The 64,420-nt window shown below is 39.9% G+C and overlaps 1 protein-coding gene and 1 long non-coding RNA gene across 2 annotated transcripts; one reads left to right on the top strand and one right to left on the bottom strand.

Annotated features, from left to right (window-relative positions):
• Positions 1 to 19,070: 19,070 nt before the first annotated feature.
• Positions 19,071 to 61,839, bottom strand: PARM1 (prostate androgen-regulated mucin-like protein 1). Its single transcript, XM_089532282.1, has 4 exons — positions 61,662 to 61,839; positions 25,855 to 26,574; positions 22,674 to 22,752; positions 19,071 to 21,155 (listed from the first exon to the last, which is right to left on the bottom strand). The coding sequence occupies exons 1-4, from the start codon at positions 61,699 to 61,701 to the stop codon at positions 21,071 to 21,073; spliced, it is 924 nt and encodes a 307-aa protein (XP_089388408.1). The 5' UTR covers positions 61,702 to 61,839; the 3' UTR covers positions 19,071 to 21,070.
• On the top strand, positions 22,680 to 34,009 carry LOC149309364 (uncharacterized). Its single transcript, XR_016281897.1, has 3 exons — positions 22,680 to 22,771; positions 23,398 to 23,443; positions 33,902 to 34,009. It is a non-coding gene; the product is annotated as an uncharacterized LOC149309364 (long non-coding RNA).
• Positions 61,840 to 64,420: the final 2,581 nt, after the last annotated feature.

Here is a 64,420-nt window from a genome sequence, read left to right as displayed (position 1 = left end):
CGGTTACTAGAATCCAGTGAGAACACACCATGTACTTTTTAAAGTAATCAAATTGATAGTTATCAGAATTTGGTTACATTAAGAGTGGGCAAAATGCAAACCACAAGCTATATAGGGCAATTTGTGGCCACCTGGCTCAGAGTTTTGTTTTTAAAAAGCCTCTAAATGCCCTCTGGAGAGTTTGGGCATTCTTTGCCATTTTTGCGGACTGGGGGGATATAAGCCCAGACCATTTTGGGCTTTGTTTTTGTGTGCCTTCAAGTAATTTCCAACTTATGGCGACCCTAAGGTGAACCTATCATGGGGCTTTCTTAGTAAGATTTGTTCAGAGGAGGTTTGGCATTGCCTTCCCCTCAGGCTGAGAGTGTTTGACTTGCCCAAAGTCACCCAGTGGGTTTCTGTGCCTGAGCTGGTAATCAAAACGCTAGTCTCCAGAGTTGTATTCCAACACTCAAACCACTACCTTATGCCATGCTGGTTCTCATTTTTGGCTTAGGCTTTAAAAAAAAACAACAACCTAGAAGTGAACAGAAAATGAATTTCTGGCGGGTTATAAACCGCCACTTGGGACGTCCGCAGGACGTCCCATTTTAAAAAAGGGGCGTCTCTTCTAGACGCCCCTGGCTCTAGTACGGACTCTGTCCGTACAATATGGCGCCGGCCGTTCCACACGGCTGGCGCCATCTTTACGTATCGGACGCTGTGCGTCCGAACGTGTCGCAGCGTCTGACGTCACGAATGTGCCCCTGGCGCCTCGCGACGTCACAGAGGAGCCGCAAGAAGAAGCTCCATTTTGGAGCTTCTTCTTTGGTCCGCGTGGGAGCCGCGCGGTGTGGGTGCTACGGCTCCCGCGCGGACCAGGCGGCGGCGGCAGACCGCCTCAAAGCAGCGGTTTATAACCTGCCGTAGTCACTTCCTGCTGTAAACACAGGGAACCCAAAAACAAAGTGCCCCCACACTTGCTAGAGCATTTTTGGACATTTGGAGGCGCGGATGGTACATCCCTGTAAGGTCTTCTGGAGGCTAATGCATCCCCCTTAGCTTCCGACAGTTGGCCATCCTTGTATTACGTTCAGTATTCTGGACAAACTGTGTAGCATTTTGTAAGCTAGACTGTCCCGTGTGTTTCCTTGTTATACATACTTCTTGGGTTGCATCCAGTGGGAAACTCGGCATTGTCCATGAGTTCATTATCTGCCTTGGTAGGATCTCCCCTGACATTTCTGTCTTCTTCACTGGGGAACAGGCTTGAAGCTTTCCCTAGAAAAGTTAATGCCAGAAATAGTCTGATGTTCCATACAAAACTCCTTCCCTGAAAAACTGTTGAACTTTGCATTGCTTTCAGGTTTTTCTTACTTTCCCTAATCTATAAAACAAAGAGGATTGTCTTGCTTGTTACACACACAAGTGCATCTCACAGGCCAGGAACTGGACTGAAACTTTGCAATTTATGTGTCTAGCCTCGACTAACTCAACATTGGGTACTAAACTCCAAGGCTTTTCTATCAGCATCAGTAGACATTTCAGATAAAACACATAGTTCTGTAAAGGTTTAGTGTCTTCATTCTTTAAAAAATTCAGCGATGAGCTATTCTGGGAAATAAAATTGAGAAATCCAGATCAGTTTGGAAGATTCATTTTTGTCTGAGCCAGGACTGGGCTTGGGAAGCCCAATTCAGTTTTTAAAGCCTGCTATACCCCCATTTATTTATTTTAGTATTTTATTTAGATTATTTATACCCTGCTCTTCAGCCACAAAATCTCTCAGAGTGGTTTACAGATTGTTAGTTCAGTTCCCTGCGCTCAAGTTTACAATCTAAAAAGACAAGACACAAAAGGAGACGGGAATGGTATTGCGGAAGGGGATCAGATCCAGGTTTAGATACTGCCAGTTTTTCTCTTCCTTCATTCCAAGGAGGTAATAATAGTTAAGATGGAAGAAGGGCCCTTCAACTTCCTCTGGACTCCATTACTTTCAGACGTCAAAAATCTTGGCATCCTTCTTGTTTCTTGCCCAATTATACCTCATCCATCTTCCAAGTATTTGAGAAGAATAATCCTGCACTGGGGATATTCTTGTTTCTGTTTACAAGTTCTAAGAACTTGACACATTGCACAGCTGAAGCACATACTCTGGGTGATTTTTTTAAAGGATCAAATTGGACTAATTATGAACTCTACTATATAAGCCGCTTTGGCATCTGCTTTCTTGGTGTGATTTGTTTGTTCTGCATTAAAAGCAGTTTTTATTGCACTCTGTGTTAAATAGAAATCCATGGCTATAATAGCAAGATGTAACCTACTATTTACCACTCCATGGAAGTAACAGTTATAATTATGCGGATTAAAAGCATGTTTCAAAACTAAAAATTAAAAACATCAGGAGCATTTAAATATTTTTGGTAGACTCACTTGAATATGTTAAAATTGTGGATGGAGAACGTATGGCCATCCAAATATTATTGGACATAGGATGGGATCTTATTAGGGCTTTATGGTAGTTTAACTGGGGGCTACACTAGCATACTGCTTTCCCCAATATTGCGTAAGGAGATGTCCAGTACCTCCTTACACAGCAGTGTAAGGACTGCTGGACAGTATCTGGGCCTGGTTTTGCCCTCCTGACCCAATGGCCAATGACTGGTTACTGAGGTGGTTGAGATGATTTTCTCATGCCACCAGCCCCTAGCTAGCATAGTTTTCCCTTTCTGGTATCTGGACATCTATGTAAGCCTATGAAATTTTGCAGTCTCACATCAGTTCCTACAAGCATAAACAATGAGAAGGGATGATGGGAGCAGCAGCCCAACAATCTTTAGATGGGCACATATTACACAATGTGACTTAAATAACGTTTGTCAATCTGAATCGTGATAAAAGACAGTTTTATGAATTTAAACTGTTTTGAGCATAAATGGAGAGTGGAATTTTCTGTAGCAGGGAGAAAAACCAAGAGCCTTTGCACAAAAAAGTAGAGTGATTAGAAATGACTATTTTGGGAGAACAGGGGAATATAAATCTAATAAATACATAAATAAAAATAAACGGCAGTTGTGTTAGTTTTGAGGGTGCATTGGACCAGGCAGCTGACAAGAGAAAAACCTGTAAACCAAAATCAAGGTACTTGGCCATCAGATCCTAGAATTTAAGACTGTTTGCCTTTAGGACCAAACTAGACATGATGTTAATGATGAGGATTTTACTGTAAGATGCTTAGATTATTTTATTAAGTTAAATGAGATATGAGTTGTTGTGTGCCTTCAACTCTTCAACTCTTTTCTGATTTATGATGACCCTAAAGCAAACCTGTCATTTATTTTATTTTATTGCAAGATTTGTTCAGACAGAGATTGTGTTTACCTCCCTCTGAGGCATAGAAAGTGAGACTTGCTTCCATGGCATAGTGGGGATCTGAACCCTGGTCTCCAGAGTCATAGTCCAATGCTTAAACCACTACACCACATTGACTCAATAAATAACGTGCCAGCTTTTATTATTAAAAGAATAGTTACATGGAGACATAAGCAGCCAAAGGATCACGGGTTCCTTCATGACATGGGTATTTTTTCAGAGGATGGGTTGAATGGTTTTAAGTTACAGGACATTAGATTTCGGTTGTACATTAGAAGGACCTCTTGACAGAGTGATTTGGTAGTGCAGCCAATTGCCTAGAATAGTGGGGCAGGACCCTTGGGGAGGCTTGGAAATTGCTCAAGGAGTCTGATTTTTCTCCTCCTCCTCCTCCTCTTCTTCCCAAACCTTTGCAAATCATTTTTTTTTGCAACAGGAACCCAAAATGTTTTTTAAAAAATCAATTAAAAATACACAGAAATTATTGCAACCTTGCCTTTGAGTGTGTAAAAATTGAAATAATTGTTCTTGCATGTGAGAATGAAAGAAGTGAATGTATATCCCTAATCTTAGCTGTCCAGTTTATAGATTGGTTTTGTAGTGAAGAAAGTGGGATAACCCCAGGGACATTCCCCTGAATTTAGTGGAATAAGACAAATAGGCACAAAAAACAAATATGCATAAGTCCTCTGCTCCCTCTCTTCAAAGGGAAATCTTTTAGTGCCACTGCAAAAGGTCATTGAGTTTCCTTGTGTGGTAAACTATGAACAAACCAGCCCAGCTATAAAAATGCCCCAACCAGATCTTGAAAGTGTTAACAGCACAAAACATCCCTCTTTTCTCTACCTACACAATCAGCAACACTTGTACATTAGAGTTTAATGCCTGACATTAAAGTACAGCATAGCTCTTTCATTATTGTTCATCCGTACGCTTTGATTAATAATGGAAAAAAAATACAAAAAGACATGAAAGCCTTACCGTCTACAGTGGAGAGCACCAACCAGAAAGCGAGACACTTGAAAAAGAAGTAACCGGTTTGCTTGAGAGGCATTTTTTAACGCTCTGAGCATCTGAGAAGCCTTGCCTTTAAAAAGAGCCGATGAATGAGTCACAGCCAATTCTGGCTTGAAACTGCATTTGAAAAAATATATATTATGGTTGCAGAGTGGACCACAAGAAACTGAGTGCAATGTCTGATGCTGCCTTCCTTGTTTGAATCAGACTGTTAAAAAAACAATCCCATCGAATTTGTGAGGGCGGGGGAAATAATATGTTCAGGAGATCATCTTTACATTTATTAAATTACTGCCTTTTCTGTCTTCATATCAAGATAACTGAACATCTGTGGAAGAACAAATTGCTACCGAGAGCTTGATGGCAATGGTCGAAATTTCTCTCTCCAGGAAGAATAGGTCTCTTCATAATTACTTGGATCAGTGAGCAAGTCTGGACTTAGGTATGTGAATATGTCAACCTTCTCTTCTTGGCATATACTGCCTTATCATAGCTGTCATGACCACAATTGTACAGTGAGGTTTGGGCAAATTTCAAAGTGTAAATTCATACATAGGAGCCCCACAGACACACCCACAAAGGGAAATCCATAAGCACACCCCTGTGTATTTGCAATAATTATAATAATAAATATGAGTATATAGACTCAAAATGATGTATGCACATTAAATAGACAGCTGAAGACTTGAAACATGAAGCCTTTGAGCAGTTAGCCAGCTAGCTAACTCTAGCTAACTCTAGTTCTCCAGAGGTTGGGCATCTCTTTATTCAGCTCAGCAGTTTAATGTAGGATCTATGTCCACAGAAAAAGTGTTTGAAGACGTTCTTTCAGACTTGCCCTTGAAAGAAAGGATATACCTTTAAAATGTAACATTCACTTAATATGTGACAATTCTGACAATCAGATGGGGTAGAGCAGTGTTCCTTAAACTTTTTACCTTGGTGATCCCCTTTACATCTGCCGTATATACTCACATATAAGTCGAAGGCAGATTTTTTCGGGCCAAAATTATGGATTTTGATCTGACCCGTGGATAAGTCGAGGGTAAAACTTAGAGGCATGTAACAAAGAATATAAAGGATGAAGCTAAAGAAAACGATGCCAATGAACTTACAAAATTCTGGCAGCATAACTGTTTGGGCTTTTCCAATCCAGGCATTCAAAAAGGTCAGAAGTGGAGACAGGGTGGAGAGTAAAAGGGGTTCTTTTAGGTGCTCCTGGATTGGACTAAACTCTTGCCTTTTGCAACTATTCAAAGAAAGAGAGTGGTTCCTTTTTTGACTTGTGCATAAGTTGACCCAGTTTGGGGGGGGTGTCAATTTTTTGACTAAAATTTCTAGACTAATACATAAGTATATACAGTACATGTGGACATCATGCTCCACTGTTCCTCTGCTCAACGTAGTATTTTGTTTATTTAGTGTGCATATTTTCTTTTACACATTCATGTATATTCATATTTTAACATTTTATAAGGAAATCATTCTCTTCCTCTCTCAGGAAGAAGCTCCGAGTACCACCCTCAACTTCCTCTTCCTCTCCAGGAGAGAAAAATGTTGGAAAGAGGAGAAGGGAGGAAATCGGGGCCTCCAAGTCTGATGCCCCACCCTTAAGCAACTCCCATGCCCCCCGGGGGTCCTGCCCCACAGTTTGAGAACAACTGGGGTAAAGGGAAAACTTTGAATCAGGAGAAAAGGCAAGGGTCACCTGGTGGGTTTTATGGCTGTGCTGGGAATCGAACCTTGGTTTCTAGAGTCATAGTCCAACACTCAGACCACTATGCCACACTGTCTTTAGATTATGAGATCCAAAATCTGATTTGACATTTTGACTTGAAGTGGGTCACTGGAACTTGGTTTTTTAAAATTACAATTTATTTTATCCAACTGTCAAATTTTGAGGCATCTTCCACAATTTCTTCAAGAGTTGTGGCAGGCCCCCTTCTGCTTCTAGGAATCCAGCCTCACTTAGAATTTACATTTTAAACGTTGCCACTTGTATGACAACAAAAAAAGCCCCCCCAAAAAACCATTCAGTCAAATTTGAGTCATCCACCATGGTTTCCTGATGGGATATGCTGCTCCCTTTGCTTCTGACACATCCCTTGGGTGGAATTCCAGTTTGAAATTCAGCACTACAACTTGGATAACAACTGTAAAATACTCTCACATTTTGAGGCACTGAACACAATGTCCTGATGAGTTATAGCTAGCACAGACAAGCAAACAATGTTTTTTATTATTGTGGATTTATTTTTAATCTCAGAGATTTGTGAGAGTTTCTTAGATACCAGAATAACTTGGCCAGTCTTGCATATTAAGTATTTTGATCTTGTGGTGGTGTCTCTTTGTACAATTTTGGGCTGGTCATGTACAGGTATGTTTCTACTATCAGATGAATATAGAGAGAGGTAACGTCATCTGCAACCAGTCTGCATGCCATGAGAATCGGAAAAGAATCACAGGCTTGTTGTGGGCTACAACTGCTTCCAGCTTTTCCATCCCATTCAGGATATTTGGACAATTACTGATGTTTTGAAAGACTCTAGTCCTAACTCTTCATCTAGCCCCAATGGGAACTTGATCCTGATCCCATTCAGGGCATCCAAGAGGGAGAGGTTAATGTGCAGGGGGCAGATCTTGCCCACCCCTTTGATACAAATCGATAAAAATGGTAATGTGAACTTCATCAGGGTTAAATTGCCACGGAGAGATTGATTGGGGTAAACATAGTGGGAACTTTGATTCAGTATCTCATCATCAAATCTTCCCGTATCCCCGCTAGTGTGAATGGGGCCTAAGACTGACCTTATTTAGCATGAGCTTTTTGGAAAGATTTGACATTTCTTCAAATACTGTACTATTTATATTGAAGTAGACTAATGTGTTTATCTCTTGGGGGACCCAAGCTGGAGCATGTCCAGAAGAGAGTGACCAAAATGGTGAAAGGTCTGGTAACCATGTCCTATGAGGAGTGACTTAGGGAGTTGGGTATGTTTAGCTTGAAAAAGAGAAGGTTAAGAGGTGATATGATAGCCCTGTTTAAATATTTGAAAGTATGTCACATTGAGGATGGGGCAAGCTTGTTTTCTGTAGCTCCAGAGAATAGGACCTGGAACAATGGGTTTAAACTACAGGAAAAGAGATTTGGCCTAAACATTAGGAAGAAATTCCTGACAGTAAGAGCTGTTTGACAGTGGAACACGCTCCCTTGGAGAGTGGTAGAGTCTTCTTCTTTGGAGGTTTTAAACAGGGGCTGGATGGCCATCTGTTCAGGTGCTTTGATTGTGTCTTCTTGCATAGAATCATAGAGTTGGAAGAGACCACAAGGGCCATCAAGTCCAACCCCTGCCATGCAGGAATTCACAGTCAAAGCACCCCCAAGAGATGGTCATCCAGCCTCTGTTTAAAGACCTTTAAAGAAGGAGACTCCACCACAAACTGAGGTAGTGTGTTCCACTGTCCAACAGCTCTTACTGTCGGGAATTTCCTCCTAATGTTGAGGTGGAATCTCATGGCAGGAAGTTAGACTGGACGGCCATTGAGGTGTCTTTGAATTCTATTATTCAATGACCCCCACACCCAATATCTCTTCCTTCCTTACAAAATGTTCAGAGTATAGAATTGGTTAGAATAACGTACTTCAGATAACTTAATACTGTTGACCACGTCTGTGTACCTATTTGTTAAGGCTTTATTTTTGTTATTGTTTTTTGTTATAAAATCTAATATAATAAATATTAGGGCTGCGCTTGGCTTACCCCTTGCAGTACCATCTCAAGAAAAATCTTAAGGGCTGCGCTTGGCTTACTCCTTGCAGTACCATCTCAAGAAGGAAGCTGCTGATAGATACAGAGGTTTTTCTTTCTTTCTTCTGCTGCTGAATTAGGCCTCAGCAGAAACTGATGGCTCGGTAGTATATAATTTTCTAATTACACACTCAGTATATATATAAGCTGCTCCAGTCTGACTCAGGTGCAGCAGTCCGGTAGTTAAAAGCTTAAACCAATGAGTGATGCAAAAAGCACTGTTTCCCACAATGGAGCGGCTGCCTAACTTGTGACAGGATTGCAAAGGGATCTTTGCAGAGAGCCGGATTGCACAGCAGTAGCTGTTGGGCAGGCTTTGGAAACAGATGGGCAATAGTGCCAGCTGCTGTTCGCATTTGACAAGTATGGAAAGTTGAAAAGCAAGGATGCAGGAAAATGGTAGGCGATCCCAGCCATCCACCCCATGCTGGATTGACTTGAATAGGATCTGAGACTTGCCGTCTCATCTCCTGCCAGAGGATGGAAATAATTCAAGTCTAGTTCCAAGCCAATCTTCTTAGGTGGTCATGGGAGCTGCGGAGGTCAGGAACAGAGAGAGAGAGAAAGAGAAAGGCAGAGGACACCTGTTGTTGCTTTCCTTTGGCACATGATGCTATTGGCTCTTGAGAGGAAACACACTTCCTTCATCCAATCCCTCACTCTGCTGTTGAAACTGCAAGACAATCTTCTTTTTAAAAAGTTATCTGGTGTAAACGTGCTCTACCTGCCACTGTCCAGATCCACACCTTGGGAACTGGGCAAAAGCTTGCATGGCCCGTTGTAATGCCACCATTCAACAGTTGGGGGTGCTCAGGCCCTGGCAGTGGAGCTCCCTAGTTTAAGCCTGGCAAAATGGGTATCTTCCAATCAAGTGACTTCTCAATAGAGCTTGGAGAAGTTACTTCGTGGATTGCTGAGGATTTTTTATTTTTTGTTTGGACGGAGGGGACTAAACTAATAAAACAAGCTTTTAAATTTCTATCTCTGAAAATGCAGAAATCCTCTTGTCTGCCTGGCTATCTTTTCTCTCTCTCTCTAACATCTCTATCTCTATCTACCTACTTACCCACCTACCTATCTAATCACTGATACACCAATGTATCCCGGGTTGTGTGTGTGTGTTTTTAAGAGTTCATAACTTCATCCAATGAGCCTAAATGTTTCATCACCAAACACTAGTAAATGGTGATGACAGTTTGAAAAGCAGTAACAGACCTTTGAAACTCCAATTCCTCATCATATACTGGAGTTGTTTCCAGAAAAAGTCTTTCATTGTGCAATTGGCCTGCATTGTTTGCAGAATTACATGACTAGTCCATGTATTGTTGTCTTTTGTGTAACCTGCCGGTGTTTTGCCACCACGTTTCTTACTGCAGAAAATTCACTGAGGAGGAAATGACAGGCTAACTGTATGGTGTGTTTTGATTGGTAGCACTAGGATCTTACTCTCTGGAAGCATGACTGCTAGGAAAAACAGAAATCAAGGACAGAGGGAGAAGAGAAATTAGAAATGAGACGGAAGGTTTGTAGACCAGTATGTTTTAGGTGGACCTAAGAAGATGAAGTGAGATTATCTTCTGCTGCTCCACAGGGTATGACCCAAAGTGATGGATTCAAAATACAGGAAAGGGTTGAGGCTCACATTAGAAAAAACCTCCAGATGGTAAGAGCTGTTTAACAATGGGATTAACCATCCTTAGATTTTGCATTGGAGGTTTTTTAATGGAGATTATATGGTTCCCAGTGGATTCTTGCATAGAGCATGCGTGTGTTGTCAGTTGACCCTTGGGGTCATTTCCAACTTTGGGATTCTGGGATTGCTAAAAAAGTTGTTCAGGATCAGACCAAAGTCCTCTCTAGTCCTGCATTCTGTTAAGGCAATGGTCAAGCAGATGCCTGGGAGGAATCCACATTCGCCACATCAGTGCAATAGTTCCATGTTTATGTTCTTCAGCAAATAGAGATTGGGACAGTCTTCCATGTTTGGTGGTCCTGTTATGTGCAAAAGTGGAAAGACAACAATAGCCCCTCACAAGATTGGCTTCTCAAGCTGTATGAACTAGTAAAGATGCATAAACTGAATTGTCCACCGAAACAAGGAAGCATAGCATGTTTTGTGGAAGAATGGAAGCCGCAAATAGATTGTTTGAACCTTAGATGAGGAGAGGAAAACACATTAGGCTTCAATTATTAGATTCATTGTAAATCAGTTATGCATGATTTATGCATCTATGCATAATTTGTATTACAAGGTGTTTCGATGGTTTAGTATGAAGACAGTGACAATCATATTCAGTTTGGATTAGTAAACTGGAAAAGTTTAGATTAATTTGAAATGATTTACAAGACAAGTTGAAAGAGGTAAAAAGGTAAAAAAGGTGGATGAAGAATTCACGTAGAGGCAGAGGATCAAGAAGTGAAAAGAAAGTGTCTAATGGATTTATTCAGTTCCAAATCTTCAAACGAAGGAAGTACGGCCTAAGGCAACGCTGTCATGGGGTTTTCTTGTCCTGTTTCTTCAAGGCGTTTGCCATTACCATCCTCTAAGGCTGAGAGAGTGTGATTTCTCTAAGGTCACCCAGTGGGCTTCATGGTCGAGCGGGGATTCAAACCCTGCTCTTCAGAGCCATAGTCCAACACTCAAACCACTACACCATTCAGGAGGTTATGGTCTCTAACAGAATATAATCTTGTCAACTAGGCAATTTCCAAGATTCTTTGGAAGAAACCATGACCCTTTCTGGTTTTAAACCAATATTTGATTACATCAGAAACAGGTAGAATCGTAGAGTTGGAAGAGACCACAAGGGCCATCCAGTCCAACCCCATTCTGCCATGCAGGAACTCTCAATCAAAGCATCCCCGACAGATGGCCATCCAGCCTCTGTTTAAAGACTTACAAGGAGGGAGACTCCATCACTCTCTGAGGAAGTGTGTTCCACTGTCGAACAGCTCTTACTATCAAGAAGTCCCTCCTAATGTTGAGCTGGAGTCTCTTGCATCCGTTGTTCTGTGTCCTGTTCTCTGGAGCAGCAGAAAACAAGCTTGCTCCCTCCTCAATATGACATCCCTTCAAGTATTTAAACAGGGCTATCATATCACCTCTTAACCTTCTCTTCTCCAGGCTAAACATCCCCAGCTCCCTAAGTCGTTCCTCATAGGGCAGGGTTTCCAGACCATTCACTGTTTTAGTCGCTCTCCTTTGGACACAGTATTCCAAGTGGAGCCTTATGTTATTGTGGAAGACACTCAAACCACTACTACTCCATGCTGGCTCATGAACTACAGCTCACTTAATCAGACATATGCAGTGCTGACTTGCATGTATATATATGCAGAAGCACTATTCAAGCATTGAAAACTAAAGCCATGAGAAGTAATGAGTGACTTTTTGCTATGATTTTATTTCATATCCCCGGAGAGAGAACAAAACCTCTTGATGGAAAGAGCAGCATTCATCTATGGCATAGCCTATAGAAAGACCACCCACAGTTTTTCCAAAGTGTTTGATAAATACTGTGCCCCCTCTACAACATGCCTATTCCTTTGGCCCCCCCTGCTCTGGATTTTTTAAGCCTAAGAAGGCTTAGTTTTTGCAACTGTTCACAGCTTTAATAGGCTCCACCTGCCACAGATAGATTCTTTATCCCAGAAATATGACTGTCTTTGTGACAACAAAAATCTAAAATAGCTTCCCATATTTCAATAGCTTGCTTTCTAGAGTTCAGCTTGGGGGCCTCAGCCTGACATGGAAACAGCTGTGGAGCCATGTGTGGTATGATATTTCCTTATGGCCGTTGTTGATTAGTTTTGCCCTGTCTATGTAATTCTATTCCAATGATGCTACCGTCTCTGGGAGATTATATTAGATCCTGGTCAGCTGCTGCTGTTGGAAATGACCATTCATATATACCTAATTGATCCCATTTGCAAAGGCAATGTATGTCTTCCTTGCCAAGGTACATGCAATTATCTATAGAATTAGCCACACTCTTTTCTTGTTTTAAGACTGTACACAACTGTACAAGGCCTTGTAAGTGGTCTCATAATATAGTGCCTTCCAAGCGGCAGGAAAACTTAATGGACTTTTTTGGAAACTTAATTTTATTATCAGAATGAGTTCCGTATGGTGTACTAATTAATGTAGTCAAGCAATGATAACTATTTAGTGTTTGGATGTTTATGCAGGGCTCATGGAGAGAGTAAGTTTCATCTTATTAGCATGCTTATGTAGTAAGCAAGCATATAGCTCAATATGACAGTGTCCTAATGTTTATGTTGTTATGATGATATGCTATTGAGTGGTTCATATTAGTTCTTCCATCTTTTTATGGCAGAAGATCTAATTCAATTTATTAAAATGCAATCTACACACAGGTGCTATATGATATTAAAAATAATTAACATATGGGCCTGTTACAGACTGCCAAAATAAAGCTGCTTCGGGTCTCTTTGGAGGTATGCTATTTAAATGATGCATGGGTTCTAAGAGTCCAGAGGTCGCGCCAAAACCACACTCCATTCCTAAGCACTGGAGTGCAGCTTTGGTGCAGCTTCCGGATTCTTAGGACCCATGCATCATTTAAACAGCATACCTCCAAAGAGACCCGAAGCAGCTTTATTTTGGCAGTCTGTATGGGGCCATGGATATCTTTTAAAGACATGTTGGTCCTTTGAAGCCCTGATGAGGTTTCACTCTACTTCATTTTGCAACGCCTTATGAAAGAGAGGAGAATCTTGGGACCACAAGTGGGATCCAGCTTGTTGTTGTTAATGTGTCAAGGGAGACCTATGTGAGCATACTCTATCAGGGTCATCTGTGTCCTATAAAAGTGCATGAGACATTTTTTGGTAACTTTGGGGTGGGTTCAGTTCTAGTAATATCCATACAAACCCATCTTACTGTGAAGGGCAACTGGGAAAGCACTAATCAGACCAGTTGAGAATTTAATGTTAGCTATCCACAGCCTAATCCATACTTTCAAAGCACTTCTCCCCAGGAGGTGCGTTTTGAAGGTGTGAATTGGTCCCGCTGACATGCACCTTGATCCACGTTTTCGAAGTTATCTTTTCTCAGAAAGCTACATGCATTGAATTGCCTTTCACCTGAGGAGTTATGAAGGTACAGATTTGGTTCAGTCTTGTTGCTGTTGTGTGCCTTCAAGTCATTTCTGACTTATGGTGACCCTAAGAATGGGATTTCCTTGGCATGATTTGTTCAGAAGAGGTTTGCCATTGCCTTCCCCTGAAGCTGAAAGCACATGACTTGCCCAAAGTCACTATTGAGCTCCTTTTACACATGGGGTCCTAGACCTTTCCCCATGATAGAAGAAAAGATCCCCACTTTTGGAGATGGAAGATCTTGTATTGCTAGTGTAGAACAACTGGGAATCATACATTTTTTAAAAAGCTGCTGCTTGTCACTGAAACATCTATCAATAGATCTAGATTTGCTTCCTCCTCACCCCTGAAATACAGTACAGAAAGGTGGGTTGACTTGAATATACTGTGTCTCCTCTAATACTGTTAACTCATTACAGCATGTAGTAGGATGTAGTTGTGCCACTGCCAATAATTAACATCCTGAGTAAGGTAACTACATATTGAAGGGAAATTTGTTCCCAACACTATTTTTTTGCTTTCATTCAAGCTAGAAGCGTGTCACCAAGTTTCTTAATAGCAGCATACACAATCCACAACCATCTCTCAGCTCCCCATTCTCATTTTTGATATCACTGGACCAGCTGGCCTTGCCCTTATTAGGTGCTCTGTGAGTGTGATATTTTTAGATGCGGAATTATCTTTCGGAGGGAAATGGCAGGGTATGAGAGGGAATGACGTGATCCAGCTAAGAGTCTAAATCCACCACCTCTGTCCCCATGGTTACAGTTTCTTCTTCTTGTCTGGGATCAAACATAGCAAACCACAACAACTTAGTCTTGGTCAGATCAGTGAAGTGCCTTGCTCATACATAAGGGGGATGAATAACAAAGGGATCACAATGGAGAATGACATGAGAGAAAAATCAGTTTGCCAGAAGGGCTCCATGTGTGCCTAGATGTATGTAACTGGGAATTAAACTTGATCACTGATTCCCACATTTTCATCCTCTGGGTGTGTTAGACTTTAGTTCCCAGAACCAGCTAGGCCAACAATCAGGTATTGTGAAGTCCAAAGTATTGGAGGACTAAAGCGTGTGAACCACTGAATGTATTGTTTGCTGTGCAAAAAATAAGATGTTGCTAACACCACTAGGTGTTACTCACATTGTAAACCATCCACAAATGTTAGTGGGAACAACAAGTGCCTGATCTTTATGGATTTTGGACTATTGGAACCATTAAATTACACTTACTTTTAATGAGTCCCTTTGACTTTTGTTGCCACAGCATAAACAAATCCTCCTTTTTCAGCAGAAGGGCTGTTGAAAAAGTCCTTCAAACTGAGCCTTTTCAAGAGAACCAGCCTTATACCCTTTTCTCCCTTGAATAAGGAGAGACTGTTTGGAGTCATGGTGGCGCACTACAATAGCGATGGCACTTTTCCCAGTGCTATGCAGTATAGTGAGGGAAGGCAGACTAAGGGCCCATACAGACAGGCCAAAATAAAGCTGCTTCAGGTCACTTTGGATCTATGCTGTTTAAATGACACATGCATCTTAAGAGGCCAGAAGCTGTGTCAAAGCTGCGCTCCAGTCCTTAGGACTGGAGCATGGCTTTGGTGAGGCTTCTGGCCTCAGGACGCATTCATCATTTAAGCAGCATACCTCCAAAGTAACCCGAAACAGCTTTATTTGGGCCTGTCTGTACAGGCTCAAAATCTGTTGCCTTTGAGCAGCCTGTTTCTCCAATGCTTTCCTTCCTTCACAGCTGCAGCCCTCTTCCCTCCTGATGCCAACACTTATGCCAGTGTGACTATTCAAGTGACAGGTTTCTGGCCAATATCTGCACACCAACCCTTCCTTCCTTCCCTGATTTTTCTCTCTAACTCACTTTGAGTTTGCCTTGTTGCAATTTTTATTTATTTTGGCCTCCAGTAGCGCTTGCTAAAGTCTCAAGCACCCTCCTTTTCCGCTGTTCCAGGATCAGTAATTCCTATAGCTTGGAAATAGCTGAATTACAAAGAGTTAGTTGCAATTAACTCCTTTCCCCCAGTAATGTAGATATATATACTTTACAGTTGCAACTTAACAAGAGATAAATTCACTCCTTGTAGGATGTAACTATAAGTGTTACGCGACTTTTGTGGACAAGGAATATCAGCTCATGAAATGGTACAAGTACAACATGGTTCACGTGCTGGCTTGTGTTTTGCGCCCCTTGTTCTGTTGTGGGTGTTGGGGACGTGATTAAATGGATGGGGGGAGACTGTGTTTTATACCAAAGGCCAGTTGCTTGTAGCACTCAGATTAAATAATAACCTGTCTCAGTTACTTCTGAAAAACATGAAAGCAAAGTTTGCCTTTTCAAAATTGTAGCTATAATGTTCCTGCAACTTTTTTTTAATTCCCAGGCTCTGGAATCTCCTGCTCTCCCTTCCTTGTATTAGAGCTCTAGTACAGTTACTACTAGGTCAAGTTCATTTAATAAACTCCAGCAATTCTATGTGAATATTGCATATTAGTTAGTCATACTCTTTGACTGAAGCCTTGGTCTGTATTCAGTCACCAACTTGCCCTTAGTATCTGTATTAAGTGTAATTTCCCTGTGGTATACTTAAGGCTCTAGACCTAAAATCAAAGATTCACATGCCAACAATTAAACATTTACCACTGTGTATCAACACTTGTGTAATCCATAACACCTAGGATACAAGCACATCTTACATATTATTTTTCATTCTCTATTATCGAAGCACAGCTAACTTTGTAAGTAACTGTTCTGTTCATGCAGACCTTACCGATTATCAACTTCAGTTTTAAACTGATTAATTTTTTGTTTAAGGTCTGCAACCCCAGAGTAAAATGTAATTAAAAAACAACAACAAACTAGTAGTTTATGCAGCTCATATTTACGGTTGAATTTTGGCCCATTTGGCATTTACATCTTGATTTCTAGTCTAGAGTCCCAAGATATTGTACCAGACTTATCTTGGTATCACAGTCCCCTTTAGCAGCACTCATGTAATCTAGAGTTTACAATCTTCTCTAAGACCAAAGAATTTAAAATGACATAACTGAGATACTGTGTGTGTGTGTGTGTGTTTAAATAAATAATTGCTTTTATCTCACTGTTGTCTCTGGTCAAACAGGTGCCTGAGAATGTGAGTGTGTGTGTATAGTATATACACAGAGAGAGAGAATGCAATCACATAGCCAATAACATAGGCATCACACCTTCAAAATAACTCCTTTTCTTCAATTAGATATAATTAATCCTCCTGGCTAAAGTTATATCCTACTCATTATTAAAACATGATGTATTTAATATGTTGGGTATACTGTATTAAGTTTGTAAAAGCTATGTTTTGTGTTAGGGAAGCTGGTTTTCAAATGTCTTCATGACCCACTTGCTGAGATAAGATCATATGACCCGAATTGTTCAAGTAACACTTCTGTCTGGCTTGGCTTTGACACCTTCTGGCATTAGAGGCTGGTACTTAATTCCAGTCAGCCATGAGATGCTCACAGTTAAATGCCATGCTTGTCCTACTTTCTTGCAGCCTTCATGAACCGTGAGGTGCTACCTGCTCATCAGTGATCAATTACTTAAGTTAAATTCAGATACTGACACTTCATGGAAGCTGAGTTGAACCACTTAGGAGTCGTTGTTGATGACACCTCTGCAGATTATCTTTAGCTGATGTGTAACCATATCTGACTAGCATACACCTGACAAGGTGAACTAGGTTTTAACTTACCGAGGCCCTAAGCTATGGAGGTTTTGCATTAACAGTATTTATTATTCCAATAGTCTTTTTTTTAAAATTGGGTCCCTAAACTAAATTTACTTAACTTATAAATTCACCACTGTGTGTTCATATAAGTTCCTCTGTTTGCATCTGGCATGTACAATGTACAGATATTCACAACTGGCAATTAAGATGGCAGATTGAGTATGGAAGTCATTGATCTAAAGTTGCTGAATCAATGTCAAACCACAGGCTAACATTACACACACACACACACACAGTGGGCCTTCAGTATCCACTGGGGGTTGGTTCAAGGACTCCCTATGGATAATCCGTGGATGTTCAAGTTCCAGTATATACAACGATATAGTAAAATGGTGACTCTTATATAAAATGGCAAAATCAAGGCTTGCTATTGGTAATTTATATTTGTCTTGAATATTTTCAAGCTGTGGATGGTTGAATCTGTGGATACAGAATCTGTGGATATGGAGACACAACTGTATTTACATCTCTTTGTTCTTGCCTATCTTAGGCAGTGAGACATCTATGGCAGACAAAGGTGGTGATTCAGATAGTATTGTATACAAGGGCTCACTGTACGTACATATGGTAAAGGTGGGTCCTTCTGCATGAACCCTTCAGTTGAAACTCTGAGAGTAAGTTAAACAGAGTAGACAATACAGAGGAGAGAGCATTATTGTTATTTTTTTAAAAGTATGCATTTAGGAAACTCAGTAACATGCACGTCAACTTTAGTTCAGTTGAGGATTTGGACTAAAGCCTTAAGGTAAGCATACCATACATGAGGTTATGCTACTTTAAATTGGGTAGATTGTTTGAAGATTAAACACAATAGGAAAATATTGTATGACCTGTTTTATGCTATCAGGAACATTCGAATCAGATAAAGTAAAGTGAAATATTCCATTGTGATTGCTGGGTCAAGGGTTTATCCTGAAAATAATTATTACTTCTTCTTCTTATTATTATTACTATTATTATTATTATTGAGGGGAGAGAAGCAGGCAAGAAACAACAGGCCTCCGCCTGCCAAGTTGAAGAGCCCTCCCCCCGACCACCATCTTGAGGGGAGAGAAGCAGAGTTTTGTTTTTTTTTTGGTTACTTGCTTTGTTTTGTATATGCATATGTATGCTGTAAACCGCTTTGATCGTAGGAAAAGCGGTATACAAATAAATCATATTATTATTATTTGCTAAGGTGGTCTCACCTCAGGTAACTAGTCTTAATGTATAACATCAGTGCCACATGATGCCCCCTGCCTCACAGATAGGATTAGTGCAGGAATGGGCAATCGCACTAGGTCTAAGGACCTAACTTTCTGCTCCATGAACCTCCAGAAGTTGAAGACAGCATCTTAAAAATAAATTAAAAAATTAAACCTAAGATTGCCATCTAAGTGGCTAACAAAAATCACACTGGGAGGCTATCATCCACTGCTGCCCATACACTATCCTGGTCACTCATAACACCCAGGAGAGTTATGGTAAATCATCATATTGCCATTTTCCAGAATCAGTCTAAGCTCATTTTCAATATACTACGCTTTTTAGCAGCTAACCATTTTTATTTAAGTGTGTTTTTTTAAAAATAAGTAATATGTAGAGCCCTTTGAGGTTAGCCCCCTTTTCCAGCATGCCAATCACTTTTAAATTTCCATCCATAAATGCCCAACATTTCTTCCTCCACCTTTGTTGGAAAGGATGTTCGAAAAGTACTCTTTATTCTTAGTCATCACTTGCTCTTTATCCTTTAGGATTCAAACTTTCTCTTTAAAATATTGCATCTCGGTTGCTTCTAAATTGCAAAATTAGGTGTATGCCTAGTTTGATAAGTTGACCTCTCCAGTTCCAGAATGATCTTCCTCACAAGGGTTACCATGCACTCCCTTCCTGTCCAATTAAAAAGATTGTATGTACAGCGCTGTGTAAATTTACAGCGCTTTATAAATAAAGGTTAATAATAATAATAATAATAATAATAATTCATTTTATAGCAATGATACTGATACTCACAGGCCTCACAAATTAACAAATTAAATACTATTTTAAAAGTATGCAGATTATTGCAAAAGTGGAAATGTCAGTTTTGTATTCCATCTGAATCTCTGTTCATGCTTTACTTTTATCTGTGCTTTAAAACAGTATTTGTTTCAGTATTAATGGTGCTGTGTAAACTGTAAAATCTCAGCTAAAGTGGGAGTATCAGTGTAACTTGAGCTCCTCCACACTTCCACCAGGAAAGCTGACACTATCACTTTGAAAAACAGAGCAAGTATTGCATACCCATAGTGACCACCAAAACAGCATAATGTGTTAGATTAGCTTTCCCCTGTGGTTACCTTCTGACTACTGTGACCATTCATAGATGTTCTGCTTCATGTCACACTGCCGATAAGAAGTCCAAACTGGCTAGGATAGAAGATGAGGCCTTTTCAGTAAATACAGGTTGTAAAACTCCCTACTTCTGAGTGCATTTCAGTTTGCTATCAAAATTTTATTTCACTGTGTTTGGGGATTCTGATTTAACTTTTCATTTTTGTGAATTTAGCATCTGGCATATTTTAGGGTTCGGATTTTTGGTTTTGTTTATTGTGTCTCATTTTACTTTCTCAACTGTCTTCAGCTAAAGTGAGTTGATCCTTCAGGTAGGTTTACTTTTGTCTGCATTCTTGATTGCTTGGTAACACCCTTCTGGCCTAAATGGTTAAAAAGCTTTCATATTTCATATGCAAAATGTACCCAAATTAGATGGCAATCTGTTTGTAGGGTACTATCAAGTGTGAATGGCACATCCTTGTTTACATGGATAATCTCTCATTCTTTAAACATAAATGCAGAGTTATATATACTGCAAAGCAATACACTGTTAAACATACAGAGTTTGCTTTTCTGGCTTGTTTTAAATTAGAAAAGTGTTAGGTTTATGTAAACACACTGTTAAACATACAGAGTTTGCTTTTCCAGTGGTCCCAGCAAAACAAACTTTATTAAAAGTCCATAGCATTAGATCTCCTGTTATCTGGGAAGCAACAACAACTTTAATCTACAAAGATGCTTCATGGCTAGATGTGAGGGCTCATGGCTGATCGTATGCTCTTATAGCCTCACAAAAATAAATCTCCTAAGATGGTAAGGCTTTGCCACCTTATATTCCCCTCTCATCAGTCTTTGGGCAGAACTTTATGTCAGAAAAACACTAGGGCTTCCACTTCAAATGGCAGCATTCGGTGCATTCTCCTTTCCCCTCAGTTTTGTCTAGCTCACCTTACATGTTCAACTTCTCACACTGTTCCAATGTGAATTCCTCTGCTGCAATTGGTGGAAGAAATGGCAGCAAGACACATGGTAGACATTAAAGAAACAAAAGAGGGGAACATGACTTAGGGCCAGCATCTGTAGCAGCAGCTCTTGTGTTCTCTGCATTTCTCCTTCTGTGTTAAAAGTAGATGTTTAACACTTAACAAGAACCTCAGTGCAATATTAGGCTGTTCTTCCAACCTTCAGTTGTATTTTAATTAGAACACTCTCAAGACAAGCTGGTTAAAGGCAAATAAAGCAAAAGCCAAGATCTGGTATTAATCTTTAGAGACTCCCTCCTGAGCAAAGCCTTCCGTAAACCTTTGCTAATTGACAACTAAAAAGGCCACATACTTTCTTCTTGACAGATCTCCTATTAAAGCTTCATTTTTCATTAAAAAAGAGTTTCTGGGAATACAATGGTCACAGCAATCCTGACATGAGCACTTCCCAGAGACTTCCTTCTTTTGCAGAAAAATAAGTAAAGACCTGCTTACTCCAGTGGCAACAAATTCCAAGCTTTGCCTTGTTTTGTTACTATAAGCTTCACCTCAGTCCATTTCATTTCAAGGATTTTGGAGTGTACTGAAATCAAAAATGTTCATTAGGAAAAATGGTACGGAGGAGCAAAAACATGGGAGCCATGTGTAGCAGGATATCAGACCTTGGTGCTTTTAGTGGAACAAGTACTTCATAACAATTTCTGGTGTAAAATTCTTTGATTAAGAGTCATCATACAAAGGGTTGTTGTAGTTTCCCCAGGATCCATAGTCATGATCATCAAAGAGTCTTCCATAAGAAGTATGCCTGCAGATAAAAAAGAAACAACACCTTACTCTGGTGAGCCTATGCATGTTACTGCGCTTCCTTACCCGGCCTTACTGTTTACTTTGCTAGGAATAATAGAAGGAACTCTAGGAAAATAGGATAACACTATGGTGCAGAGACGTTGTTGGGGAAGAAATCTTTCGAACATCCCATCTCCTCCCTCTGTAGTTCTGGCATCTGTGTTTTATTATTTCAATTACTGCACTGATTATCAGACATGTAATGGTTGGCATCAAATGCTGGCTATATGGGAGATCAAATTGGGATTTAACACATCATTCCTTCATCAAAGTTATATCAAAATTTAGGGAAAAATTACCTTTTACCCTTGTAACTTCCACAATCTCATTCTAGCTAGGAGATTCTAGAACTTTACATTCTAAAAATGTAAAGTTACATGCTCTACCTTTCATTATGTACATTTTCCTGTCAGTTTGAGGAACTGTGTTCAAGAGAAACCAAGAAAGTGAAGAGCATCCTAGCCCAGCATCAGACTCCAAAATCATAAGGACTCTACCCTCTTTACCAGAATGAACTTTCATACAAGTTATATACACTGCGCTAAAACTAAACCACTGCAAACTGCAAGCAAGCTATTGGTGGCGGTGGTGAGAGACTGGAATTGTGGCATTCATGTACATGAGGGATAAGCATTCCCTTCTTTTCTGAGATCCCATCCACCCCCACCCTTGTACAGAATTTGCCTCAGGAAGGAAGCTCCCGCCATGATAAATAAAGCTGAGGGTGGGGAAAAGGTAGAGAAACAGAGCATAAAACAAGGGAGGCAAGGCGAAATGAAGAGACGGTGATACAAAAACACTTTCTGTGACGCAGATAACACAGTAATAACTTTGTGTTGCTAATACATAAAAGGGTGATATGGGTACACAGGGGAAAAGTAGGATAACAGATGGTAATATATGAAGATAGATTTATGGGTGATGAAACAAAAAAGATGGAAAGATACAGATGGGGATACAAGCTGGATCATGTTGGTACTGCAGAGAGCACATAACTAAAAAGTAGAGACAGAAAAACAGGGTTAACAGTGGAACTGATGCAGTGAAAGAACAGAGAACATGCTATATGGGGCACACAGAGAAAAAGCATGTTAACAGAAAATGGATATGAAAGAAAAAAAGTAGCTAAAATGTATGCCTTCACTGAATTAATTAAAACATGTATGCAGTCCTTAAAGTAATTTGCAATAGGGAGTCCTGATTAATAGTCCAGACCAACTTTCTTTAACCTGGAACCCTCTAAATGTTTTAGGCTACAGCCTTAACAGCATTCCCGAAGATAAGGGATTCTTGGAGCCAAATTCAAAAACCATGTAAAGCAAAGAAAACCACTGGTCTACATTACTTAGAGAATAAGTCAAATTTAGCAAGTGGATTTTATATGGGCTTTTCTCATTTCCACTTTGAACAGCAGTTAAGAATTCAATCTTTTAAAGGAACTATTACTTTTCTAAACTACGATGGTGTTAATTCTTACCTGATCTTCAAGAATGCAGCAATGCCGAAAACCAACACAACCACTGCAATCACTGTTATAGTAATAGCTGCAATGCTTCCTGCATGAGAAAGTTGACGGTCAGTGCTGAGTTATTACATTTCCATCTTCATATCTCCAAATATTTTTTGTTATTATGATTCAAAACAACCCAATTATATACTCTAAAATAAGAAATATGGTAGCTCAAGAGAGAGTTCAGCACAGAAAGCTATACAAGCGAGATCTGGTATTATGCACTATGAATCTTGCAATCTATAAATCATTACATTGAATAAATAAATATATTTTGGATACTTCGTTTGTATCTAAACATATTTTAGGTACTTCCTTTCTGTTTCACAATTCAATTCATTACAATTATTAGACAGAGCAGGCATTCCATCCTTAACTGATGCAGCTTAATACAATAATAACAGCATCAGAACACATTTCAAGTGCTTCACACAGGTCAGCAGCCCTTTAACACGACTCCGTTATAGTACTATGATTCCACTTTAATAATCATGACTGCATCCTATGGAATCCTGGGGTTTGTCGTTTGATGAAGCACTTGAGCATTCTGGCTGAGAATTCCAAATGCTCCTCTCTAAATTGCAAATCCCAGGATTCCATGGGATGGAACCAAGGCAGTTAAAGTGGAAACAGTGCTATAATTACACTGTATACTATAATTAATAATTATCTATATATCTTAAAATGGCAGGGGTACAGCTGAGAAGAGTCAACTGGCTTCGCAACTATGAAACCTGGTATGTATGTCTTTTAGATGAAATCTCATTCTCTTACTCTGGCTAAATTCTACTCCAGCTTTTATACTAGCTCTTTAGTTGTGATATTTATGCATTGTAATGCCGATTTTAGCTATTGTGCTCCTGCCTCGATCCATGGGGAGAGGCGGGAAATATAAATATATTATTATTATTATTATTATTATTATTATTATTATTATTATTATTACAGCAAGAAAAGTGATGTGGGGAACTGCACATGAAAGCATAACTTCTGAATGGTGGAGGTTCTCTACCCTTGTCTCATTTGCCAAGGATCAGTCAAAATAGCCTACACTACTTAGGTTTCATGTGTTTTCAAGTGGAAATTAAACATGTAGACAATTCTAGTTTCTTAATCTAAAAAAGATAAAAACAAACTCCAGAGAGCACTAAGTTGTATGGGCACTTTTGAAGCCTTGAGTTCTTATTGAAGCTTTCAGGATTTGGGAGGAGTTTCCTCCTAAATTACCTGAACAGAAAGGAGTGGATATTTCTGTTTGGCTTAGCTGAGGCCAAAGAATAGTTCTGAATATAAGTTCAGGTGCTGGCAGTAAGTTTACCAGATAAATTCATATATCACTCCAAGCCACAGTTAAGGGAGTTTAAATATAGTCTAGCATGATGCCTGAACTAACAAATCCTGATTTGTAATTAGATGGTAAACCAGAACCATAAACTATGCTTTGAAATAGGTCGCAAACCCTGATTTGAGCAAATTATGATTTGGCATGATGTGTAAATGGCAGCCAGAAATGGCCATCTGTCTCAATAGGCTGCTGCATCACAGAGACAGGAGTGAACCAATAAATCTGAGAGGACAGAAATGAAAGCAGAGAGGTATCTCTTACTCACGGGTTGCTTACTACACATCTGCAAGCTCAAATCTGGATTGGGTTCTGCTCTATGGTTGGTGCAAGCTATGACTTAGCATGAAGTCAGAATTGAGTCTCAAAGTCTACCTTTTACAAGATATGCCAGAATATTAAGATATTTGAATATGAATAATTTTCAAATTTTCAGTATATATTCAGCACAAAGTACCCTGAGGATCCCTCCTTTTATTTATATCCCATATTTCTCCCAGAGTAGGACTCAAGGCAATTTACAAAATTACAATAAAAGCACATATACAGACATACAAAAACTGAGATTAAAACAGTATTAAGACAACAGGATGCTAAACACCTGTATGAATATCAGATTCTTTTGTTTACCTGACTCTTTTCTACTACAGACTGACTCATTTCTACTTTTTACTCAAGGGTCCCTGGTGCACGAGGTGTAGACAGTGGCATTACGGGGAGGCGGAGTGTGTGGACTGTGCCAGGTGACACCCCAGAGAAGGGGTGACACCCAGTGGAGTCTCCACCCACTGTGACAGAGGGTGCACCACTTGTGGCTTCATCACTGACCTAGCTCTATCCCTGGGTAGGGAGCTGAGGTTTTGTTGCTGGCCCAGTTCTCTTTGAAGTGGCAGCAAGGATGGCAGGTGAGCAAGGCTGCACTAAGAGAGGGGGAAGCAGGACAGGCCGTTCCTGCCCCTGTCAGTCCACCCGCACTGGATGTCACCAAGTCTGGTGACGCAACTGGGCACTGGGGAAACACAAGTTGTTCAGATCAACTGAGAAGGTATTTGGTTTCTAAAGGCCAGACTACACATCATGTTAAATGCTTCCCTTCAAGTGTTGTACATTTTAAAAACCTTTATACTTCAGCCACCAGAAGGACTGATAAGAATTGAGAACAGTGTGTGGAAAGTATTAGCTTTTTCCTTCTGTGTGAAGAAAAATCATCATATTGGACTAGGGAGGAAGAGAAGCTTCCACCAGGGCAAATTACTTTAAAGTGTAAAAGGTGTAATTCAAACATTTGATTCATAAAGCCATCTTGGAATTCCTTGCAGCATACTTTTCACCACCTGTGACTAATTTAATTTTGCTCATTGATATTAAGAATGGAGGTGAGGTTCCAAACTATTTAGAGTTGTCTTGTTTTGCGCTGCCTGGTTTGGGAGGGCTAAGGAGTGAGGATCTGACTTACTTTGCCTTTCTGAATGTTCTTTAAAAGAAACAAAAGGCCAAAATAAAGCTGCTTCGGATCACTTTGGAGGTATGTTGTTTAAATGATGCATGCGTCCTAAGAGTCCAGAAGCTGCGCCAAAGCCATGATCCAGTCCTAAGGATAGGAGCATAGCTTTGGCACAGTGTCCAGACTCTTAGGACACATGCATCATTTAAACAGCATACCGCCAAAGTGAACTGAAGCAGCTTTATTTGGGCAGTCTGTATGGGGCCATTAATCCCTTTGCCCTATCCTCCTAAATGATACCGGGAAAAGAAACAAAGCCAACACAGCAATTGCTATGAAAACAGTTTAGTGAACCAGCTCACCTGGACTCAAAGCACGCTGAACCTCTTCTATGGTTATCCCTGCAGAGAACGTGGTGCCCTCAGCCGGCAAGGGCTCTGGAGAAATCTTTTTACTTGTTAAGGCTTCTGTAGAGGTAAGGGATTCCAATGGGCCTGAAGAGGTGGATGTCAGATGGGTCTTTCCAGAAGTTACTTCTATGGTATGTGCTTTCTCAGTTGTGACCACAGGTACTGATGTTTCAGTGCTTGGTGACTGGGTAGCATCGACTGTGCTAAGCTTGGTAATATCAGATGGTGCAATGATGGTGGATGATTCATGTAAACTCTGTGAAGAGGTGAATGCTAGGGTTTGGGAGTGTGTAAAGTTTTCCATTTTAGTACTAGCAACAGATGTCACAGAAGTGTTTATGTTTTCTGTGCTTTGTAATCCAGTGATTGTCTGTGGTGCTGTTGAAATACTCATGTCTGATGTTTTCAATAGAGGAGTTGTAGACGAAACCTCCATCTTTGCATCTGTAGCTGTAGTACCTGCGCTGGTAGCGTGTGCTGAATCCCCCAATGTGGTTCCGAAGGAAAGAGAGGTCAATGGTGTAGCTGGCAGTCTGGTACTTGCTAGAATGCTATTGCTGGGTGTTGTAGTTACATGATCTGGTTCCACTGTTCCTGAGGTAAATATGCTTGAGGGAGAAGCAGCGCTGGAAGCAGGTACACTGGCTGAGGAGGCACAGCATACAGTTAGTCCTGCATAGATGAATATACATACACACATGATTAGTCTCCCCTTCCCTCTGCAGGATTACTTATTACACTAATTCCTTCTCCAGGATATTGGAGGTTTTGGGGTTTTTTAAAAAAATTAACAACACTACGCTTGTGAATACCCTGCTCCCCAAAATGTTGCAAGTAACTCCCTACTCCCTAAAATGTTGCAGTCAATAACTTACCTTTAACATGTTTTTTCCCAAGCTCTGGATCTGTGATCACATATAGATCAAGAAAGAAAACTTGCAATTGTGATGAACCATGCAATGAAAATTCTTTTTAATTTTTTTATTATTAAAACAAAAACAACACCCTAATACAAACACGTATAATCTCACATACATACACACACACATACATCATATTACCTACATATTGTACATTCATCCCTACATATAATCATATTTATTATGGTAATCATTCATTACAAAGCATTTGTTGTTTCCTTGGGCTATTCCACATACAAGTTGTTTCTTTTCTAATTATTACTTATTTTATATATTCTATTATTCTCTTTTATTGTTCTCTCTGTTTCTCAATGTTAATATTTCACTCAAATATAATAAACTTTCTCTCTAACTCCCTTAAGTTAAGGAAAGAGAAAGTAAATATTGTCCTCTATAATAATTCAATAAGTCAGAAGAAAATTTCCCCTTCTGAAATTTTCTAATTCTAACATCCCCTTAATCTATGTCTTGACTTATTGTCTATGTTCTATGCATTGCTAGCTTAGGATGTTTGGATTTTTTATTATTACATTACCCCTCCGACGCATCTTTTATTGTTATTATTTCCCCCCAATTTTTTGTCAAGTAATCTAAGTCTTTCCCAATCTTTCCCACTAAACTCAAATTTGACAAGTAACTTATTTTTGGGGAGCAAATCCATTTCCATCATGTCAAATAGTTTGATGAGCCATTTCTCCAGCTGGGATCATATAAAAAATATTTTACCATTTCTTTTTTCAATTTTGTTTTCTAGATGATTTAATAGAAAGATTTTTGGTTTAAATTCTAATTTAATATCTAATAATTCCTTAATTTTGGTATGTACTTGTTTCCAGTAATTTTTTGCTTTCTCACAAGACTACCACATATGAAAGAATGACCCAACTTTCTTTAGACATTTTGAGCACCGATTGTTTCCCGTCCTGTACTGTATTTCTTATACATTCTTTCCAGTGTTAAATACCATCTATAAATTATTTTATAATTTTTTCCTTTTATGTCTTGACCTAAAGTGTATTTCATTCTTTCATCCATGATATTTCCCATTGTTGGAGTTCTAACTCTCGACCACAATTCAATGAGAATTCTGACACACATGGCGAATGAAAAAGATGGTCACTATTACAATGTACTTACAAGAAATGTAAAGTGCAATCACATTTGGACCATATTGGAATATGTTTCTGGTTGACACTCTTTAAAATGGTTATCAAAGCACTGGGAAGGATGTAGGACAGTGCAACCACAATAATCAAAGGGATGGACCAAATCGCCTGTGAGGAAAGTTTACAAAGTCTGAGTTGATATGGTGATTAAGGATTGTCAAGGCAGACATATAAAATTATGCATGGTGTGGAGTAAGAACAGGTTGCTTATCTGTAGTAACTACGGTTACTACATGCAGTAACTACAGAGAGAACTTGTCAATGAGGTGAATTGCAGATAAAAATAGCAGGTTTTACATACTGTGGTAGTCCTATGGTGGTTGTAGAAGGCCACGGCATGACATACATCTAGTGAATGTAAAGAGTGTATTTCATTCTTTCTTTCCATGATATTTCCCATTGTTGGAGTTCTGACACTTGACAGATTTAGTATGAAAATAGTTAAGGTAATGTCCTGATTAACATGGAAATGGGAGACAACTTTGGGTAGGAATGTGATGTCTGGACAGAGTACCACCTTTTCTCTGTGGAAGTGGATTTATGGTAGATCATCAGACCTGAGGGTGCACAGTTTTTCTGCTCACCTCCCTGAAATGACAAGGCATGACACTCCAGAGGGAGAACAACACCTGTAATTCCAGAGATACCTTGGTCATATGGGCAGCCCCTGCCATAGTATCTGTCTTGACAATAGTAATGCTCACTGTATTTCTTATAGCATGGGGGGTAGGCATGTCTGTGGTAGACACTAACTAGAGAACGCAGAGACCAAGGGCTGTGGTGTCTATAGTGTTGAGTAGTTGGAGATCTTGAACCTGGCGAACGAGAGTGTCTGTGGACTCATTGGGGGGATTCTCTTTGTTAAGTGTGTTCATGAGGTGAAGATGGAAGGAAGTCTTAAATGAGTACCAATGGGGTTTGTACTTGTGATAGTGTGGGGTTTTCTTCTGGAGAATCCATCAGTTCTCCCTCCAATGTCTGTTCTGCAGGGATCAATGAAGGGCATGGCAGAGGTGATAGGACTAGTGGATTTTCCCAAGGTGGTGATCACATCTAGAAACAGCAGGTGTTGAGCTAGTACAGACCTGCACAACCCAGCAGTAGGTAGGGGCCAACATTAAAATAGGCAAAACTTCAGGTCACATATAGATTTTAATTATTATTAATTAATATGATCAATAGTAATTCTGTTACTAACTCCCACCTTTACAAAGCCAATGGTAAAAATATACCTTCATGTTTTGTGATGGATTTCAGAATAAATTACTTATCAAAAATAACCATCCAAGTGCAACCAAAAAAATAACTCTTTTATCAAATTACATCCTTTGGGCCCAGTACTGTATTACTGTACAACTGATCCACACTTGCATTTAGGACTTGAAATTAAGCCATCTGTTTTTACTTCCACCTGCCTGATAGGTTTTGACTAAATTCCAGTATGAACTCTAGTTAAAATATGCTGCGATAGCTAATGGGATTAATGATATACACACTTGAGAACAGCTTCATTTGTTTTTGTGAAAATCTCTCTCAATAGTCATTGTTAGTTTTGTGCTAACAAACACCAGATTCTTCAAGTTCTGGCCTTATGCTGTTCTCCTTAATAATAATGGTAAATGCTTCACAATAGCAAGATTTGAAAATAGGTAGATAGTGATATATTTCACACAACCCATTTGGTATCACAAGGAGCTGATCTGGTGATTTCACATAAGCAACTATCTATATGAATATTCTTCTGCCTTTGTATGGTTCTGGCAGAAGATGGATAGAAGCAACTGACACCAAAAGAACTGAACAGAGAAATATCTAAATTGAGAATAATTCACCCAACATTATTAGATTTGTCTTGCAAAACATTTAGAAAACTCACATTTTTCTTAAGTTTGTGGTGGCTAAACTTTCAATGAACTGGTGATAGGTGGAATTTTCCATTTAAGAATGGAGAGAGACAGATGTAAAATTTTAACAGTGCCTTGTTACAGGAAGTTAATAAGTCATTGTGTCATTTCAGATTTGCAAATGCCCAACACGTGAATTCACCAGTTAGGTCAAATAAAGCTGCCAGCTCCCCCACCGCACTGTTTCAGGTGGACAGATATTTTAAATTTACTAAGAGATTAATGTATATGTTACCTTTTTGTGAGTGGGGGACACAGATACAGTTGGAAAAATATATATTGGAGAATTGAGAGAAGAGAAGTTGGGATGTGAAGAATGTTATCCAACTGATTTCAATGGAATCAAATGACAATTTACAGATTCCATTTTTCAAAGCACTCTTCAAGAATGAGATACATCTTGTACTGGATGCAGACATACATCAAAGGTCATAAAATGCTATATCTTTGCCTTTTATTGAATAATTTCAGTATGAGAAACATTTCTGAGTTCATTTTTAGATCACATCAGATACACTGATGACCCAGGGATGTCCATATACTATCCTAATCACATAAATGATGTCTGTTTTGCTTCAGGAGACTGGAATGGGGATTTAGTAAGGTTCTAAGGCCATGCTGTTAGACTGATAGGAGCTCGACTGGGGTAATCAATTCTCATGCAATTAGAATAGCATATGTGTGTGTAGTAGTAGTAGTAGCAGCAATCATAGTGGTGCGTGTGCTGGTCCTCCCCCACATTGTGTCTCAAGGACCAGTGTTCCTAAACATGGGCCTGTTACAGACTGCCAAAATAAAGCTGCTTGGGGTCTCTTTGGAGGTATGCTGTTTAAATGATGCATGCATCCTAAGAATCCAGAAGCTGCACCAAAGCTGCCCTCCAGTGCTTAGGAATGGAGTGTGGCTTTGGTGCGACCTCCAGACTCTTAGGACCCATGCATCATTTAAATAGCATACCTCCAAAGAGACCCCAAGCAGCTTTATTTTGGCAGTCTGTAACAGGCCATGATTTCCATTTCAAACCCCAATATTCAAAGTAAAGCTAGGGCAGATACCTGTTTAAACACCCTGAAACCTATTACTAGTCCGTTTTGACCAACCCTTCCAAACCTGGGGGATCCCTAATGTTTTGGACTAGAAGTCCCATTAGTCTAGATCAAAGGACTAATGATGATGGAAGATCTAGTCCAAAACATCAGAAGAACACCAGGTTGCAGGGGATATTGTTGATAGTACTGAGCTAGATGGACCAATGGTCTAACTTAGGGCTGGAACAGATTGGCAAGAAGGGGCGGCTTGGATTGGGCCTGAGGCAAACACATACTGCAGCCCGAATCTGCCTTGAAACCAGCCCCAAAAGGATTGGAAAGGTCCACTCCTTTTTGGGCAGGGAAAGAGGCACCTTTCCTGGTCCCACCACAATTTGAAGCCAGCTTGAAGACCCTCTGGCAGCGTGTGGCTTCAAGGCAGTTTGGGAGCCCATGGTCCCAAGCCGCCCAAAAGGCATCTTTAAAGGGCCATCTGTTCCGGTCCTTAGTAAGGAAACTAAACTGCTTTGGTTTCATTAAATGCAACAACAAAAACAACAACAACAACAATGGTGGCTTTGGCTAACTGCAACCAGTGGATGGCATCTACAGTTAGTGCAAAATGCAGCAGCCACACTGGTGTCAGGTGTGCATGTTAGAAACCATATACAGCCAGTCCTCCATATCAATGGAATCTTTATCACGAATTCAACCAGCCATGGCTCTAAAATATTTAATACACACATATATAAATACCAAAAGGCAAACCTTAACCTTTGGAATGACCTTCCATGGGAAGTAAGGCTGGCCCCCTCTTTGCTTGCCTTCCATCGGCAAGCAAAAACAACAGTTTTATTCAGACAGGAGTTTAATGGGATGGCTTTTTTTTACATGGGGTGTTATATGGGGTGGGTATCATGGTTTTATTGTGGTTTTAATGTTTATAATTTTATATTGTTTTTGCGTGATGTTTTGTTTTAATGCAATAAATTTTTAAAGAGATTTTATTTGTGAGCCTTGTTGTTATAACTATTTTAAAACTGGATTCCAGGATTGGTTTTAAACTACTTTTAGGAGTTTTGAAAAAGTATTTTAATGCGTTTTAAAAATGTTTTTTCTTGTTACTGTTTTAATTGGTTTTTATCTGTTCATCACCTCAGGTGCCCTTGTGGGCTGGGAGGCAATACAGACATATTTTAAATAAACAAAAGGGCAAAACAGACCACTCCGAAGGGGCGGCTTCAACAAGCCCCTTCCAAAGGCAGACTGTGGCTGCGGCAACTACACGCCGCAGCCACAATCTGCTTTTTTGCCAGCCGACAAAGGTGTGGCAAAGAGCTGCACCTTTTTGGGCTGACAAGAAAACGGTTCTTCCCTAGCCACAGCGGCCCATGGGCGGCTTCAAGCTGCTTGAAAGCCATGCACCATGTAAACACTGAGCCACCAGAGCACTAAGAAGCTGGCCCACATCTGGGCGGCTTGGGGGCATGCGTCATCTGTACGTCACACTCCCAAGTTGGCTGGAAGCTAGCTTTTTATGCTGGTATGTTTCACCCCAAAATGAAGCAATAGCTGAAAAATAATTCAGTCTGATGTATTTAATAATAATAATAATAATAATAATAATAATAATTTATTTCTATTTCCCGCCTCTCTCAATGGATCGAGGTGGGATCACAAGAGATAAAATATATACAAAGCATACATACAAAGCATGTATAGCAGAACCAGCATGCTCTAGTGGTTTGAACACTGGACTATGATTCTAGAAAGCAGTGTTTGAATCCCTTTTCAGCCATGGAAACCCTTTGGATGACATTGGGAAAGTCATACTCTCTCAGCCTAACAGGATAATAATGGCAAACAACCCCCCTCTGAAGAAAATTGCCAAGGAAACCCCACAATAGGTTTGCCTTAGGGTCACCATGAGTCAGAAACGACTTGAAAGCAAACAATAGGTCTTGTGCCCCACTGGGGGTCCAGTCCACCATTTAAGAACCACTGTGCTAGAGGCTATCTGTCTAGAAGATAGGTTAGAAACATATGCGACCCATGTCTATGTACCACACTACATGCTTTTTAAAAATGTGTTTAAACGGGGGGGGGGGGGGGGGAGACAAGACTTGGAAACTCTGGTCCCCCTCCTCTTCCTCACAAACTTTTTTATGTGTAAATTAAATAATCTGAATAATGTCATTTCCTTATAAAATTTTAAAATATGAATATGCATGAGTGTGCGATTGAAAACACACTAAATAAACAAAATGTTTTTATTCATATACTACATCGGGGGGGGGGGGGGGATGACACAATGTCTGCATGTAGATGTAAAAAGGGGTCCCAAAGGTAAAATGTTTTGAGTATCACTGCTCTAGCAAATAAACAGCTTCACTTACAATTTTACAATTTCAGAACCAAGAGTTCAACGTTTAGCCAAGGAGTTTTAGCATTTACAGTTATCTCTGGGTCAATAATGCAACCTGTCTGTTAGGGAAGAAAACTATCTTGAAAAAACATATTTATTTCTCAGTCTAAAAGAGCCTGTGTTGTTTTTCCTTTTCACTGTAAGAAGCTGGATTTCAGAATACCTATATTTACATCTATGTACATAATGAAATATCTTGGAGATGAGTCTTAACACAAAATTCATTTGTTTCATATACACCTTATGCACATAGCCTTAAGGTAATTTCATACATTATTTTTAAGTTTTGGTTTTTGGAATATTTCAGACTTTGGAATTTCGGATAAGGGAGACACAACCTATACTGTTGACAAATGAAATTAAACAAATCCCTCTGATTTACTATGGCCGTTCTGCCATCAAGGCCGAACTTGTGGATACTAACATTTAACATGTAGCATCACACACTTCTTGTCTAGCAGCAAAAAACAGACAATAACCAGCTATGTCACAGCTTTAAAGTTCTCCATCAAACATGTTTAAAGAAACTAATGTGGTTTTGTTCACTTCTTTACAGGCCTGATCCCAAATGTCTTTGTGTTGCCATCATATGGGATGGAGAGATCCTGAGACCTTAACATTCTCTAGTGTTAACCTTGTTTTAACTTCAAGTAACCTTGGGTCCCATTTGGAGGAAAGGTGAGCTATAAATAATAATAATAAAAAAGAAATGCACTGAAGATAACTTTTCTCTATGATGGAATAGGTAAAGGTATTCCCTGTTGACAAGTTTGTCAAGTTGCGGTCAACCAAAAGTGGGCAATGCTCATCTCCATTACTAAGCTGAAGAGCCAGCGTTGTAGAGACTACTCTGTGATCATGTGGCCAGTATGACTGCACTGAATGCTGTTTACCTTCCCACCGGAGTGGTACCTATTTATCTACTTGCATTTGCATGCTTTCGAACTGCTAGGTTGGCAGAAGCTGGGATTAGTGATGGGAGCTCACTCTATCATGCAGAACCCGGTCCTCAAACTGCCAACCTGCCAATCTTGCAATCAACAGAGTCGGCGTCTTGACTACTTGAGCCACCGCATCCTAATACTGGTATTAGAATACCAGTACAAATAAAGCCCAACAATGGACCAATTGTAAAGTGCTTTCCCTTGCTATGTTGAAAATAGTTTTGAAATGTCGCTTCACCTCTACGCCTGCCAACTCTTCTGAACTTCTACTCCTACCATATCAGCTCCCCATTATATTTTTAACTTTCAAGACTGGTGTTGAAGAAATAATTCAACTGAACAATAATTGGATTTGAGGTTTGAGATCAGGGCACTTATATTTATTGCATATTATTAAGAGTGCAAAGTGTATAAGTCTACTAACAAGCAAGTCTCACGGAGTTAAAATTAGATCTATAAGACCGCATCCTAAAAGTATGAGCCTCATATCCAATTACTCTATATATTCATGTATACATCTAGAAATTTTAGTCAAAAAATTGACTCAAAAACCATGAGTTGACTTATCCATGGGCCAATGCAAATACTATACAACTCTTATTGTATTAAAAAAGGAACTAGGCCCTTCTCTGAGTAGAGTGGCAAAAGGTGAGAGCTTAGTCTGTCATGGGAGCACTTAAAAGAAGCATCAACACTCTCTACTCTTTCAGCTCTGGCACCACTTCTGGCCTTTTTTTTTAATGCAGTGGTCCCCAAACTGTGCCCTTTAAGGGATTTTGGACTTCAGCTCCCAGAATCCCAGACTATTGGCCAACATGGGTGAAGCTTCTGAGAGCTGAAGTCCAAAATCTCTTAAAGGGCACTGTTTGGGGACCACTGTTTTAATGCCTGGGTGCGAAAATGGAAGTAGTGGCAACTCTTTGACACTTCCCCTCAAAGAAGAGCCAAGAGGAATTGGGCTTTGAAGGATTTGAATAAAACATTAATATATGTTGTCAGCATTTCTGGGTTAAAATTAGGAAAGGTTATTACATTAAAGTTAAAGGCTGTAATCACTTCTAATATAGTCACCACTTTCTTTTGCACTGCCTTTACATCCTATATGACATCTTCTACTGCCTCCTTTACATTCCTTGTTATGTGCCCCTAAGTTTTACCCTCAACTTATCGACGAGCCATAGCAAAATCCTTAATTTTGTCCTCAAAATTGACCTATATATGAGGTCAACTTATAATCGAGTATATATGATAGTCTGAAGTTTGTGAAGAGATACTGTACCTGAAATATCTGAAACTAGTTAGTTGTTGAACTTGCACCAGAGCTTTACTGCTTTAAGATGCACAAATTACAAAGACCTCATAGTTGCCACACCTCATAGTTCCTAGTACTGAAACAGGACGCACTCTTGAGTTTTAGAGGAAACGGGGTAATCTACAATTTAAGGCTAATTTAAATATCCAGACTTTTGTGAGGCAATTTTTAGATCCTTGTCACAGGGTGTGGCTGAGAATAACAAAACCTTTATTTAAGATGACTGTGCTAGACAGATTTCTTTCTTCAACCATGAAGACATACTGGAATATTAAACTGGTCTTTCATTTCAGTTGAACTTTATTATAATCCAACAGCATCACATGGCAATTTATTCTGAATGCAAATTTTGCCTGGGAATCAGCTCCAGATAAAGCCCAGGGTCAGTTAAGTAGTTACATACGTCTTTATGTATTTTTAAATTATTGTTAGTCTGCCTTTAGGGGTGGAATCCCTCAAAGCGCACTTGGAGAAAAGAATGGATGGACTCTATCTTTCCTCCAAATGGCAGCAAGAGATCTGTTGCCACTGTCACCATTCATTTCATATCATTGTCTTACAGGGCTTTGGCTGCTGCAGGGCAAGAGGAAAGCCAGAGGCTCATGAGTGGACCAGTATCATCCCTGGTCTTCAAAAGGCTAATTCCTATAATAAAAAACTGAAGGAAAAATAAAAGCAGACTGCTATTAAATATTCTCTTTTCTTATCTTTCCAAATGTGAACTTCTTCCAAAAAGTCCTCCACCCACCTTGCTTTTTTTTTGCTCAAGGTGGGAGTTGTTTGCTAGGTTAGGATGAAACTGCTTTGGCTGACTGGCATTTGATAAGGGTTGATGTTGCCTTAGAAGAAGCAAAGAGAAAGCACCCTGAGGCAAACTGTGAACATGTGCAGATAAAAGGCAATTACTTCATTAAAGCCTACTCCACCCAAGCTCTACTTATCAGCCCGACTTCACAGAAACACAAGAAAGGCCACTGGAACTTCAGTTATTTATTCATATAGCAACAGCTTACTTTGTTGATCATATTAATTTTCTATTTCCCATTCAATATGAAGCCGTTCCATCTGTGGCTCCACGATGGAGGGATTATGCTTCATTTATACCTGTCAGTCTGTAATAGAGACTTTTCCTCCAGTGTAAATCCTCCTTCAAATATTATTAGTTTGGCTACTGTTCTTACCTTTTTGCCCTTAACAACAGCTTCACAGATTGGTGGGGCTAATTCTGGGAGCGGACAGTTAAAACCCTCTCCTAGAGCACAACATCTCCGATTTAGAAAGTGCTAATAAGCAAAATAAAATCACCAGAGATCCGAACCTAGACCTGGTGCAAATGCAACATTTTGAATAATTTTCTGCATTTATTACACAATCTGGCATGGGGACTCAATGGAAGATTGCCATGAATTTTTGCCTGTTGGATTGTATACCTCAGGTCCAGAAATAAATTTGCATGGCTTTGCTAGAGAGCAGCAGTAAGGCAGATGCTGCTGTTTTCTCTTGGTCAGAAGTCAGAGGTGTTGTTTCTTTTAGCTCCTGTATCTTTAACAGCAGCATGATTATAAGCAACAGTGCAGGCGCTGCACATTACAGAAATGCAAGGGAAACAGCCCTTATTGGATAATCTACAGTTGTTAAAAGCACAGAAGTGTGTATGTGTGGGAAGCAGCAGCACTCTAAATCCCAAAGAAGCAGGAACCCTTGAAAACAGCAAGAAATGAAGCAAAGTATGCAACTAAAAGCAACCAAACCTTGCTTGCCATAAAGCTGCAGCAATATGTATTTGACAGAACGGATGCAGAAGAGGACAAGACTGCAAAAGAAAGCTAAGTAGATAAGGCAATTTTAGAAATGGAAAAAACCCACAGGAGCTGTCATAAACTGGACATTACAAGAGCTAAGTCACTAATGTGTCCTGTTGATGTGACTGATAATAACAATAGTAGCAAATATCACTTTTTTCGGTTTGTATAGTAAATTTTGAAGAATACATCTTTGTTCTTGCCCACCCCAAACAAAAACACAAACACAAAGCTATCACAACATAGCCTACCAACTCCTGAATGTGTATTTTTCAACTCTATTTCTCAAGGTCTTTGGTAGGAAATAGAACTTGAGGTAACAATGCACAGACATGTATTTACTGAAGGCAGAACCAAACTAGAGCTGGCTTAATTTGATCAGGGATTTGGCACTCAGGGAAGAAACAGTTTAACTCTTTCCTCCTGCAGTTTCCCTGGTCTAAAATCACCCTCCCAAAACTGCTTTTAGCCTTGCACAGGAGGGGAGAGGGACAGGTTCAGATAGTTTTGAATTGTCTGTTTCCAATATGATAATCTAATCAGCTTCATGGGTGAGTGTGTCTGATACTGATCACCAAAATCTATAGCAGCAGTAAGGAGCAACACAATCTGCTTTGATACATTTCATTATATTAATTGGTTAAAACTGTAATATATATTGACTTTTATTGTCTACGCTTGCTATTTTAATGATATGGGTTAGTGAATAGTTTTTAACGTTATTTCCTTTGTTGTACTTTATACTCTATATATTGTTTATAGGGAAAGAGAGGGACTAGAAGTAAATTTAGCAATTTAGAATACTGCTAAATTCACCATCAAAATAAATGGGACTCAGTTGTGCCCAGTGACTAGAAAAGTGCAAGAGAACTTGTCATGATTACAAAGCTATCAACACAGATGTATTCAGATTTTATTCTGGAGAAAAGAATTATGGGAAACACTGACAATTTCCTTCAACGTTATGAAAGTCAAGTAGCAAACAGATTTATCTCATAAAGGAGTCTTAGCAGCAGGTGAGAAATAGCAGCTCTCTTTAATGCACTCATCACTGATTAGACAGAAACTCTAACTACTAGTGTCTTTACTACAATACCTGTTTCTTATCTTTAACTCAGTGCAAATGATCCTAAGATGCAGGTGCTGCCAGAGCAGCTTAATTTGCACTCAGATAATAAATTTGTTTTTGAATTGTAACACTGGAATCTGGGACTGAGATTATTAAATGATCCTCTACAAATGTACACACACCAAATGCATGAATGTAAAGTCTGTCACAAGCCCTGCCTTTTACACACTAGTTTTCTGTGTGCAAGGGGTTCGGTTCTCTGAAAGGAACCTCTATTGTATGAGTCCCTGCAATCTGAAGTGAAACAGCCCAAAGAGAGGTATACAGTCTTAGTGAGTGATGGGCCAAAACTGGAACTCCTCTGCGGCTTATCTACCATGTTTCCCTGAAAATAAGGCACTGTCTTATATTTATTTTTCCTCAAGAAATACAGGGGCTGTCTTATTTTTATTAAGTGTGGTACAACAATCTATATTTATTCAAATATCGTTAAGTCGTCTTCTTCTGGAACATTGTCATAACTCTCCAAACCTGGAATTCCATCCTGAGTTTCTTGCAACTTCATTTCCTTTAGAACCGTTGGCCCCAATCTTTCTGCTCCCTTGCCGCCTCCTTCCGGACATAGCACAGGGCCTATCACTATGTCTTATTTTGGGGGGTATGGCTTATATTACACAAATGCTTAGAAATCCTGCTATGGCTTATTTTATGGGTATGTCTTATTTTTGGGGAAACAGGATATCAGGCAGAGAGGATTCTGAAATATTTAGGATGTATTTGAAGGATTTGCTCACATGCTGTGTAAAAACATCAACATACTTTCATATATGCTGGAAGAGGTACGTAAGGAAATGAGGAGGAAATTCTAAAATCCCCACAAAAGACACATCTCTTTAAGTGTCACAGAAACAGCCTGCATTCTCCTAAAATAACTGAATTTCATGTCCTTCAAGTCACACAGCTCTGCCAGTCTTGTGAACATCACAATCTTTAATTCCACAGTTCTGGGCAGCTGCGGCTTGAAAGATTATGTCCCATCACCATGTTAATAAGCTTCACTGCCAGGCCCTTTCTATTGAGTTTAGTGGGCTCTGTTTTCTGTCATCTGATCACTGTGACAAGTCAGCTGATAACTCTACACGCAAGCCTTGGATGTGGCAGGATATGACCTGTTTTTGTACGATGCTTCCACTATGAATAGGCTTTTAACAAGCAGACTGCAGCAACACTACTTTCAGCCTAACTATGCTTTTAACGTGCAATTCTTCCACAACCAGTCAGCTAAGTTAACAATGACCAGTGTTGTATATGTTGTATTTGAATCATCTAAAGAGAGGGTTGACCAGAGGAATCAGGTTCCTGACATTTAAAAACTAAAACAAGTTTCCTGACATTTAAATATTAAAACACGCTTGAGTATGGACAGTGCCCCTATGAATCTTAAAAGCTGAAAAGTGCTTTCAGCAGACAGAAAATTGGGCTTTTGGTTCCTTGACCTTTGCTATCTAGAAGCAGTACAAATTCTAAGGATTAATTATGAAAAGCAACAGAAACTGTACAGAATTATTTTGCCTGTATTATGCAGATTTGGAGCTAATTGAGGAAGACAGGTCTTACATTTAGCATTTTTTAAATGTACAGTTCACTTTAGGCTGCTTATCAGTTCTATAGACAGGGGTTCATCTTTTGAAAGGTTGATCTAGTCACATATTTGTAACCCATCAGTTAGGTACACTGACTGAAAATCGCCGTCCCTTTTAAAATCCATGGCTGTTACCTGAAATTTTGACAAGTGCTTCATGCCCGTGGAGCGGTAAAGATTCAGCCAGGAACCTAACAATGCTATCAGAGCTCAGAAATGTTACTTTCTTGGACTAAAACTGTTGTTCAGACCAAGAAAGAGTCAAGCCTTCCTCAGATATTCAGAAGTCTAACTGCAGAAGGGAGATGGAAACACATGATATAATTCTCCCTTTTTACTGTCCAACCTTCTCATGTTGATGGGAGAAAAAGCTGTTGCCATATTTGACCGAACATAATTACAGTCCTGTTGTTCATTGTTCTGTGTCTTTAAGTCATTTCGGACTTATAATGACCCTAATGTGAACCTGTCATGGGTTTTCTTGGCAAGATTTGTTCAGCAAACGTTTATCTTTGCCACCCTCTGAGGCTGAAAAAAAATATCTTATTCTCCCTGACTACACAGTCACTGCAACTCGCTGGTATGTCACCAGGAATTGGTTCACACATTATATTTTTAGGTATATACTGAAAAATGTAACTGATAGCTCTTCTTAACACATGGAGCAAACAGATGCATTCAACAGAGATCCAGGAAAAGTTGTGGCTTCCAGTGAAGTACAACTTATGTGGGAACAACTACGGATGTTCCACTATATAATGGGCTTGTTAGTTTAGATATGAATAAGCCAAGTGAGTGCAAGTACGGCCCTTTGCTCCTCCTTCCACAGTGGCAAACAGATCTGGGAGTCTTTCATTAATTACAGTTTCCCGTTAACAGTCAGAACAGGTAACTCTGATTCATGCCTTCAGAAGAAGTCAAGATATTAAGTCAGCTTGAAACCATGGCTTTACACTTTTGCTCATTCTGAAACTACTAGACATAGATTCCCGCTTCAGATGAAATAGCTAACTCTAGTTAATGGAATACTTCCTCATTTATCCATCTGCTTGTTCAAAGGAAGAGTCACAGAAACTGTATGCTTGACCAAATGAATAATCCATCTCTCAGTTTAATAAATCCAGAAATGAATGTCTGAATGCAACAAAATCCCCCGTGTCTGCATTGTTGGTATATATCCTTTTTGAAGGCTTGCCACTCTTAACCAGATGGGTTTTGACCAGGTGGATTTTAATCTAAGAGTCAGGCAAAATGTCAACTGCATATGGATTGCAGACCCACTTGAGGGGAGTCCCAAGAGCTTGGATCCATTTCCTCCAACCCTCCCTCCCTCATCATGGACCCTACACCTCTGTGAGAATGAGCCTATGGATCCAAGCCTTTGAGTTTTATCCAGAAGCACATCTCATGTGGTCCGATAAGGCTTACTCTCATTTAAGTAGGCACTTATCATCGATAAATGGAGTGGAGAGGGGAGAAGAAGAACAAAGGCTCCAAACACTATTGACCATAATGTGAAGCTTCATAATGCATCAACTATTTAGTACGTCATCAAGGGCAGCAGTCTACAAGACTAATATCCTGATAATCTCCAAATAGTGATCAATAACAGTACAGGCGGCCCTCTGTATCCACAGATTTTTTATCTATGGATTCAACCATGCATGACTTGAAAATATTTAAAAATAAGGTAAATTCCAAAAGGAAACCTAGTTTTTGGCATTTTATAGAAGGGACAGCATTCACTATGTCACTGTATTTAATGAGACTTGAGCATCCCTGAGTTTTAGTATCCATGGCAGGTCCTGGATCCAAACCCAAGTGGACAGCAAGGGCCCACTGTAATTCAGTTCTTTGAGTGCCAATTGCAATCACAGCAGGGGCTAGGCTGCAAGACTCTTATTCTAGGTATAAGTCAACTGGGGGTAGAATGCTGACAGTCAACACACAAAGGTCCTACTGAATTCATATCTACCCAGCAATAGGATACATGCATTTCCACAATCAAAGGGGTGGGCTGGATTGGGGTGTTATGCCACTTTCATGATGAGTCTTCTATGGGATGGGGGGAATATTAGAAGCTCCCAGATACAAATCATGTAGCAACAGAGGCAGATCACAAAGTGTATATAGCTCATCACAGAATGCGGCAGGTAATTGCAAGCTGGCTGTGCTCCAAGCCACCACTTTGTGACTGGCTCTACCTGGAAGCTTCTATTTTGCAACTGGCCATGGAAAAAGCAAACACAAGGAAGTACCTTAAAGTCTGTCCACAACTGATCTAAGGGCAGGATCGGCCAGAAAATAGTGCTGTACTTCTGATGCCACCATACCTTTCCAGATTTTGTACAGGGAAACTGCCTGGTGCAGCCAAATTCTGAACAAAGAAGACAGGGGAGTACTGTGCCTTTGCTGGTCTGAACAATAATTCAAGAAATGAGTACTGTATACTAAAGGTGAAAGAAGGTGAAATTGTAAACACTGGCTGAATGCAGGGCTACATCTTTCATTTCCTGAAATGTCTTGTCACCAAAGCAACTCCATTAAATGTGGAACATCTTACTAAATTATTATTATTAAACAGAACAACAGTGCTCTCAGTTTCCAGTCATCAGGCTTCTGATTCCTGCAATTTCCTAGCTTACTGTCACATGTCTCCACATTAAAGCAACAAGAGGGCCCCAGTTAGGTTTTTAAACACATAATGAGAGTTGCTGGCTTATTTTGTAGCTTTTTATCTCAGCATGAACTCTGATCTCGTTAAGATAGTTGTTTACAGCATCAGGTCCTTCTAAAACGCTGCCCCCCTTCTTTCCAAAACACAATCTTTTTTAAAAGTCTACAAGCCAAAATCTAAAGTCATAATTAAATCACATTTGTAGCCTACAGGGATCTGAGCTACTTTATTATTCCAAACAGAAAATAAAATAAAAACTAGTATCTTAGGCTTTAAAAAATAACGATTTCCTATGCCGGCTGGTTGAGAACGAATAAATGCTGCTTGGTGTTGTGTGTTTATAACACACCAAGTGCTGGTATCTCATTTATGTACAAGGTATATGGAAATGTTTAGTCAATGAAAGCAACCATGTCCCCCCAATAAAACTAAGAAAATTCTAGTCATTATGGTGGCAGGATGTAAAACAAATTATAATATATAGCAAGGAGTTGCAGAAAAGAAAGTGGGTCTCATATTGGCTTTGCCACTTGTTGTCAGGGGTACAAGTCAGGGTTTGCCCCCTACCATTGTATTATCCCTAATGACAGGCTTTGCTCTGACCCACTGGAGCCAATGTATTTATTTAATAAGTCATTCCCCTCCCTTCAGCACAGCTTATAGACGTCACGCTAAAAACAATAGCAAAATCAACAGATAACTATAGAGCAGCAGCAGAAACAAGCAGTGATTTAAAAACAATTCCATTACATTTGACAAAGGAAAGGCACTCTATGTTCAAGAGGACTGACCTTTAGGAAGTTTTTTTCCCCCCTTTTGAATATGTTCAGAGGCATGCAGCCATAAGTGTCAAAATTCCAGAAGATGACAAAGTGGCTCACACCATTATCTTCCCAAAGCTGCTTTTCCTGACATGTACATTCAGAATAAAATCCAATTGCTGTGGTAACTGCAATCTTTTTAAGGGGCTTCTTTCATATACCACACTGCACTGATTACAACAATGGTGACAAAAAGCTGTAGTATTTTTTAAATAAAGGGTTCAGTTTTAAGTTTCAGGTGTGCTAACCTAGCATGTTTCTATACTGCATACACAGAACTGCTGGCTAGATAAAACCATCTACGGATGTCTTCTAGGATGTTCTCTGTTTACTTCATATTTTTTGAAAGTATAGTTGCAGGATCTACACTATCCTACACTTCATTGTCATCTGAATAAACTGAGGTTATGTGACCATGGGACATACAGTCGATCTCTGCCTTAATGCTGCATAATGGCAAAACTCTAGAGGAGGGTTATAACAAGTAGCAAGGGAAACATACTCAGCGCATATACAAAATGCAAGACCGGGCCAAAAAGCATCCATAAAGCTCAGCCAGCAGCATCCTTATATTCTACTATTCCCACAACCATTATCACCCACTTCCAAGCATAGCTTTGTAGCCCCAAGGTCTAGAAATTTATCAAAAACCAGATTTTTATTTGCAGTGGCATAAGCTTTACCATTTCTGTCTCTGCAGCACAATTATGTTTCATATTTTACACAATGTAGAGGCCCTTAATTACTTAAATATGCACAAAGGCATACAGAGTTTATTTTATTCATTTAAATCCCACTTTCCCCTCCAACAGTGGGACTCAAAGCTGTGAATCTGTGTAGTACAGGACAGTGTGGAAGCACATTTACCATTAATATTAGGGGTGCAAATCACATGGGACCCCAAATGTTGTTGGACTGTCATTTCCATGGTTTCTTATCACTGACTATGGCTGATGGAACTTGTAATCCAACAATATTTAGAGGAATGTAGTTCTTACGCCAATATGTGAATATGTATATGGTTGTACACACACACACACACCTGAGAATTCAGAAACTGGTTCTGTTAATTTGCCCAGAGATCTGTTGTATACAGAGATGATTGGCTGGCCCCTGCATTGTCACAAACCCAAACCCCCATACTCCTAGTGCTGCTCTGTCACTCTTTTAAAATGGCTTTTTCTTAAGCAACACGTTTAAAGGAATCAGTAGTCACGCTGCATTTAAACAACCCGTGACACCTTCACTGGTCTGTTGCTTTCAATGTGGTGCATACACAAGCAATGAATCTAGTTTCTGTACTGTTGCACACACAGTGCGAGAATTATTCTGCATGCCATTCTTGTAGATGCTCATCTTGAGGCTTCTTACTATTTGAGGTGAGATAGAAGGCAGAGAGGGCAGTTCCAGCTGTCACACTCTGTGTTTGGAATGAATTCTCCCTAGAGGAACTCATTTAATGCCCACATAGATATGTTTGGCGCCAGGCAGAGGCTTTTGTTATTCGCTCCATTTTTAACAATTATTTGAACTGGGTCTCATACAGCTTTTAGTTGTCATTACATGACAATTATTTTTACGATGAGTTAGGCTGGACTTTCATTTTATGGTGATTTTGTATACACCCCCTGCAAACTGATGTTGAAGAGTGCTATAAAAATGGTTCAATGAATAAAACAAAACAAAAAAATAGAGAAGATTTCTTTTTTCTGCATTATTACTCCTCTCACTTCAGGGAAATGAGGAGCACAAGTTATGACTAACTTCATTCAAGCCTTAATCAAAAATAAAATATATTATAAAGACCTCATGATCAAATGAACTTATACTTACTGGATGTAAGCAGATACTTATATAATCAAGTCGCCTCATTGCCTTTCCACAAACATTTTGCATGGACAAACAGCTCTTCTCCTTTGCCTAGATTTATTTGAACAAACAATAGCTGCCTGCTTCATCCATGGTGAATTTTTTCCATTAGAAGGTTTAAACTAAGTTACAGAATAACTAAACAATATACAGTACTAAAAGTCTTTCCGGGCACAGAGCTGGTTACAATGATAGCTAGCAAGAACTAAACAGGCATTGCTTAACAATTGTTTACTTTGACTTCTTTGACTAAGTCCCTTACCAAAGGCTCCTGAACAAACTTAGCAGTCACGGGACAAGAAGAAAAGTCTTCAAATGGATCATTAACTGGTTAAAGAATAGAAAGCAAACAGCAGAAGTCAACTGGCACTTCTTGCCATGGACGTAAGCAATGGGATCCACCAGGGATCTGTGTTGAGACCAGTACTTTTTAACTAGTACAGAAATAATATTGTGTTAGAAATTAGTAATAGGTGGTTACATTTGGTGGTACTGGCGAATCTAAATTTGTGTTGCCCCAATTTCATTTTCAAAATTTCTTATTTCATAGAATCATAGAATCGTAGAGTTGGAAGAGACCACTAGGCCCATCCAGTCCAACCCCCTGCCATGCAGGAAATCCAAATCAAAGCATCCCTGACAGATGGCCATCCAGCCTCTGTTTAAAGACCTCCAAGGAAGGAGACTCTATCACCTTCCGAGGAAGTGCATTCCACTGTCGAACAGCCCTTACTGTCAGGAAGTTCCTCCTAATGTTCAGGTGGAATCTCTTTTCCTGTAGCTTGCATCCATTGTTCCGGGTCCTGTTCTCTGGAGCAGCAGAAAACAAGCTTGCTCCCTCCTCAATATGACATCCTTTCAAATATTTAAACAGGGCTATCATATCACCTCTTAACCTTCTTTTCTCCAGGCTAAACATCCCCAGCTCCCTAAGTCGTTCCTCATAGGGCATGGTTTCCAGACCCTTCACCATTTTTGTCGCCCTCCTTTGGACACGCTCCAGTTTCTCAATGTCCTTTTTGAATTGTGGCACCCAGAACTGGACACAATATTCTAGGTGGGGCCTGACCAAAGCAGAATACAGTGGCACTATTACTTCTCTTGATCTAGACACTATACTTCTATTGATGCAGCCTAAAATAGCATTGGCCTTTTTAGCTGCCGCATCACACTGTTCACTCATGTTCAACTTGTGGTCTACTTGGACCCCTAGATCCCTTTCGCACGTAGTTTCATTCAGCCAGGTGTCACCCATCCTATATCTGTGCATTTTATTTTTCCGCCCTAAGTGCAATACCTTACATTTCTCTGTGTTGAATTTCATTTTGTTAGCTTTGGCCCAGCTTTCTAGTCTATTCAGGTCATTTTGAATCTTGATCCTGTCCTCTGGCGTATTAGCTATTCCCCCTAATTTGGTGTCATCTGCAAATTTGATAAGTATGCTCCCAATTCTGTCATCCAGGTCATTGATAAAGATGTTGAATAGCACTGGGCCCAGGACAGAGCCCTGTGGGACCCCACTGGTCACTTCTCTCCAGGATGAAAAGGAGCCATTGTTGAGCACCCTTTGGGTTCGGCCGGTCAACCAATTACAGATCCATTTAACAGTTCCTTTGTCTAGCCCACATTTTACAAGCTTGTTTGCAAGAATGTCATATTTCTAGCATTCCTCCAGAAATAGTCTTCACGCATAATGTCTCTGCAGTTCGGTTAGGTAGGAAAGAAAGGAGAGGTTTGAGATTAAGGATAAGGTGAGAACACAAGATAAATTCTGTTTGGATTTATGATATGGAGTTTGAGCAGTAAGAAAAGATGACCAACCTGGTTTTGTTTTACCAGTCTAGGTTGGGGAAAGGGATCAAGCAACTGCACTTGGCATTGCTGGAAGGAATGGGGTTTCCTTTGCCTGTCTGCCAGAGGAAGAAACTGGAATCTTGGAATTTAGATGTGGATGGAAAGGGTTTCTTCTCCTTGCTTAGGTGTGGTGATGAGCAACTGGAATCTACTTTCTTCACTTGGCAATCCTGCTAGAGAGGGCATAGCAGAGGATGTGCTATATTTGTCTGCCTGACATGCTTTCTCCCCTTGAGATGCCTGAGGGAGAATGCACAGCAGAAGGACACACTTCTCACCAGATGCTCTTTGGAGTTTATAACACTGGAGGAATTTCTCTTAATTTCGAATGAAAAGAAATGGGGCCAGAACGCATTCACATGAATTTACTAGTTCAGTAAATTTACGTGAATTCGAATTGCGTTCGAACTGACTTCCCATTGCCCGAAAATAGCTTGCCATTGCCTGAAATTGCATGTGATCACCTCTCACACAATAACATGAAACTCCATGACTGAGTTCAGACTGACTTCCCATTGCCCAAAATTGCATGTGGTAGACTATCACACAATAACGTCAAACCCCATGATTGCGTTCTGATTGCCATTGGATTATACTTCCAATTTACCTTGTCCGATAAACTCCAATGTCTGTATGCTTCTTTGAAGAGGAACTATTATCTAATGAGATATCAGCTCACCCCAACCAAACCACCTTGGTATCTGAAGTTAGTATCTCTTCTGGTCCTTCTGGATCACAGGTGCACATTTCTCTAGCCTTGAAAAGTTGTTTTCAATTGTGATGTGTTATGCTTTAAAAGTCTTTAAAATGGGTTGGAAAAAAAAATCTAATTTTGAGGCTAGTTCGGCTCTGTTGGAACACAGCTCCTCATTTCCAGTGACCTCCTGTAGCGATAGCAATAGCATTTACATTTCTATACCACTTATCACTGAACTCAGCAGTTTGCAATCTGTAAGACAATTACTCCCAACACGCTGGGTACTCATTTTACTGATCTACAAAAGGATAGAAGGTTGAGTCAAGCTCCTATGAGCTCCGAGGGAACTGGCTCTGCCCATTTTACATCAAGTCTCAATTTACATTGCAAGTTGAAGAATGTGTCTCTAGTGTAAACTGAGACCTGTCAGCAACAGCCAGTAATTATTCAAGGTAGTTATAAGAAAAATGGATTATGAAGCGTTTATTTGTTTTATTTATTTAGAGTACTTACCATATATACTTGAGTATAAGTAAAAAAAAAGTATGCCCAAAAATTGATCCTAAAATCCTGAGTCAACTTATATACAGATCAGTACTGTAATACTGCTTAGAAAGGTCCTGATAGAATCTCTGCTTCATGCCCCTTTCTCCATGCCTGGCAGTGATCTCTGAAAGAGCTGCTGAGGCAGGGAGTGTGTGTCTGTGTGTAAAAGAGGCAGGGAGTGTGTGTCTGTGTGTAAAAGAGGTGATTCCCTTCTCAATGGTATGTTAAAACCTTCCCTCCCCATCTTCTTCCTCCTCCACTGGATTTCTCTGACCACCAAACTCCATTTTCCTTCCACTTTCCTTCTCTCTCTCAGCTGGATGTTAAAATCTTTCCTCGCCATCCTCCTCCTCTAGATCTCTCTGACAACCAACCATTTTTTCTCCACTTTCCTTTCCTTTTCAATCTGATGCTAAAAGAAGGAAGAAGGGAAGTGGCGTTTTGCTTTTGTTTCGTCCTTTACATTCTCTGTTACGTGCCCCTAAGTTTTACCACGGGTCATGTCAAAACCCTAAAAACTTCCCTCAATTTATACATGAGGTCAACTTGTACATGAGTACATACGGTTTACCCTGCTCTCCACCCACAAAGGCTCACAGAGTGGCTTACCAACTGTTAATATGACGGTTCCCTCAGTCTTACAATCTAAAAAGACATGACACAAAAGGAGAAGGGAATGACAGTGGGGAAGGGGATCAAATTCAATCCCAAAAGGATCTCTTTAAATTGAGAGAAACAGGTAATAAAAAGGCAAATGAAGTTCAATATAAGCAAGTGAAAAGTGATAATGTGAAAGGGGAAGGTGGACTCCTAACTCCACATATATATTGATACATAATGTATGAATCTCAGTTGGCAGTGACTAACCAGGAAAAGGATCTTGGAGTTGTGACAGACGGCTTGATGAAAATGCTGACCCACTGTCAACAGAAGGCACATTCCACACTGAAAATGATTAGAAAAGTAATGGGAAAATAAAATTGCCCTTATACAAATATATGGTTTAACCAAGAAGAAACGGAAGGAGAGGCATGATAAATGCATACAAAACTAAGCCTGATGCAGTGATAGAAGATGAGAAGATTCTTCTTGTAATTCTAGAATCTGAGGTCATCCACTGAAACTAAATAAGGAGTGATATAAGGATAGATAACAAGAAATATTTCTACATACAACACAAGGATTTGCTACCCCAGGATGTAGTGAGGACTACTACAGGGCACCTTTAAAAGAGGGCTGAATAAATCATGGAGGATAAGGCTGTAAATTGTTACTAGCAATGATGACTACTGTATATATTGCCACTAATATCAGATGCAGTATGTCTCTGAATTCAGTTGCTGAGGAATGTCAAATGGAGACTGCAGCCGCATTCACGTCCTATATATAAGTTATTCAGTGTGTGAATGAAATTCAGGATTACAGACATTTTTGGTTCAATCCATGTGGCTCTTCTTATATTCTTAAAATGCTGCAGCTTTTTATAAATATCTGAGGTGGAGTTAAAATTTAGTACACTTACCATATTAGATTAATTTAAAATCCAGAATAGAAATTAAGCATATCACCCTTTAGATATCAACATGGGAGCGTTCCATTGAACCCAAAGGGCTGAGCACCTACAATCATGATTGTTGTCTAAGATGCAATTTCCTCCTGTTGGTTCTCCTACTGTCATAACCCCACAGTATAATATCAGAATGTTCATTATGACTTATAAAGTGCTATGTGGCTTGACTACAGATAATGTTGAAGTCGATAACACCACATATGACTCTGTGCAAGTTCTGAAGTTGGGGTTTTTTTTAGGGTCCACCATTCTCACTGCCATTTTTTGGGAGAATGTGGGAGATGGCCTTCTTGGTGCATCTTGATGCTCCTAGGCTGTGGAACTCCCTCCCACAGGAGGCTATTTGGTTTCCTCACTATTCTCCTTCAGATCTTGGTCATTAATTAGTTGCTATGGAACTATCTGAACTGGGAAGTGGTAATGTTGTACACTACACCTATTACCCTTCATTATTATGTTTTCAAATTCTCCAATGTAATTCATGCTGTAATATCTTACACAGTGTAAGAATAGCATTGCAAAGAAACGTCTTGTCATAAAATAACAAGATCAACCATTTTATTGTGGTTTCAAGTTTTGGGGACTACAGCCCACTTTGTCAAATACATTAATATTATTCTCAGGTGGCAGGTATACATATCCATACACATGCATTATAGGAAGAAGAAAAAGAAATTGCAAACTGTGGAGGCAAAAATCAAAGAAATGAAAGGAGTAGCCCCAGATCTGTGACATTTCCAGGCAGATTTCTAAATGTATGCAAGATCAAAGGATTAACAATGTCAGATTAAGTTATATCTCTTTGATATGTCTATCTGTTTTAATGTTCTGTATTTATACAGTGCTATGTACACCAACAAATAAATAACAACAAAAGATAATTGGAGATAATTGGAGAGAAAGATTTGACAAACGCAGCCCATACATGTCCACTGCCATGAACTTCATTTGCCTTTTTATTAGCAAAGAACAAGGTTCAAGTGAGTTTATATAACATTTTTTGACAGTAGAAACTACTGGACACCTTTCATCAAATTAGACTTGTTTCAAGTCTTGCTGAAAGTCCTGTGTGCCAGGGTTGCTTTATACCAAAACAGTAAATACTGTCACAACAAAGGAAAAGACAAATGACCCCAAATTATGGCAACATGCAAGAAAGCCTTTCTGTTCCCAGGCAAAATTACGCAACAACAAGCATAATAATTGGGAGGAGACTGCCATTACTTTGAAAGCACTATCAAAAATCTATAAACTAGCCACGGGGAGATGTAAAATCAAGTTATACATCTGTCTTGAAGACAGAGCACAGACAAAACTTCACAAAAAGCAACCAGTCTAGAACCCTCCAGTCAAAGATGTGGCTGGTTAGACCAGAAAAAGGTCTACAGCAGCGGTACTCAACCTGTGGCTCATGACCCCTTTGCGGGTCGAACGCCCCTTTCACAGGGGTCACCTAACACCATCAGAAAGCAGAACATAACAGTAGCAAAATTACAGTTATGAAGTAGCAACAAAAATATTTTTATGGTTGGGTGTCACCACAACATGAGGAACTTTATTAAAGGGTTGTGGCATTAGGAAGATTGAGAACCACTAGTTTACAGGATTCCACAGTCCTTCAGCTACTGATAATCAGAAGCTCTTTCCTCTGCCAGTTTTCTCTCCTGCTTATTTTAAACATCCTTCAGGGCACAGAAGGTAAGACTCAGGAGTTCTGTAATTGGACTTTTCCACCTTTGTAAAGAAAAGTGGCCATGAGGAGATCCGGTTTTGACTGAAAGAGCAGTCGTAAGGGTAATGATATGTAACCCTCTTACCCAGTACTTTTCTCTACATCTACCCTAAACTCTGAGAGCTGCTGTTATTGTCCTTTGCGGTGGAAAAATAAATGTTAAGCAGAAGTCACTGAGGTGTCTGCTAAGAGCAGGTTCACAACTGTTAACAATTTAAATCCAGAAAATGATGTATAGGAAATGATAAAGTTTCCAAATAAATCCCAGATTTGCTGCTTCAGTAAACATCAGAGCTGTTTCACAGCTGCTTTAAAGTCAACTGAACTTCCAGCAGTGAATTGAATTGATACATACTTGGAAAATTACAGTCACTACACCATATGAACTACATCAGCCCATACCACGGGTCAGAGAAGAAGATGGAACTTGTAAATCCCCTTGGTTTCCATCTACAGTACATCAAAACTCAATTATGACAAGTTTCTCAGTACTGAGACTGACATTTTGATCTTCTGCTCTACTGCTGGCTGCTTTCAGTTATTTAGTGGGTGTTATAGGTAGGACAATCAACAATGTAAGATATGCAGACGACACTATAATACAAGCAGAAAACCTCAGAGACTTGGAAAACTACTGAGAAAGATCAAGGAAGAAAGTACAAAGGCAGGCTTACTGTTGAACATAAAGAAAACAACAACAACAACAACAATTATTATTATTATTATTATTACACAAATTCAACCTAGACAATGAAGAAATGGAAATAGCAAAAGAACTCTCATACCTGGTATTAAACATTAATAGCAACAGGGATTGCAGCCAGGAAATTAGAAGAAGATTAAGAAGGGGCGGTGGCTATGAAAGAAATAGAAAAGATACTAAAATGCAAAGACATACAATTGAGCACAAAAGTAAGAATCATACAAGCTAGTATTCCCTATTACCATGTATGGATGTGAGAGCTGCACAGTTAAGAAAGAAAGAAAGAAAGAAAGAAAGAAAGAAAATCAATTCATTTGCTGGAGAAGAATGCTGAGGATCCTCTTGGCAGACAAAAAGACTAATAAATGGGTCCTAGATCAGATCAAGCCAGAAATCTTCCTGGAACCCAAGATGACAAAATTGAGGCTGTCGCCCTTTGGAAACACCATAGGAAGGCACGACTTACTGGAAAAACAATAATGCTAGGAAAGGTGAAGGAAAGGTAGAAAGGAAGGCCTCATGCCAGATAGATGGACTCTATTAGGGAGATCATGGGTATAGGTTTGCAGGAACTAAGCAGAACAATGGAGGACAGGGAGTCTTGGAGATGTCTCATTCACAGAGTTGCCATGAGTCAAGATTGACTTGACAGCAATTAAAAACAAACAATAAATAGGTAGGACAGTAAGTCTATCAACTTCTTTGTAATGAGGAAAACATACTGATGTGTACTTTGCACTGCAGCAGTGATCTTAAATGCATTATGGAAGTTTACTGCTTTGGAACACTGAAAGCAATTGTCCTTAGGTGTAGTTACTACTTAAATAGACTGCACAGAACATCCAATAAAAAGTCAATAGCTCTTCTAACATTAGTTAAATCTGTGATTCCCAAAGGGGTCGGTGAAAAGATCCGGGGGGGGGGGTGAGGGAAAAGGGGGTGGCACAGGTAGTGTTGTGAAATGACAGAATAATTCTTCTCCTGCCTGAAGAATAGTGGGCAATAAAATTACTTTTCTTCCCACATGAAAAGTGTGAGATAATTTAATATTTCTTACCCCCTTTTATTAACATTTCCGCGGGTCAGTCTTTTGTTAAGCTAATGGGTCTTTATTTGATGATCCTTGGGGGCCCTTCCAACTCTAGGATTCTGTGTATTCCTGAATGCACCTTCAAGAAGCCCATCAACCTATTGGGGGGGATGCGGATTTCCTAGGGTTTTCTTAGGTAAGGAATCCTGAAAGGTGATTTCCCCAGTTCCTTCCTCTGAAAGCTAGCCTACAACACCTAGTATTCCCTGGCAGTCTCCCATCTAAGTACTAACCAGGGCTGACTGACTCTTCATGGCTTCCAAGCTCTGGATGTTGTTGGACTGCAGCTCCCAGTATTTCTCAGCATTCGCTACACTAGCTAGGGCCTGCTGGCACTTGCAATCCAACAATAGCTGGACTCCATAACTTAGTTCAGTGCAGTTTATACGCTGAAGAGCAGGGTAGAGAAAGAAAATTAGAGCTTGGAAATCTCAACACCTCATTGGCAAGACAGCTTTACCTTCACTAGTGTGTGAAAATTTACACCCTCTTGCACCTCTGCAGTTTTATTGCAATGATGCCATAAAGCAAATGAACGAGCTCCAAAGGAATTTCCCCATCCCTTTACTTCATCTGCAAGTGATCATCTGTAAATTCTCACAGCTAGGTGATCAGGTGGCACAATTCTCGTCTAGTACTGAAAACAATTAAAGGGGTCAGGAAACCCACAATTCATGTGTTTAGTAAAACCATGCTGAGTAATCATCACATCACTAAGCAGGGGGTCTTTAGTCAAAGTATTGGTGTAAAAGAAAGACAAGTGAACCAGCAGTCTTTAGGACTGTGGTGGGGATGAGGGTTGCATGAAACTTCTTTTCAAGGTTCTTTAAAATCACAATGCAGCCTTGCTGATCATTTCATGTGGTGGTGTCTCCTGCTCTTTGGCCACCCACATGAGCTCACTCTCTTAGTTACATCTTTCACTGGTGGTGGCGGTGTTTGGGAAATGCTTGCAAGGGCACAGGACATTTCTTCTATGGCACGGAATGGCACACACATCGGCTGTAACCCCCTCTACCCCAACAAGAAAGAATTGAGTCCTTCGACATCAGGGAGAAGCTTCTCCCTTTGCACCTGGTAACCTTTGGAGGAATAACTGAGCAGCTGACTGAGCAGTGACCAAGAGGTCTCTTGCCCACACTGCCCTTTGCTGGAGAGGCTTATTAGTTGCTGATCATCCAGCTGCTCAGTTGTGCTTCTCAGGTGACCAGGTACAAAGCAACCAAGATTGGGTATTTTGAATTTGTAGTAGAACAGTAGACCCAATATCAAGAAATATGCATGGGAGGGGGGCACACTAGGATTGCTGCCCAAGACAAAAGGGGTGGTAGCTGGAAAAAGTTTGGGGACTTCAAGCCACCCCTTTGTGGCTGTTTGTTGAACCATTCTAGATATCTTGATCTCAACTCTCACCTGAAAGGGCTGGGAGAGCATGGATGAAAACTGGACCTACCTGGCCACACCACCCAAGGCCATATAGTTCCTTTCCCCCTATGATTTGAAGAACCCCAATGGGGCTTTATCCAAGCCTTTCTCCATTTGGGCAGCCAGCCCCTCCTGAATATCCTCTATCCTCTATTAACTGTGCCTTCCATGTAGCAATATAACATTTCTGGACATTTTGAAGGCATAGGAAAAAACAATTTTCCTCTTTTTGGGTTTATGTGTGTGAAAAACATGAAAGCACACAATTCCTGCCTAATCTTTCACAGAAATCCTGGCTAGAATCTGCAGCTCTCACACAAGATCTGTCAACTTTCTAGCAACTTCCCTCCCCACCTGGTTTGACAGCTGTAACATCTTTTCACAGCTGATAATTTATGTGGGCCTGGGAGGGAAAGCTGTGGAAAAAATGTGCCCAGTTGGAAACGCTTTTCCATGAAAGCTGTGTAACTGTTGGCTGGGAAGAAGAAAAAGTCCCAGCAAAGCTGTGGGAATATTGTGGTTTCTTTCTTTTTTGCTTCCTGCACCAATTTCAATAGGGGATGGGACCTCTAATTTCAACCACATTTGGGAAGCTGGCAAATTTCAATGCTATATCTACAAGTTTATACTTGCTCTCACTGGGATCAGGCAAGTCTGTGTGTCGCTTAGTAGAACAGAAAAACTAACAGATAACTGTGCTAGAACATGTGAATAACACCTGCTGAATCTCAAAAGCCAGAGAAACTGCTTTGTAAGATTTCCAATTTTTGGGGGGGTGAGGAATAAGAACTGGGCAGTTAGTTTCTGAGACCCAGACTCATCACAAATCCTAGCCACGCAACTACTAGCTAGTAACAATTGGTAAACACCACATGAGACATAGCTCTCAGACTCCAGTAGCTATACAGGTGGAATAAATTCACAAAACTTTATACCACAAGTAGTTCCAGCTTCCAGTAGATGTCCTCTATTTAGTTAGAGAAGGAGTAGGAATGATGTGGTTGAAGACTGCAATTCTCAGGAACCCTAGCCATAGACAATGGTGAGGAATGCTGGGAATTGCTTGATTTTCAACCTGGTTTGAAGACCAACCTCTGTATATCAAATTATGTGCTTTTATTATAGGGAACGTGAGTAGAACCACAGCAAATGCAACTGTCATAAACAGTGAAGTGACTCTTCAATATGTTTTTTCAAGTCTTTCTGTTGGAGTGCCTGAACTGATAACAAGTTTATAGCTGAACAGTTAGAATATGAAACCCTACTCAGTAACCTGCAATGGTTTGTTTTGTATTTTTATGTCTTTCAGGTCATATTTTCACTGCTGCCTGGGTTTACAAAGAAAGATGGGATATGGTTTTTTGTGGGTTCTCTGAAGATGCCAACCACAGATGCCAGTGAAACGTCAGAAATAAATTCTTCTAGAACAGTGATGGTGAACCTTTTAGAGGCCGAGTACCCAAACTGTAACCCAAAACTCACTTATTTACTGCAAAGTGCCATGTCCTTCTCGCTTTCTGAAACAAACTCTAGCAAACTATGTGCTGGGGCGACAGCATATGTGCCCACAGAGAGAGCTCTGAGTGCCACCTCTGGCATACGTGCCATAGGTTCGCCATCACTGTTCTAGAACATGGCCACATAGCCCAAAACCCCCACAAAAAACTATGGATGCCGGCCATGAAAGCCTTCGACTTCACAAAGATGGGATATTTTTGTTATTCATCCATACAAGGCATTATGCAAAAGAAAGCTAACTGTGACCAAAAACTAGTAATGGTTCACAACATGGAATACATTCAGACTGCTTCTTGCAGTACACAGCAACAAATTTTGAATATAGTGCTCACAGTGAGTATTTAACAGCTATAGAGAGCTGTTAAAGGGCTTGCAGGATTTGAGCAAGGCAGTGGAGGACAGGGATTCTTGGAGATGTCTCATCTACAGGGTCGCCATGAGCCTGAACCGATTCAAGGACAGATAACAACAACAACAACAACCCATGCTGATGAATGTACCTGATAGATGTCCTTGCAAACAAGACACAGACTTTTTAAAAAGCATATCCAATAAAACAAGCATAGTTAGAAGTAGCAGTATACATGTAATTGGAACATGGAACGTGAGAAGCATGAGCAAGGGAAAATTAGACATAGTAAAGAAGGAAATGGAACGTATGAATATAGTAATATTAGGAGTGAGTTAAAATGGACAGGAATGGGTCACTTTGACTCACTATACACAAGTTCAATCTAGACAATGAGGAAATTGAAATAGTTAAAGATTTCCTATATCTAGGATCAAACACTGACCAGAATGGAGAATGCAGTCAAGAAATAAGACTAGGAATGGGAAGGGCAGCTACGAAAGAACTGGAAAAGATACTGAAGAGCAAAGACATACAACCAAGTACTAAAGTCAGAAGCATTCAGGCTGTTTTATTCCGAATTACCATGTATGGATGTGAGAGCTGGACAGTGAAGGAAGCAGACAGAAAGAAAACCAACTCATTTGAAATGTGGTGCTGGAGAAGAGTACTTAGAGAATATCATGGACAGCCAAGAAGACAAATAAATGGGTTCTTGAACAGATCAGACCACAGCTCTCCTTGGAAGCAAAGATGATCAAGATGAGACTGTCGTATTTTGGCCACATAATGAGAAGGCACTGATCACTAGAAAAAAATAATGTTAGGAAAGGTAGAGGATAGAAGAAAGAGAAGAAGACCACAAATCAGATGGATAGATTCAATCAGGAGGAGTATAGGCAAGGGCTTGCAGGATTTGAGCAAGGCAGTGGAGGACAGGGATTCTTGGAGATGTCTCATCTACAGGGTCGCCATGAGCCTGAACCGATTCAAGGACAGATAACAACAACAACAACAACCCATGCTGATGAATGTACCTGATAGATGTCCTTGCAAACAAGACACAGACTTTTTAAAAAATGATGTTATCAGTGACTGTCTTTAATGCAAATTTTCATAAGCACTCAACTGATTTTTTTCCCAGACTGTTCACTGGAAACTAGGAGCAGTGGTTTTGTGTGTGTGTGTGTGTGTGTGTGTGTGTGTGTGTCTTGAGATACCATCACGTAACAAGAGAACAGAGACAAAAGCAAGGGGACCGGTACAGTGTATTCCATTTTCCATTGCTATTTAGACAATGGCATTTTGAAATATTTTGTCTCTGAATTTATACAGAGCCAACTACCTTATAATGGCATGGTTTAAATAGCAGTGGAAAATACCATATAGGTCCCTTGCTTCTATTTCTGCCTTTGCTGTCTGACTTGTCAACACACAAGCCACTTTTGTACAACTTAAGTTTCACTTTCCCCAACCTTCTCTCCTCCTTCCTTCTTCCTGCAAATTCTATACACTATATAACCTTTAATCAAATCTTTGTTTGAAAGAAAGAGCCACTGATTTTACTTCCTTGTATGCATTGTGTGCTTGGAATCTAGGGTTGCCAGGTATCTCTTACTACAAGGGATTACTCTTACTTGAGAGCCAGAAAACTTGTCCCTTACATAGCTGGCAGATGCCTCTTATTATAAGTGATCTCCTCTGTCTGGGGGCTGGAACATTTTTCTTTTTATATCAACTGAACAAGGTGCCAAGTATTTTGTATCCTGTATTTTGGGCTGTGGGTACTTCACAAAGACACAATGAGTGCAGCATGTAATTTATGAATATGGACAGTATGTTAATTTTACAGAGAAATATATGGCTAGGTTAACAGACATCAATATTGATAATATATTGATAATAATTTGGTATTTAGTCAGAACGCAAAGGTGTTAACAGCTACTTCTTAGTTGTCAACCCTGCATGTCATGAATGCTGACTATCTCTTGTTGATATTTTGACAACCTGGCACTATTGGGAATAAGGTCCAGCCAAAAAATTGCATTTGAAAATCTGCAAGTCATGCTCTTTTGCAGATAATAAGACGAGAGGATAGTTTCCTTTAAGAAAGCAATTCTTTTAAGCAATTCAGTGGCTATCTTAAGACAACTCATGTTCACCTGTATTCCAAAAAGCACCTCTCTGAATCACTAAGTTGGTGAGTTTTGTGTGCCACTGAGCATAACCTCCTGGCTGCATGCAAGGAATCTGGAACCAAAGCATCTCCAACAGATGACTATCCAGAAGATGAATGTATAGCCTCTCCTTGACAAACAACCAGCAGCCCAGCTCCATTGCTAGATAACTGATTCTACTTTGAAACTGTTTGTCAATAAGACATTGCTCCTAATGTGGAACATAAATCTATCCTCATGTAACTTAAATCCACTACAGCTCTTTCTGTTCTCTGAAGCAGCAGAGAACAAGTCCTTGAGAATAAGGCTAGAGTCTGGGTAAAAGGGGTCAGGTTTTTTATTGCATGATATTTGACTTTTCTTCCATAAAACTAGGGCTATGGTGCCAGAGGCAGTATGCTTTTATATAATGGATGGTGGGAACATGAGTGGGAGGAGGGTACAGTTTCACTCATCATGCCCCGGTTATGGGATGCCCTTTAGATACCTGGCTATCAAGTAACCAAACAAGAATATCGTGCTGGATCAGTGATTCCCAAATTTTGGTCCTCCAAATGTTTTGGATTTCAGTTCCTAGAATGCCTGACTGCTGACCAAGCTGGCTGGGGCATCTGGGAGTTGAAGTCCAAAAACATGCAGGACTAAAGCTTGGGAAAGAGTGTGCTAGAGATTCCTGACCCAGTAAAGCCTTATGTTTTAATAACAGCCTTTCAGATATCTGAAGAGTGCTCCCCCGCCCCATGCTCTTCTTCTCCAGGCTAAGTATATCCAAGTTGTTCATGTTTTCTGGGTAGGACTTGTTTTCCATACTGGTTTGAAAGTTGGACTACAACTCTGGAGGCCAGGGTTTGAATCTAAGCTCGGCCATAGAAGCCCGCTGGGTGACCTTAGACAAGTCACACTCTCTCAGCTTCAGGGGATGGCAATGGCAAACCTGCACTGAACAAATCTTGCCAAGAAAACCCCATGATATGTTCGCCTCAGGGTCCATAAGTCGGAAACGAATTGGAGGCACACAACAACAAGAAGAATTATCTTCTATTTGCCTTCCATTGAACCCATTTCAAGTTGTCAATATCCTTTGCAAAACGTGGCAACCACAACTGGATGTAATACCGTGGGTCCTGCTATTTGCTGAGGTTCAGTTCTGGGACCGCTCTTGAATCCGAAAAATCAATGTATGGTCAGGTCCCATTAAATATAAATGGTGTTCCTTATATAAAATAGCAAATGAAAGGTTTACTTTCTGGAATTTTATATGGTTGGAATATTTCCAAGCTGTGGATGATAGATAAGATAGTTAGATAAATAAATAGGTATCTCCTTTTTACCTGCGCTGGTCTATGACAGTAATAAAGAGTCTATCTAAGCTGTGGATGGTTCAATCTGTGGATATGGAGGGCTTCCCCATGAAGCCTGAAATATAGCCCACAATAGGGCTCCTTCTTGGGCTCTGCCAATACAGTACAACCTAACCATTGCATTAGCCCTTATTTGCTGCTGCATCACACTCTTGACTCATGCTTACTTTGCGACTGATGACCTTTCATAAGGAAAGAGCTCTTAATAGTGGGTTGTGCTACCTTTGTCTCTTGTCTTTTGAACACGTTTTAACTTGTTTTAAATTCAAATTTAACTACATTTGGGACAAACCGTTTTGTACGCTTTTAGTGATATATGTGTTTCTAATCTGTACCTCTGTCTTTATTTCTCACCTTGAGCTCCAGTCCTGGGTTAAAAACGTAACCAGGAAATAATATAGTTATATGTCCTTTCTTTCTTTCCTCTACCTTTGTCGTCCTGGAGAGAAAGCTTAGATAACTTAAGTAGCCACTCTGAGTCCCAATTTTGGGAAGAATTAATAATAATAATAATAATAATAATAATAATAAATGCATCTGAGGAAGGTAGACTTGACTCTAGGAAAGCTCATATTGCCAACTTCTTTCTTTCAGTGAGTCTCAAAGGTGCTACAAGATCTCACTACATAATAATAATAATAATAATAATAATAAATGCATCTGAGGAAGTAGACTTTAGCCTAGGAAAGCTCATGCTGCCAATTTCTTTCTTTCAGTTTCTCAGAGGATACAAGATCTTTCTATATAATAATAATAATAATAATAATAATAGCAAATGCATCTGAGGAAGTAGGTCTACAAAAGCTCATGCTGCCAACTTCTTTCTTTCAGTGAGTCTCAAAGGTGCTACAAGACCTCTCTAAATAATAATAATAACATTAATAATAATAATAATAATAATAGCAAATGCATCTGAGGATGGAAGCAGACTGAAGTCTAGGAAAGATCCTGCTGCCAACTTCTTCCATTCAGTGAGTCTCAAAGGTGCTACAAGATCTCTCATCATCATCATCATCATCATCATCATCATCATCATCATCATCATCATCCTCCTTGGACCCTGCTGCCATGCTTAGTGGCAATGACTGTGGACTAAAAGGGTGGCCAGGACAGACCTCCTTTGCATTTGCTTTTACAGAGCAAGTGGAGCTTCCTTACCTGCCGTTAAGAAAAGGAGGGAGAAGGCAGAAAGAGCCATGGCAGCCACCGCCGGCGAGGAGGAAGCAAGGAAGGGAAGGCAGGCAAAGCGGGCTCAGTCAGTGCTCCCTAGTTCAGAGCCGGGGAGGTTGAGGCGGGCAAAGCAGCGAGCAATGAGAGAAAGGAGCTCCTCACTCAGCCGCTCTCTGCGCGCCTTTACGCGCCTCCTTCCCGCCGGGCTCCAGCCTCCCTCTCTGCCTCCTCCTCCTCAGGGCGGCCCCTGCTGGGCTGGGAGCGCAGGCTGGCTGGCTCCTGCAGCCACACTGGGGAGATAGCCTGGTTTGGTACCGTTCTAAGTGCCTTGCCTCAAGGCTATGGCATTCTGGGAGTTGGAGTTTGTTGTGGGGCCCACTTTGGGCCCCACAACAAACTCCAACTCCCAGAATGCCATAGCCTTGAGGCAAGGCACTTGGAAGTGTCAACTGTTTCTCAGTCATGCTCAAAATGGAGGACGTGACCAAACAAAAGCTAAAGACATTCATGTAAATAAAGTCATATTTGCCATGCTCAAAATGGAGGATGTGACCAAACTAAAGCTAAAGACATTCATGTAAATAAAGTCATATTTGCCATGCTCAAAATGGAGGATGTGACCAAACAAAAGCTAAAGAACTGCATATAAAGTCACACTTGCCATGCTCAAAATGGAGGATGTGACCAAACTAAAGCTAAAGACATTCATGTAAATAAAGTCATATTTGCCATGCTCAAAATGGAGGACGTGACCAAACAAAAGCTAAAGACATTCATGTAAATAAAGTCATATTTGCCATGCTCAAAATGGAGGATGTGACCAAACAAAAGCTAAAGATATTCATGTAAATAAAGTCATATTTGCCATGCTCAAAATGGAGGATGTGACCAAACTAAAGCTAAAGACATTCATGTAAATAAAGTCATATTTGCCATGCTCAAAATGGAGGATGTGACCAAACAAAAGCTAAAGAACTGCATATAAAGTCACACTTGCCATGCTCAAAATGGAGGATGTGACCAAACTAAAGCTAAAGACATTCATGTAAATAAAGTCATATTTGCCATGCTCAAAATGGAGGATGTGACCAAACAAAAGCTAAAGACATTCATGTAAATAAAGTCATATTTGCCATGCTCAAAATGGAGGATGTGACCAAACAAAAGCTAAAGATATTCATGTAAATAAAGTCATATTTGCCATGCTCAAAATGGAGGATGTGACCAAACAAAAGCTAAAGACATTCATGTAAATAAAGTCATATTTGCCATGCTCAAAATGGAGGATGTGACCAAACAAAAGCTAAAGATATTCATGTAAATAAAGTCATATTTGCCATGCTCAAAATGGAGGATGTGACCAAACAAAAGCTAAAGACATTCATGTAAATAAAGTCATATTTGCCATGCTCAAAATGGAGGATGTGACCAAACAAAAGCTAAAGATATTCATGTAAATAAAGTCATATTTGCCATGCTCAAAATGGAGGATGTGACCAAACAAAAGCTAAAGACATTCATGTAAATAAAGTCATATTTGCCATGCTCAAAATGGAGGATGTGACCAAACTAAAGCTAAAGACATTCATATAAATAAAGTCATGCTTCTCATGCTCAAAATGGAGGACGTGACCAAACAAAAGCTAAAGACATTCATATAAAGTCACACTTGCCATGCTCAAAATGGAGGATGTGACCAAACTAAAGCTAAAGACATTCATATGAATAAAGTCACACTTGCCATGCTCAAAATGGAGGATGTGACCAAACTAAAGCTAAAGACATTCATATAAATAAAGTCATGCTTCTCATGCTCAAAATGGAGGACGTGACCAAACAAAAGGTGAAGAACGTCATATAAATAAAGTCATATTTGCCATGCTCAAAATGGAGGACATGACCAAACAAAAGCTAAAGACATTCATATGAATAAAGTCACACTTGCCATGCTCAAAATGGAGGATGTGACCAAATAGAAATCTAACAACACCCATGGTCAACATCAACTCATGTTTCTCACATACAATACTTTTTTTGTGGTTTTTTGGGGTTATGTGTCCATGTTCTAGAAGGGTTTATTCCTGACATTTCGCCAGCATCTGTGGCTGGCGTCTTCAGTGAAACGTCAGGAATAAACTCTTCTAGAACATGGACACATAGCCCCAAAAACCCACAAAAAACTATGGATGCCAGCCACGAAAGCCTTTGACTTCATATTGGATTTCTCACTTATGCTCAGAATGGAGGACATAACCGAATAAAAGCTAAAAACATCCATATAAATGTCAATTCATGGTTCTTAGTCATGGTCAGAATGGAGGACATGACCAAACAAGGGATCTGGAATGAGGGATTGTCATTTTTAATATAATGCTCTGTACTTCCTTAAGCAAGGACCCAACCGATAGGAAGACAAGAGGGGCAGCGTTGTTGTTTTTTAATACCAGAGCCTTGAGTGTGAGTAGGGTTTTTCTTTTCTTTTTACAAGTCATATTATAATGCCCCTCACTATATTTTGTTGTCTTAGGACCTAGATTTAAATTAACCAGGGGAGTTGTTTACAACCGCCATCATTTTTTCAGCTCCCTACGTCAGGTTAGGAGAGAGCACAAAAAAGTCCCTCTGTACCTTTTCTTTCACATTTGGTGCAAGTTCTGTGTCACCCATGCAATGTATTTGCACTTGCTGGAAGTCTGCCTCCGAATGTGCGACACTGCCATGCCTTTGATTAAAGTAACCCACAAAAG

This window comes from Sceloporus occidentalis, unplaced genomic scaffold (genome assembly GCF_023333645.1).
Source record: "Sceloporus occidentalis isolate IW3139 unplaced genomic scaffold, rSceOcc1.0.p SCAF_7, whole genome shotgun sequence".
Lineage (NCBI taxonomy): Eukaryota > Metazoa > Chordata > Lepidosauria > Squamata > Phrynosomatidae > Sceloporus > Sceloporus occidentalis.
Note: the sequence above shows the minus strand (reverse complement) of the source record. Positions and strands in the feature narration are given on the sequence as shown.

Coding starts and splice junctions, on each gene's coding strand:
- PARM1 (XM_089532282.1), bottom strand. CDS start 61,701: ATGGCTCTTTCTGCCTTCTCCCTCCTTTTCTTAACGGCAG. Junction 22,753..25,854: donor TCAGCGTGCTTTGAGTCCAG/GTGAGCTGGTTC, acceptor TTTCTCATGCAG/GAAGCATTGCAGCTATTACT. Junction 21,156..22,673: donor GCTGCATTCTTGAAGATCAG/GTAAGAATTAAC, acceptor TTTTATCTGCAG/GCATACTTCTTATGGAAGAC.